Raw genomic sequence first — 72089 nt, 5'->3', positions numbered from 1 at the left:
ACCGCCCACTTCAAATATGGAGCCGCCTTGATGGCGGGCGACGAGGCAAAAGAATTTCCTCCATAGTTGAAAATGGGCCTCGATGCCTAGGAACAGTTCGCAGAGGGCAAGAAAACCTAAGATGTGCATAATCGAACCAGGGGTGAGGTTGTGTAGTTGGATGCCGTAAAATTCCAATAACCCCCGGAGGAAGGGATGGATCGGGAATCCCAGGCCCCATAACAAGAACGGGACAAAGCACACTCTCTCCTCCTCATTGGGGTTGGGGAAGTTCTCGGCCATCGCATCGCGGCCGGTTGAATACAAACCCGCTCGAACGGAGACTAGATCCGGGGGGAGGTAGCCCTGCGTCTGGAGTCGGCTCAGTTGGAGATGAGGCACAGAGCAGCTTTGCCAATCGCCATGGGCCATGGGGCGCGAAGAGGAGCCTGGAGCACTGTCCATGTCGAAAGATTTTATTTGTGGCTAACCTTGGCGGTTTTCCCTCTGCATGATGTGAGATGGCATTTGGGGATCTAAATCTCCTTATATAGATGTCGTTCGAGTGTAGTTACGGGCCTATTTGCAAAAGATCACGGGTTGTTCACATTCATTCGTTGAAGGGAATCGAGGCGACCACAAAAAGGAATCATAAAGGCGGCGCCTCGAGGTCAGAGCCAAATTGCTGTTAACCCGAAGTATAATAAAGAACCCGCCTTGCAAAGCCGAAGACATAAAGCCGGACACAACGTCGTCATTGAAGGCAAGTTCGGAGGCTATTGAGGGAGTCCTGGAATAGGGGGCCCTCGGGTGTTCTGGCTATGTGATATGGGCTGGACTAATGGGCCGTGAAGATACAAGATCGAAGACCTTCCCCCGTATCCGGATGGGACTCTCCTTTGCATGGATGGAAAGCTTGGCGTCCGGATGTGTAGTTCCCTTCCTTTGTAAACCGACCTTGTACAACCCTAGCCCCCTCCGGTGTCTATATAAACCGAAGGGTTTAGTCCGTAGAGGCAATCATAATCATACAGGCTAGACATCTAGGGTTTAGCCATTACGATATCGAGGTAGATCAACTCTTGTAACCCCTATACTCATCAAAGTCAATCAAGCAAGAAGTAGGGTATTACCTCCATCAAGAGGGCCCGAACCTGGCTAAACATCGTGTCCCCTGCCTTCTGTTACCTTCGATCCTTAGACGCACAGTTCGGGACCCCCTACCCGAGATCTGCCGGTTTTGACACCAACACCAACGTCTTATTTTGATTTGGCGGTATTGTTGGATGAAGCAGCCCGGACCAACCTTACATGCCCACGTTCATGAGACCGGTTCCACCGACAGACATGCAACTAGTTTTGCATAAAGGTGGCTGGCGGGTGTCTGTTTCTCCAACTTTAGTTGAATCGAATTTGACTACGGCTGGTCCTTGTTGAAGGTTAAACAACAAACTTGACAAAGGCCGTTGTGGTTTTGATGCATAGGTAAGAACGGTTCTTGCTAGTAGCCCATAGCAGCCACGTGAAACTTGCAACAACAAAGTAGAGGACGTCTAACTTGTTTTTGCAGGGCATGTTGTGATGTGATATGGTCAAGACATGATGTGATATACGTTGTTGTATGAGACGATTATGTTTTGTAAAAGTTATCAGCAACTGGCGGGAGCCTTATGGTTGTCGCTTTATTGTATGAAATGCAAATGCCATGTAATTGCTTTACTTTTATCACTATGCGTTAGCGATAGTTGTAGAAGCAATAGTTGGCGACACGCCCACGACGCTACGATGGAGATCAAGGTGTCAAGCCGGTGACAATGGAGATCATGACGGTGCTTTGGAGATGAAGATCAAAAGCACAAGATGATGATGGCCATATCATGTCACATATTTTGATTGCATGTGATGTTTATCTTTTATGCATCTTCTTTTTCTTAGTACGGCCGCAGCATTATAAGATGATCCCTTACTAATATTTCAAGGTATATGTGTTCTCCCTGAGTATGCATCGTTGAGACAGTTCATCGTGCTGAGAAACCACGTGATGATATGGTGTGATAGGCTCTACTTTCACATACAACGGGTGCAAGACAGTTTTGCACATGCGGAATACTCGGGTTAAACTTGACGAGCCTAGCATGTACAGACATGGCCTCGGAACACTGGAGACCGAAAGGTCGAACGTGAATCATATAGTAGATATGATCAACATAGAGATGTTCACCATTGAAAACTACTCCATCTCATGTGATGATCGGACATGGTTTAGTTGATTTGGATCACGTGATCATTTAGATGACTCGAGGGATGTCTATCAAAGTGGGAGTTCTTAAGTAATATGATTAATTGAACTTAATTTATCATCAACTTAGTCCTGATAGTTTTTGCATATCTATGTTGTAGATCAATGGCCCATGCTACCATTCCCTTGAATTTTAATGCGTTCCTAGAGAAAGCTAAGTTGAAAGATGATGGTAGCAACTACACGGACTGGGTCCGTAACTTGAGGATTATCCTCATTGCCGCACATAAGAATTATGTCCTTCATGCACCGCTGGGTGAAAGGCCTGCTGCAGGAGCAGATGCTGATGTTATGAACATCTGGCAAGCTCGATCTGATGACTACTCGATAGTTCAGTGTGCCATGCTTTACGGCTTAGAATCGGGACATCAAAGACGTTTTGAACGTCATGGACTATATGAGATGTTCCAAGAGTTGAAGTAAATATTTCAAGCAAATGCCCGAGTTGAGAGATATGAAGTCTCCAACAAGTTCTATAGCTGCAAGATGGAGGAGAACAGTTATGTCAGTGAACACATACTCAAAATGTCTGGGTATCATAACCACTTGACTCAGCTGGGAGTTAATCTTCCAGATGATAGTGTTATTGACAGAGTTCTTCAATCACTGCCACCAAGCTATAAAGGCTTCGTGATGAACTATAATATGCAAGGGATGGAGAAGACTATTCCCGAGCTCTTCGCTATGCTCAAAGCTGCGGAGGTAGAAATCAAGAAGGAGCATCAGGTGTTGATGGTTAACAAGACCACTAGTTTCAAGAAAAGGGCAAAGGAAAGAAGGGGAACTTCAAGAACAATGGCAAGCAAGTTTCCACTCCCCGGAAGAAGCCCAAATCTGGACCTAAGACTGAAACTGAGTGCTTCTACTGCAAAGGGATTGGTCACTGGAAGCGGAACTGTCCCAAGTATTTGGCGGTTAAGAAGGATGGCAAAGTGAACAAAGGTAAATTTGATATACATGTTATTGATGTGTACCTTACTAATGCTCGTAGTAGTGCCTGGGTATTTGATACCGGTTTGGTTGCTCATATTTGTAACTCAAAACAGGGGCTACGGATTAAACGAAGATTGGCTAAGGATGAGGTGACGATGCGCGTCGGGAATGGTTCCAAGGTCAATGTGATCGCCGTCGGCATGCTACCTCTACATCTACCTTCGGGATTAGTTTTACACCTGAATAATTGTTATTTGGTGCCAGCGTTGAGCATGAACATTATATCTGGATCTTGTTTAATGCAAGACGGTTATTCATTTAAATCAGAGAATAATTGTTGTTCTATTTATATGAGTAATATATATTATGGTCATGCACCCTTGAAGAGTGGTCTATTTTTGTTGAATTTCGATCATGGTGATACACATATTCATAATATTGATGCCAAAAGATGCAAAGTTGATAATGATAGTGCAACATATTTGTGGCACTGCCGTTTAGGTCATATTGTTGTAAAGCACATGAAGAAAGTCCATGCGGATGGACTTTTGGAATCACTTGATTATGAATCATTTGATGCTTGCGAACCATGCCTCATGGGCAAGATGACTAAAACTCTATTCTCCGGAACAATGGAGCGAGCAACTGACTTATTGGAAATAATACATACCGATGTATGCGGTCCGATGAGTGTTGAGGCTCGCGGCGGGTATCGTTATTTTATGACCTTCACAGATGATTTGAGCAGATATGGGTATATCTACTTGATGAAACACAAGTCTAAAACATTTGAAAAGTTCAAAGAATTTCAGAGCGAAGTGGAGAATCATCGTAACAAGAAAATGAAGTTTCTATGATCTGATCGCAGAGGCGAATATTCGAGTTACGACTTTGTCCTTCATTTAAAACAATGTGGAATAGTTTCACAACTCACGCCACCTGAAACACCACAGTGTTGATGTCTACTACGCAACTTTATTCTTGTAGACTCGTGTTGGGCCTCCAAGCGCAGAGTTTTGTAGGAAAGTAGCAATTTTCCCTCAAGTGGATGACCTAAGGTTTATCAATCCGTGGGAGGTGTAGGATGAAGATGGTCTCTCTCGAACAACCCTGCAACCAAATACAAGAAATCTCTTGTGTCCCCAACACACCCAATACAATGGCAAATTGTATAGGTGCACTAGTTCGGCGAAGAGAATGTGATAAAAGTGTAATATTGATGGTAGAAATATATTTTTATAATCTGAATAAATAAAAACAGCAAGGTAGCAAATAGTAAACGGGCACAAAAATGGTGTTGCAATGCTTAAAAATGAGGCCCAGGGTTCGTAATTTCGCTAGTGCAACCTCTCAACAATGCTAACATAGTTGGATCATATGATTATCCCTCAAAGTGCAATAGAGAATCACTCCCGAGTTCCTATTAGCGGAGAACAAAAGATAGGAATTGCTTGTAGGGCACGAAACTACCTCAAAGCTATTCTTTCTGTTCCATCTATTCAAGAGTTTGTACTAAAATAACACAAAGCTATTTTTTTCGTTCGATCTATCCTAGAGTTCGTACTAGAATAACACCAAAGCAAATTCATATTCATAATACTCAATCCACACAAAGAACTATAAAGAGACCCCAAAGTTTCCATCGAAGAAAAACGTGCATCAACCCCTATGCATAGATTACCCCAATATCATTGCGGGAATCCGCGAGTTGAATGCCATAACACATATCAAGTGAATCAATAGGATACCTCATTGTCACCTCAAGTATTCATATTGCAAGACATATATCATGTGTTCTCATCTCTGAATATTCAATCCGACAAGACAAAACTTTGAAGGGTAAAGATTCAATTCATCATAACAAGAGTATAGAGGGGAGAAACATCATATGATCCGATTATATTAACAAAGCCCATGATATAGATCACGAGAGAGAGAGAGATCAAACACATAGCTATTGGTACAAACCCTCAGCCCCGAGGGTGGACTACTCCCTTCTCATCATGGTGGCCGCCGGGATGATGAAGATGGCCACCGGAGATGATTCCCCCTTTCGGGAGGGTGCCAGAATTGGGTCTAGATTTTTTTTCGGCGGCTACAGAGCCTTGCGGCGGCGGAACTTCTGATCTAGGTCTACCCCGAAGGGTTTCGGAATATTTGGGAATTTATAGTGCAAAGAGGCGGTGCGGGAGGCCACCGACGTGGGCACAACCCACCTGCGCGCGCCAGGGGGCCCTGACGCGCCCTGGTGGGTTGTGCTCCCCTCGGGGCACCCCTCAGGTGAAGCTCTGGCCCATTGGGTTCCTCCTGGTCCAAAAAAAATCTCTGTAAAGTTTCGTTGTGTTTGGACTCCATTTGATATTGATTTCCTGCGATGTAAAAAACAAGCAAAAAAATAGCAACTGGCACTGGGCACTAGGTCAATAGGTTAGTCCCAAAAAATGATATAAAGTTGCCATAAAATGATTGTAAAACACCCAAGAATGATAAAATAACAGCATGAATACTTCATAACATAGATATGTTGGAGACGTATCAGCATCCCCAAGCTTAATTCCTACTCGTTCTCGAGTAGGTAAATGATAAAGGAAATAATTTATGAAGTGTGAATGCTGGCAAAGTGCATAAGTTTGATCAATGATAATTCCAATCACTTTTCCTAGCATCATAACAGCAATTCTTTCTTATAAAACTTCTCATGTTATAGTAGCAACCAATTCACATGTTAAGGTTCAAACAATGAACTCTCTTGAAACTCAACAACCTATGTTCTCAGTCACCAAGCAATTGCAATTCAACTTATTCAACAGAGTTTAAGTAAGAGCTCCACATACTCAACCATCATATAGTCTTCTATGATTGCTAACACTCGCCGCATACACATGAGCAAAACGTTTCAACCGGACACATAGAAAGATAGGGGCTTATTGTTTTGCCTCCCAACGTATTCACCTCAAGGGTGATGTCAACAATAATAACTCATGCTACCCATATTCAACTGGACATATGTGCCTAGATCTTTCCTCACCACATGATGCTTGCCAAAAGAGAAAAATAAAAAGGAATAGAGAGAAAAACTTTGACTCTTTGCATAAAAGTAAATACTGAAAAGTAAAAGATAGGCCCTTCGCAGAGGGAAGCAGAGGTTGCCATGCGCTTATTTGTTTGTATGCTCAATCCCTTAGTGCAAAAAACGTCACATTATATTGCCCCTTATGATAGCAACCTTTATTATGCAGTCCGTCGCTTTTATTGCTTTGCCATCATAAGTTCGTACAACGCTCAATTTTCTCTTACACTAAATGATCTAACACTTTTAGAAGCAATTTTTATTGCCTTATTGCACCGATGACAACTTACTTGAAGGATCTTGCTCAATCCTTAGGTAGGTATGGTGGACTCTTGAAGATAAGAAATGGGTTTAAGGGTTTTTGGATGCACAAGTAGTATCTCTACTTGGTGCGGAATTTTTGGCTAGCAAAGATGGGGGGCAAGCACCACATGTTGAAGGATCTATGATAATATAACTTCTGTGTGAATATGAACAAACATAAATCATTCCGTTGTCTTCCTTGTCCAATGTCAACAATTTTGGCATATAATATTTTGATGGGGGCTCACAATCACAAAAGATTTCCATGATAGTGTATTTGCATGAGAAAGTTCTCTTCCTGATACTAATTATTTGTGAATTGCTTGTATGACCAATATTGTGATTGTCAAGCCTCAAAAGATTTCACTTTCTAAACCCAATGTGAAGCTACCACTAGGCATGATATGATTTCAACTTCATGACATTCAGTTTATTCAACAATTTACTCATAGGATATAAGTGAAGCACAAGAGACAAACTACTCCAAAAAGATATAAGTGAAGATCATGCGAGTAGTTAAGTAAGTAGATAGCTATGTAAGGGCTCTCTCTTATTTAAAAGTTTAAGATCTAAGTATTTTATTAAAACAGCAAGCAAAAACAAAATAAAATGACATTCCAAGGATAGCACACATTATGTGAAGAAACAAAAACTTAGGCTCAACCTATACTAACCGATAATCGTTGAAGAAGAAAGGTGGGATGCCTACCCGGGCATCCCCAAGCTTAGATGCTTGAAACTTCTTGGAATATTAGCTTGGGATGCCTTGGGAATCCCCAAGCTTGAGATTTTGTGTCTCCTTAGTTCCTCTCATATCACAGTTCTCCTAAATCTCAAAAACTTCATCCACACAAAACTCAACAAGAACTCATGAGATAAGTTAGTATAAATCAATGCAAAAACCTTATCATTCTCTACTGTAGCAAATCACTAAAATTATTATTCAACATTGCATACTAAATGCCTCCGCATATTTAATACTTCTATCCTCGAATAGAATCATTAAACAAGCAAACATATGCAAACAATGCAAACATAACAGCAATCTGCCAAAACAGTACAGTCTGTAAAGAATGCAAGATTCATCATACTTCCCTAACTCCAAAAATTCTGAAAATTTACCACACTTTAGAAAATTTATCAGAGCTTACTGTGCAAAAAGTTTCAACATTTTATCATATTATGACTTTTCTAGGGAATTTTTGCAACACCGATAAACTTTCCGTTTTCAAACAGCAACAAGTAGACTTGCAAAATAAGCATGGTAAAGGCTATCCTTGACATTTTTATTGAAAAGAAAGATGCAAAACATTATTCTAAATAACAGCAAGCAAATCCTAACAAAATAAAGTGATGCTCCAAGCAAATCACATATCATGTGACGAATGAAAACATAGCTCCAAGTGAGGTTACCGATAATGTTGGAGACGAAAGAGGGGATGCCTTCCGGGGCATCCCCAAGCTTAGTTGCTTGGATATTCCTTGAATATTAACTTGGGGTGCCTTGGGCACCCCCAAGCTTAGGGTCTTGTCACTCCTTATTCTCCTCATATTGATATCTCGCCCAAAACTAGAAAACTTCAATCACACAAAACTTAACAAAACTTTGTGAGATAGGTTAGTATGATAAAGAGCAAACCATTTCACTTTGATATTGTCAAAGACAAGATTCATAATTGTTTCCACACAATTCCTACTGTAGCATATCATTTCCACAATTTATATTGAGTAATATAAGCCATAGATACTAGAAAACAAGCAAACTATGCATTGAAAACAGAATCTGTCAAAAACAAAACAGTTTGTAGTAATCTGTACTCCAACCATACTTCTTCTACTCCAAAAATTTGGAAAACTTAGGACAACCTGAGAAATTTGTATATGAATCTTCTGCAAAAAGAGTCAGGGCAAAAGCACGTTTCTGTGACTTATGAAAATTATTGTCGTGAGTGCATAAGTTTCTGTTTTTCAGCAAGATCAAACAACTATCACCCAAGAAGATCCTAAAGGCTTTACTTGGCACTTTATTGAAACAAAAGCAATAAAACATGATTACTAAAGTAGCATAATCATGTGAACACATAAAAGCAGTAGGTAAAAGTGTTGGGTTGTCTCCCAAGAAGCGCTTTTCTTTAATGCCTTTTAAGCTAGTCATGGTGATTTCAATGATGCTCGCATAAAAGATATGAATTGAAACATAACAAGAGCATAATGAAGCATATAACTAGCACATTTAGGTCTAACCCACTTCCTATGCATAGGGAATTGGTGAGCAAACAACTTATGGGAACAAGAATCAAGTAGCATAGGAAGGCAAAACAAGTGTAACTTCAAAACAATCAACACATAGAGAAGAAACTTGATATTACTGAGATATGTAAGAGCATAAGTTCATCTCTCATAATAATTTTCAGAGGCATCGTGAATGAATTCAACAATATAACTATCACATAAAGCATTCTTTTCATGATCCACAAGCATAGAGAATTTATTACTCTCCACATAAGCAAATTTATTCTCATCAATAGTAGTGGGAGCAAACTCAACAAAATAACTATCATGTGATTGAAAATTAAAATCATGATGACAAGTTTCATGGTAATCATTATTCTTTATAGCATACATGTCATCACCATAATCATCATAGTTAGCAACTTCATTGTCAAAATCAATCAAAACCTCTTCCAAAATAGTGGACTCATCATTAAATAAAGGCATGACCTCTCCAAATCCACTTTCATCAATATAATCATCATAAATAGGAGGCTTGCAATCATCATAATAAATTCTCTCATCAAAACTTGGGGGAGTAAAAATATCATCTTCATCAAACATAGCATCCCCAAGCTTATGGCTTTGCATATCACTAGCATCATGGATATTCAAAGAATTGATACTAACAACATTGCAATCATGCTCATCATTCAAATATTTTGTGCCAAACATTTTATTGACTTCTTCTTCTAACAATTGAGCACAATTTTCCGATCCATGATTTTCAAGAAAGATATTATAAAGATGATCAATAATATGATGCAACCTCAATTCCATTTTTTATGTAGTTTTCTTTTATAAACCAAACTGGTGATAAAACAAGAAACTAAAAGATTGAATTGCAAGATCTAAAGATATACCTTCAAGCACACACCTCCCCGGCAACGGCGCCAGAAAAGAGCTTCGTTGACGGGGTGTGAGTGCTGCTTACCTAACCTCCCCGGCAACGGCGCCAGAAAAGAGCTTGATGTCTACTATGCAACTTTATTCTTGTAGACTCATGTTGGGCCTCCAAGTGCAGAGTTTTGTAGGACAGTAGCAATTTTCACTCAAGTGGATGACCTAAGGTTTATCAATCCATGGGAGGTGTAGGATGAAGATGGTCTCTCTCGAACAACCCTGCAACCAAATACAAGAAATCTCTTGTGTCCCCAACACACCCAATACAATGGAAAATTGTATAGGTGCACTAGTTCGGCGAAGAGAATGTGATAAAAGTGTAATATTGATGATAGAAATATATTTTTATAATCTAAATAAATAAAAATAGCAAGGTAGCAAATAGTAAACGGGCACAAAAACGGTGTTGCAATGCTTAAAAATGAGGCCCAGAGTCTGTACTTCCGCTAGTGCAACCTCTCAACAATGCTAACATAGTTGGATCATATGATTATCCCTCAAAGTGCAATAGAAAATCACTCCCGAGTTCCTATTAGCGGAGAACAAAAGATAGGAATTGCTTGTAGGGCATGAAACTACCTCAAAGCTATTCTTTCTGTTCCATCTATTCAAGAGTTCGTACTAAAATAACACAAAGCTATTTTTTCCGTTCGATCTATCCTAGAGTTCGTACTAGAATAACACCAAAGCAAATTCATATTCATAATACTCAATCCACACAAAGAACTATAAAGAGACCCCAAAGTTTCCGTCGAAGAAAAACGTGCATCAACCCCTATGCATAGATTACCCCAATATCACCGCGGGAATCCGCGAGTTGAATGCCATAACACATATCAAGTGAATCAATAGGATACCTCATTGTCACCTCAAGTATTCATATTGCAAGACATATATCATGTGTTCTCATCTCTGAATATTCAATCTGACAAGACAAAACTTTGAAGGGTAAAGATTCAATTCATCATAACAAGAGTATAGAGGGGAGAAACATCATATGATCTGACTATATTAACAAAGCCCATGATATAGATCACGAGAGAGAGAGAGATCAAACACATAACTACTGGTACAAACCCTCAGCCCCGAGGGTGGACCACTCCCTTCTCATCGTGGTGGCCGTCGGGATGATGAACATGGCCACCGGAGATGATTCCCCCCTCCAGCAGGGTGCCGGAACGGGGTCTAGATAGGTTTTCGGTGGCTATAGAGCCTTGCGGCAGCGGAACTTATGATCTAGGTCTACCCCGAAGGGTTTCGAAATATTTTGGAATTTATAGTGCAAAGAGGGGGTGCGGGAGGCCACCGAGGTGGGCACAACCCACCTGGGCGCGCCAGGGGGCCCTAGCGCGCCCTGGTGGGTTGTGCCCCACTCGAGGCACCCCCTAGGTGCAGCTCTGGCCCATTGGGTTCCTCCTGGTCCAAAAAAAATCTCCGTAAAGTTTCGTTGCATTTGGACTCCGTTTGATATTGATTTCCTGTGATATAAAAACCAAGCAAAAAACAGCAACTGGCACTCGGCACTTGGTCAATAGGTTAGTCCCAAAAAATGATATAAAGTTGCCATAAAAGTATTGTAAAACACCCAAGAATGATAAAATAACAGCATGAATACTTCATAAATTATAGATACGTTGGAGACGTATCAAACGTAATGGTGTGTCCGAACGTCGTAACCGTACTTTATTAGACATGGTGCGATCTATGATGTCTCTTACCGATTTACCACTATCGTTTTGGGGTTATGCATTAGAGACAGCTGCATTCACTTTAAATAGGGCACCGTCTAAATCTGTTGAGATGACACCGTATGAACTATGGTTTGGCAAGAAACCTAAGCTGTCGTTTCTTAAATTTGGGGTTGTGATGCTAATGTGAAAAAGCTACAGCCTGATAAGCTCGAACGCAAATCGGAGAAGTGTGTCTTCATAGGATACTTAAAAGAAACTGTTGGGTACACCTTCTATCACAGATCCGAAGGCAAGATCTTTGTTGCTAAGAATGGATCCTTTCTAGAGAAGGAGTTAGCTAGTCTCGAAAGAAGTGAGTGGGAGGAAAGTAGAACTTGATGAGGTAATTGTACCTTCTCTCGAGTTAGAAAGTAGCTCATCACAGAAAACTGTTCCCGTGATGCCTACACCAACTAGAGAGGAAGCTAATGATAATGATCATGAAATTTCAGATCAAGTTACTACCGAACATCATAGGTCAACCAGAGCACGTTCCGCACCAGAGTGGTACGGTAATCCTGTTCTGGAAGTCATGTTACTAGACCATGACGAACCTACGGACTATGAGGAAGCGATGATGAGCCCAGATTCCGATAAATGGCTTGAGGCCATAAAATCCGAGATAGGATCCATGCATGAGAACAAAGTATGGACTTTGGTGGACTTGCCCGATGATCGGCAAGCCAAAGAGAATAAATGGATCTTCAGGAAGAAGACTGACGCTGATGGTAATGTTACTGTCTACAAAGCTCGACTTGTCGCGTAAGGTTTTTGACAAGTTTAAGGAGTTGACTACGATGAGACCTTCTCACTCGAAGCGATGCTTAAGTCTGTCTGAATCATGTTAGCAATTGCCGCATTTTATGATTATGAAATCTGGCAAATGGATGTCAAAACTGCATTCCTTAATGGATTTCTCAAAGAAGAGTTGTATATGATGCAACCAGAATGCTTTGTCGATCCTAAAGGTGCTAACAAACTGTGCAAGCTCCAGCGATCCATCTATGGATTGGTGCAAGCATCTCGGAGTTGGAATATACGCTTTGATGAGGTGATCAAAGCATATGGTTTTATACAGACTTTCGGAGAAGCATCTATTTGCATGAAAGTGAGTGGGAGCTCTATAGCATTTCTAATATTATATGTGGATGACATATTGTTGATTGGAAATGACGTTGAATTTCTGGATAGAATAAAAGGATACTTGAATAAAAGTTTTTCAATGAAAGACCTCGGTGAAGCTGCTTATATATTGGGCATCAAGATCTATATAGATAGATCAAGATGCTTAATTGGACTTTCGCAAAGCACATACCTTGATAGAGTTATGTAGAAGTTAAAAATGGATCAGTCAAAGAAAGGGTTCTTGCCTGTGTTACAAGGTGTGAAGTTGAGTCAGACTCCATGCCCGACCACTGCAGAAGATAGAGAGAAAATGAAAGTCATTCCCTATGCTTCAGCCATAGGTTTATCATGTATGCTATGCTGTGTACCAGACCTGATGTGTGCCTTGCTATAAGTTTAGCAGGGAGGTACCAAAGTAATCCAGGAGTGGATCACTGGACAGCGGTCAAGAACATCCTGAAGTATCTGAAAAGAACTAAGGATATGTTTCTCGTCTATGGAGGTGACAAAGAGCTCATCATAAATGGTTACATCGATGCTAGCTTTGACACTGATCCAGATGACTCTAAGTCACAAACTGGATACGTATTTATATTGAATGGTGGAGCTATCAGTTGGTGCAGTTCCAAGCAAAGTGTCGTGGAGGGATCTACATGTGAAGCGGAGTACATAGCTGCTTCGGAAGCAGCAAATGAAGGAGTCTGGATGAAGGAGTTCATATCCTATCTAGGTGTAATACCTAGTGCATCGGGTCCAATGAAAATCTTTTGTGACAATACTGGAGCAATTGCCTTGGCGGAGGAATCCAGATTTCACAAAAGAACCAAACACATCAAGAGACGCTTCAACTCCATCCGTGATCAAGTCAAGCAGGGATACATAGAGATTTGCAAAATACATACGGATCTGAATGTTACAGACCCGTTGACTAAGCCTCTTCCACGAGCAAAACATGATCAACACCAAGACTCCATGTGTGTTAGAATCATTACAATGTAATCTAGATTATTGACTCTAGTGCAACTGGGAGACTGAAGGAAATATGCCCTAGAGGCAATAATAAAGTTGTTATTTTATATTTCCTTATATCATGATAAATGTTTATTATTCATGCTACAATTGTATTAACCGGAAACTTGATACATGTGTGGATACATAGACAAAACATTGTGTCCCTAGTAAGCCTCTACTAGATTAGCTCGTTAATCAAAGATGGTTAAGTTTCCTAGCCATAGACATGTCTTGTCATTTGATGAATGGGATCACATCATTAGGAGAATGATGTGATGGACATGACCCATCTGTTAGCTTAGCATATTGATCGTTCAGTTTTATTGATATTGCTTTCTTCATGTCAAATACATATTCCTTCGACTATGAGATTATGCAACTCTCGGATACCGGAGGAATTCCTTGTGTGCTATCAAACGTCACAACGTAACTGGGTGATTATAAAGATGCTCTACAGGTATCTCCAAAGGTGTTTGTTGGGTTGGCATAGATCGAGATTAGGATTTCTCACTCCGAGTATCGGAGAGGTATCTCTGGGCCCTCTCAGTAATGCACATCATTAGAAGCCTTGCAAGCAATGTGACTAATGAGTTAGTTGTGGGATGATGCATTATGAAATGAGTAAAGAGACTTGCCGGTAACGAGATTGAACTAGGTATGAAGATACCGACGATCGAATCTCGGGCAAGTAACATACCAATGACAAAGGGAATAACGTATGTTGTCATTACGGTGCGACCGATAAAGATCTTCGTAGAATATGTAGGAGCCAATATGAGCATCCAGGTTCCGCTGTTGGTTATTGACCAGAGAGGTGTCTCGGTCATGTCGACATAGTTCTCGAACATGTAGGGTCTGCACGCTTAACGTTCGATGACGATTTTGTATTATATGAGTTATGTGATTTGGTGACTGAATGTTGTTCGGAGTCCCGGATGAGATCACGGACATGACAAGGAGTCTCAAAATGGTCGAGAGGTAAATATTAATATATATGACGATAGTATTCGGACACCGGAAGTGTTCCGGAGGGTACCGGGTACATATCGGGTCACCGGAAGGGGTTCCGGGCAACCCCAGCAAAGATATGGGCCTTATTGGGCCAAGAGAGGGACAGACCATCCCACAAGGGGCTGGTGCGCCCCCATATAGGCCGAATAGGAGCCCTTTCCTTCTCTCCCCCCTCTCTTTCCTTCCCCCTCCGATACTTATGGAAGGGGGAGGCCGACTTGGAGGAGGCGCCCAAGTAGGATCCCTCCTACTTGGGGCGCCCCTTGCTGCTCCCCTCCCTCTCCCACCTATATATATGTGGGAGGGGCACCGCTAGAACATACAACATTGATTCCTGGCCATGTGCGGTGCCCCCCTCCACAATTTACGCCTCCGGTCATATTCACGTAGTGCTTAGGCGAAGCCCTGCACGTATCACTTCACCATCACCATCACCACGCCGTCGTGCTGACGGAACTCTCCCTCGACACTTTGCTGGATCAAGAGTTCGTGGGACGTCATCGAGTTGAACGTGTGTAGAACTCGGAGGTGTCGTACGTTCAGTGCTTGATCGGTCGGAACGAAAAGAAGTTCGGCTACATCAACCGCGTTGTCCAACGCTTCCGCTTTCAGTCTACGAGGGTATGTGGACACACTCTCCCCCTCTCGTTGCTATGCATCTCCTAGATAGATCTTGCGTGAGCGTAGGAATTTTTTTGAAATTGCATGCTACGTTTCCCAACAAAAAGTACTTTTTTGAAATGGTAGGGGTTGCCCCGCTGCCCCAACTTTTATTAAAAAGCAAAGGCGAGACCACAACCGACTGTTAACAGCTCTCGACTCCAGCCAGACAGTAGCTGCAGCAGAATCATTACAGAACTGAAAGTTAAACATCTCTCTCAACGAAGCTTATCAAGCCTGAATCGAAAGGGAAGAGTAGACAACAGAGCTATATGAGAACCTCCATGCACACCACAACACCAGCTCCATTATCTAACTACCCCAGCGTCATCTACATGCCAAGCGATCCTAAGCAGTTCCCCGCGATGATGGTCGAGCAGCCTCAAGCATCGGAGGAGTAGCACATCTTGGGAGTCCGTACATAGAACCTTCCATTGATGAATATGTTTCCCCACCAAATCCAGCACACGCTTGATATTTCGCCACTTTCTTCCCTAGAAAACAAATCATTCCAAAGCAACCATAAGCTCCATAAGGTAGCAGCAGAAACTAAATTAACAGCATCATAACACTTTTTTCTTCTTCCAGAAGGAGATAAATGAACTAAAAGAGTCAGGGATAGGCATATCAACACAATCGGATATCACTCCCCAGATTTGTCGGGCAACCACACAGTCAAAGAACAAATGTTGTATACTTTCTAGCTCATTATAGAAAATACACGTCAAATCCTCAACATACTACCGTTTTGACAAGTTATCTCTAGTTAAACTTTTGTTGTGCACCATTAACCAAAGAAACACATGTATATTTGGGGGAACTTTGATTCTCCAGATGTAATCCTTCCAAATAGAAGTCACCCCCCCCCCCAAATTGATCATCTTATAAAGAGATTTCACAGAGTATATACCCATACTTTCTAGGACCAACAGGTTTATTCACACCATTAGAAGGGGGAAAACCCCTAACCAGATCTAGCATTTCTTCCCACATACTTAAAGTACGTTCATCTACACATCTCCTAAAGGTCAACTGCAAGTTCACACCATCCCAAACTTGGGCCATAGAAGCATCCTGTTGCTGACAAATATGTACAAGTCCCAGAACCTAGTTTTGAGTGAATAATCACCAATCCAAGTGTCATGCCAAAATGACACATTCCTACCATTCCCAGGAACCCACTTATAAAAAAATGCAGCTGAAAAAGCCCAGGTGATGCTCTTCCAAAAAGGGGATCCCACCCCAGTCCTTGACCAGAGAATGTTAGGTTTGTCCACATTATACTTAAACATAAATAGTTTTTTCCAATCACTGTCTCTATTATCAAAAACGCTTACTCCAAGCAGCTAACAATGACATATTGAATTCCCTAAGATTAGGGACACCCATACCACCCCGTTCTTTTTTCTGGGAAATCATTCCCCAATTTGCCAAATGGTATTTATGATTATCACCTACATTACCCCAAAATAAGTGAGACATCTGAGATGTAATAGCATCAATTGCCCACTTAGGAAATTTCATCATGGACACTGAAGGAAATATGCCCTAGAGGCAATAATAAAGTTATTATTTATATATTTCCTTATATCATGATAAATGCTTATTATTCATGCTAGAATTGTATTAACCGGAAACTTAGTACATGTGTGAATACATAGACAAGCAGAGTGTCCCTAGTATGCCTCTACTTGACTAGCTCGTTAATCAAAGATGGTTAAGTTTCCTAGCCATAGACATGTGTTGTCATTTGATGAACGGGATCACATCCTTAGAGAATGATTTGATGGACAAGACCCATCCGTTAGCTTAGCATGATGATCGTTTAGTTTTATTGCTATTGCTTTCTTCATGACTTATACATGTTCCTCTGACTATGAGATTATGCAACTCCCGAATACCGGAGGAACACCTTGTGTGCTATCAAACGTCACAACATAACTGGGTGATTATAAAGATGCTCTACATATGTCTCCGAGGTTGTTATAACAGTGTGTAAAATAAAGGTGGATTAGGTTCAAGTGGAGGCAGCATGTGGTGCATCTCGAATCTATACTACTAATCCAAACTTGATCTAGTTTGGATTAGTAGTACTTTCGATGTGCACCACATGTTGCCTCCACTTGAATCTAATCCGCCAACACAAGCTATTTAATCATCATCATAGTCATTACCACCAACACTAGCTATTTAATCATCATAGTCATAGTGTAGCACATTATCATCTTCAAACTCATTCTAGCTAGCTAATCACTACCAACACTAGTTACGGTAGCTATCTAATCACCACCAACACTAGCTATTTAATCATCATAGTCATAGTGTAGCACATCATCATCTTCAAACTCATTCTAGATAGCTAATCACTCCTGCTGCTCTCTCTCAGGTAAAATAGCATAAAACATGTGTAGCACTCCTGCTTCATCATATTGGAGCATGCAGATGAACCTGTCTCCTAATTGTGGGTTGCGCTTCTTATTGCTGCCCCCTAGTACTTCTCTGCGATCCTTCACAATTTTGCTCCAGTCTTTGACTATTAAGCATTCCTCGGTGTTAGAAATCCTGAATGCACTAAAGTGCAATGTAGGATGTCTTGGTCGTAAACTAACCATTCTCATGCGACCTTTAGTCTCGATCCAATGAGGCACAACATTCATCGGGAGTCCCTATTGAAGAACATCGTAGTAACATACTTAGCAATGAAGTTTACGTTAAAAAATAATATATGCAAAAGATGCACTGAGGACAAATAGTAAAAATCTTACCATCTTTCCTAAATAGATGTGACCGTAGTTCAATACGAACACTATTGGTCGCACGTTTTGAGTACTAAGATTTTTAAGTCCAGGAAAATAATTTGTCTTGACAGCATCAAGATCCTGAAGCCATGAAACATAATGACCTATCTCCTCGCAGTTTAGTTCAGCCCTGGGACAGTGGACGGTCATGTCTACCAAGCGCCGGACATGTTTGCTTGAATGGAAATAAGCTGTCAATAGAAATTAGTTGTCAACTATTTTTGAATAAACAATATCCGTGACATAAATATGGTTGAGAAACTCACATAGTGGTAGAACTGGAGGCGTCTACACATCGACCCAGATGTCTCTATTACCTTCAATATCATCTTCTGGATGAATATCAAAGGTGATAACCATATCAGGCTCAAATGCATAAGCCTTGCGTAGTGCTTGCCAAGTTTTGCATTCAAAATAGGTGTAGGTGTCTGCATTGTATAATTTTGCGTCGAAAGTATAACCATGCTCGGTCTTCAAGTAAACTCTCTTTACCTCCATAATTTTCATAGGACTGAAACCTATCTTATCCAAGACAAAAACTCTTGCATGGCAGGGGATACGCTAGTAGAATAGTAAAAAAAATTATAAGTTGAAGCAAATGAAGCAGAATCATGCTTAATTACGAAAAAGACTTGTCGTTGTGACTTACTGTATACACTTCGAAGGTCTCGTCCAGCTTGATGTTGAAGCGCCTACCATCAACTAGGAAGATTCTGTCGCACAGGCCGCACTCGTCTTCGCAGTACTCGCAAATACCGAAATCCTTTTCGTCGTCAGACATTTCCTATGTTCATAGTTGAAACATTAATTGAAAATCGATCGAAGGCAACTAGTAGGAAACTCAACACACAAATCCGGGGCACTCGATATTTCCTACATATTCTAGCACAAGTCATCCTTAAATTCACGAAAAAATCCGGCATGACCTTTGCTAAAAATAGGACATATCGAGCGCCTGAAATTTGTCGGAACGGAAATGAATCAACACTCCGGCAAAACATAGGCCACTCGGATTTTCCCAGCGATACAAATATGTTCATAAACATACAATGATGCATGCTTAAACTTGCAATTCCATCCAGATCAATTATCATAAGCATTCGCACATGAGCTCACCGACTAAACACCCTAGTTCTACTTTATTCAACACACCGAGAAGTGGATAAAGAGGAGGTGGACTTTTAGCTCACCGACTCGGGTGTAGAGGAAGTAGAGGTAGCTCGGATGATGATCACTCCAATGAGACACGACCGTACAAAGCCTGCATATTCCACCGAGTAAAATTTTAATTAGATCATCAAATCTCATATAGCATTCTTTGATGACAAAGTGATAATGACATAAATTCAACTAGTTCTATTAATTCAACTAGTTCTATTAATTCAACTAGTTCAACTAAGCACTTGCCAAAAATAAACTACTTCTATAGTAAAATTTTAATTAGATCATCAAATCTCATATACCTAAATTTACTTACTAAAAATAAAACAGTTCTATTAATTCAACTAGTTCAACTAAGAACATACTATAAATAAAAATAATTAATTTTCTTACTAAAAACAGTAAAAAAAACTACATTATACAAGAACAGTACAAAAAAGGTTTAGGGTTTAGGAGAGATGGAGGGAGGAGGGAGGAGGAGGAGGGAGTAGAGAGGAGGAGGAGGGAGGGGAGGGAGGAGGGGGCGGCCGGAGGAGGAGTGGAGGGGGGAGGATGAGGAGGAGGAGGGAGGGGGGAGGAGGGGGCGGCCGGAGGAGGAGGGGCGTGTAGAGGTTTGTAGGACAGTAGCAAATTTCCCTCAAGTGGATGACCTAAGGTTTATCAATCCGTGGGAGGTGTAGGATGAAGATGGTCTCTCTCAAACAACCCTGCAACCAAATAACAAAGAGTCTCTTGTGTCCCCAATACAATGGTAAATTGTATAGGTGCACTAGTTCGGCGAAGAGATGGTGATACGAGTGCAATATGGATGATAGATATAAGTTTTTGTAATCTGAAAATATAAAAAAAGCAAGGTAACTAATGATAAAAGTGAGCGAAAACAGTATTGCAATGCTAGGAAACAAGGCCTAAGGTTCATACTTTCACTAGTGCAAGTTCTCTCAACAATAATAACATAACTGGATCATATAACTATCCCACAACATGCAACAAAGAGTCACTCCAAAGTCACTAATAGCGGAGAACAAACGAAGAGATTATTGTAGGGTACGAAACCACCTCAAAGTTATTCCTTCTGATCGATCTATTCAAGAGTCCGTCGTAAAATAACACGAAGGTATTCTTTCCGTTCGATCTATCCTAGAGTTCATACTAGAATAACACCTTAAGACACAAATCAACCAAAACCCTAATGTCACCTAGATACTCCAATGTCACCTCAAGTATCCGTGGGTATGGTTATATGATATGCATCACACAATCTCAGATTCACTTATTCAACCAACACAAAGAACTTCAAAGAGTGCCCCAAAGTTTCTACCGGAGAGTCAATACAAAAATGTGTGCCAACCCCTATGCATAAGTTCACAAGGTCATTGAACCCGCAAGTTCATCACAAAAACATACATCAAGTAGATCACGTGAATATCCCATTGTCACCATAGATAAGAACATGCGAGACATACATCAAGTGTTCTCAAATCCTTAAAGACTCAATCTGATAAGATAACTTCAAAGGGAAAACTCAATCCATTACAAGAGAGTAGAGGGGGAGAAACATCATAAGAGCCAACTATAATAGCAAAGCTCGCGATACATCAGGATCGTGCCATATCAAGAACACGAGAGAGAAAGATCAAACACATAGCTACAGGTACATACCCTCAGCCCCGAGGGTGAACTACTCCCTCCTCATCATGGAGAGTGCCTGGATGATGAAGATGGCCACCGGAGAGGGATTCCCCCTCCGGCAGGGTGCCGAAATGGGTCTAGATTGGTTTTCGGTGGCTCTGGAGGTTTGCGGCGGCGGAACTCCCGATCTAGGTTATTTTCTGGAGGTTTCTGTATATATAAGAGGTTTTGGCGTCGAGAACAAGTCAGGGGGGTCTTCGGGCTGTCCACGAGGTAGGGAGGTGAGCCCAGGGGGTGGGCGCGCCCCCCACCCTCGTGGGCAGCCAGGGACTCTTCTGGCCCAACTCTTTTACTCCATGGCCTTCTTCTGGTCCCAAAAAATAAGCTCCGTGAAATTTCAGGTCAATTGGACTCCGTTTGATTTTACGTTTCTGCAATACTCAAAAACAAGGAAAAAACAGAAACTAGCACTGGGCTCTAGGTTAATAGGTTAGTCCCAAAAATCATATAAAAGAGTATATTAAAGCCCATTAAACATCGAAAACAGATAATATAATAGCATGGAACAATCAAAAATTATAGATACGTTGGAGATGTATCAAGCATCCCCAAGCTTAATTCCTGCTCGTCCTCGAGTAGGCAAATGATAAAAACAGAATATTTGATGTGGAATGCTACCTAATATATTTATCAATGTAATCTTCTTTATTGTGGCAAGAATATTCAGATCCATAAGATTCAAGACAAAAGTTTAATATTGACATAAAAACACTAATACTTCAAGCATACTAACAAAGCAATCATGTCTTCTCAAAATAACATGGCCAAAGAAAGTTCATCCCTACAAAATCATATAGTTTGGCTATGCTCCATCTTCGTCACACAAAATATCCAAATCATGCACAACCTCGGTTTCAGCCAAGCAATTGTTTCATACTTTAGCCTTTTCAAACTTTTTCAACTTTCATGCAATACATGAGCGTGAGCCATGGACATAGCACTATGGGTGGAATAGAATATAATGATGGGGGTTATGTGGAGAAGACAAAAAAGGAGAAAGTCTCACATTGACGCGGCTAATCAACGGGCTAGGGAGATGCCCATCAATTGATGTCAATGCAAGGAGTAGGGATTGCCATGCAACGGATGCACTAGAGCTATAAATGTATGAAAGCTCATCAAAAGAAACTAAGTGAGTGTGCATCCAACTTTCTTTCTCACGAAGACCTAGGGCATTTGAGGAAGCCCATCGTTGGAATATACAAGCCAAGTTCTATAATGAAAAATTCCCACTACTATATGAAAGTGACAAAACAAGAGACTCTCTATCATATGGATCATGGTGCTACTTTGAAGCACAAGTGTGGAAAAAAAGGATAGTAGCATTGTCCCTTTTTATTTCTTTTCTTTTTTTCTTTTTCTTTTTTTTTGGGCCTTTCTTTTTTTTTCTTTTTTTGGCCTTTCTCTTTTTTTGGGACAATGCTCTATGAATGATGATCATCACACTTCTATTTATTTACAACTCAATGATTACAACTCGATACTAGAACAAAGTATGACTCTATATGAATGCCTCCGGCGGTGTACCGGGATAGGCAATGAATCAAGAGTGACATGTATGAAAAAATTATGAACGGTGGCTTTGCCACAAATACGATGTCAACTACATGATCATGCAAGGCTATATGACAATGATGAAGCGTGTCATAATAAATGAAACGGTGGAAAGTTGCATGGCAATATATCTCGTAATGGCCATGGAAATGCCATAATAGGTAGGTATGGTGGTTGTTTTGAGGAAGATATAAGGAGGATTATGTGTGATAGAGCGTATCATATCACGGGGTTTGGATGCACCGGCGAAGTTTGCACCAACTCTCAAGGTGAGAAAGGCACTGCACGGTACCGAAGAGGCTAGCAATGATGGAAGGGTGAGAGTGCGTATAATCCATGGACTCAACATTAGTCATAAAGAACTCACATACTTATTGCAAAAATCTACAAGTCATCAAAACAAAGTACTATACGCATGGCCCTAGGGGAAGGGTTGGTAGGAGTTAACCATCGCGCGGTCCCGACCTCCGCACAAAGGAAGGCAATCAAAGAAATACCTCATGCTTCAAATTTGTCACACAATGGTTACCATATGTGCATGCTACGGGACTTGCAAACCTCAACACAAGTATTTCTCAAATTCACAACTACTCTACTAGCATGACTCTAATATCACCATCGTCATGTCTCAAAACGATCATCAAGCATCAAACTTCTCATAGTATTCAATGCACTTTATATGAAAGTTTTTATTATACCCATCTTGAATGCCCATCATATTAGGACTAAATTCATAACCAAAGCAAATTACCATGCTGTTCTAAAGACTCTCAAAATAATATAAGTGAAGAATGATAGATCAAATATTTCTCCAAAATAAAACCACCGCCATGCTCTAAAAAGATATAAGTGAAGCACTAGAGCAAACGACAAACTACTCCAAAAGATATAAATGAAGATCAATGAGTAGTTGAATAATTATGTAACTATGTGAAGACTCTCTAACTTTTAAAAATTTAAGATGTTAGTATTTTATTCAAACATCAAGCAAAAACAAAAGAAAACAAGATGACGCTCCAAGCAAAACACATATCATGTGGTGAATAAAAATATAGCTCCAAGTAAAGTTACCGAGGAATGAAGACGAAAGAGGGGATGCCATCCGGGGCATCCCCAAGCTTAGGCTCTTGGTTGTCCATGAATATTACCTTGGGGTGCCTTGGGAATCCCCAAGATTAGGCTCTTGCCACTCCTTATTCCATAGTCTATCGAATCTTTACCCAAAACTTGAAAACTTCACAACACAAAACTCAACAGAAAACTCATAAGCTCCGTTAGTATAAGAAAATAAATCACCACTTTTGGTACTGTTGTGAACTCATTCTAAATTCATATTGGTGTAATATCTACTGTATTCCAACTTCTCTATGGTTCATAACCTCCGATACTACTCAGAGATTTATCAAAATAAGCAAACAACATAATGAAAACAGAATCTGTCAAAAACAGAACAGTCTGTAGTAATCTGTATCAAACGTATACTTATGGAACTCCAAAAATTCTGAAATAAATTGGTGGACCTGAGGAATTTATCTATTAATCTTCTGCAAAAAGAATCAACCTAAAATCACTCTCCAGTAAAAAATGGCAGCTAATCTCGTGAGCGCTAAAGTTTCTGTTTTTTACAGCAAGATCACATAGACTTCACCCAAGTCTTCCCAAAGGTTCTACTTGGCACAAACACTAATTAAAACATAAAACCACATCTAAAAAGAGGCTAGATGAATTATTTATTACTAAACTGGAACAAATATCAAGGAACAAAAATAAAATTTGGTTGCCTCCCAACAAGCGCTATCGTTTAACGCCCCTAGCTAGGCATGATGATTTCAATGATGCTCACATAAAAGATAAGAATTGAAACATAAAGAGAGCATCATGAAGAATATGACTAGCACATTTAAGTCTAACCCACTTCCTATGCATAGGGATTTTGTGAGAAAACAACTTATGGGAACAATAATCAACTAGCATAGGAAGGCAAAACAAGCATAACTTCAAAACTTTAAGCACATAGAGAGGAAACTTGATATTGTTGCAATTCCTACAAGCATATGTTCCTCCCTCATAATAATTTTCAGTAGCATCATCAATGAATTCAACAATATAACCATCACATAAAGCATTCTTTTCATGATCTACAAGCATAGAAAGTTTACTACTCTCCACATAAGCAAATTTATTCTCATGAATAGTAGTGGGAGCAAACTCAACGAAATAACTACATGTGAAGCATAATCCAATTGAAAATTAAAATCATGATGACAAGTTTCATGGTTATCTTTATTCTTTATAGCATACGTGTCATCACAATAATCATCATAAATAGGAGGCATGCTTTCATCATAATAAATTTGCTCACCAAAACTTGGGGGACTAAACATATCATCTTCATCAAATATAGCATCCCCAAGCTTGTGGCTTTGCATATCATTAGCATCATGGATATTCAAGGAATTCATACTAACAACATTGCAATCATGCTCATCATTCAAAGATTTAGTGCCAAACATTTTAATGCATTCTTCCTCTAGCAATTGAGCACAATTATCGGAATCCTTATTTTCACGGAAGACGTTAAAAAGATGAAGCAAATGAGGCACCCTCAATTCCATTTTTTGCAATTTTCGTTTATAGACTAAACTAGTGATAAAACAAGAAACAAAAAGATTCGATTGCAAGATCTAAAGATATACCTTCAAGCGCTAACCTCCCCGGCAACGGCGCCAGAAAAGAGCTTGATGTCTACTACGCAACCTTCTCCTTGTAGACGTTGTTGGGCCTCCAAGTGCAGAGGTTTGTAGGACACTAGCAAATTTCCCTCAAGTGGATAACCTAAGGTTTATCAATCCGTGGGCGGTGTAGGATGAAGATGGTCTCTCTCAAACAACCCTGCAACCAAATAACAAAGAGTCTCTTGTGTCCCCAACACACCCAATACAATGGTAAATTGTATAGGTGCACTAGTTCGGCGAAGAGATGGTGATACGAGTGCAATATGGATGATAGATATAAGTTTTTGTAATCTGAAAATATAAAAACAGCAAGGTAACTAATGATAAAAGTGAGCAAAAACAGTATTTCAATGCTAGGAAACAAGGCCTAAGGTTCATACTTTCACTAGTGCAAGTTCTCTCAACAATAATAACATAATTGGATCATATAACTATCCCTCAACATGCAACAAAGAGTCACTCCAAAGTCACTAATAGCGGATAACAAACGAAGAGATTGTTGTAGGGTACGAATCCACCTCAAAGTTATTCCTTCTGATCGATCTATTCAAGAGTCCGTCGTAAAATAACACGAAGCTATTCTTTCCGTTCGATCTATCCTAGAGTTCGTACTAGAATAACACCTTAAGACACAAATCAACTAAAACCCTAATGTCACCTAGATACTCCAATGTCACCTCAAGTATCCGTGGGTATGGTTATACGATATGCATCACAAAATCTCAGATTCACCTATTCAACCAACACAGAGAACTTCAAAGAGTGCCCCAAAGTTTCTACCGGAGAGTCAAGACGAAAACGTGTGCCAACCCCTATGCATAAGTTCACAAGGTCATTGAACCCGCAAGTTGATCACAAAAACATACATCAAGTAGATCACGTGAATATCCCATTGTCACCACAGATAAGCACATGCGAGACATACATCAAGTGTTCTGAAATCCTTAAAGACTCAATCCGATAAGATAACTTCAAAGGGAAAACTCAATCCATTACAAGAGAGTAGAGGGGGAGAAACATCATAAGATCCAACTATAATAGCAAAGCTCGCGATACATCAAGATCGTGCCATATCAAGAACACGAGACAGAGAGAGAGATCAAACACATAGCTACTGGTACATACCCTCAGCCCCGAGGGTGAAATACTCCCTCCTCGTCATGGAGAGCGCCTGGATGATGAAGATGGCCACCGGAGAGGGATTCCCCCTCCGGCAGGATGCCGGAACGGGTCTAGATTGGTTTTCAGTGGCTCTGGAGGTTTGCGGCGGCGGAACTCCCGATCTAGGTTATTTTCTGGAGGTTTCTGTATATATAAGAGGTTTTGTTGTCGAGAACAAGTCAAGGGGGTCTCCGGGCTGTCCACGAGGTAGGGAGGCGCGCCCAGGGGGGTGGGCGCGCCCCCCACCCTCGTGGGCAGCACGGGACTCTTCTGGCCCAACTCTTTTACTCCATGGCCTTCTTCTGGTCCAAAAATAAGCTCCGTGAAATTTCAGGTCAATTGGACTCCGTTTGATTTTCCTTTTCTGTGATACTCAAAAACAAGCAAAAAACAGAAATTGGCACTGGGATCTAGGTTAATAGGTTAGTCCCAAAAATCATATAAAAGAGTATATTAAAGCCCATTATAAACATCCAAAACAGATAATATAATAGCATGGAACAATCAAAAATTATAGATACGTTGGAGACGTATTAGGGTGGCCGGAGGAGGAAGGAGGAGCGAGGAGGGGGCGGCCGGAGGAGGAAGGAGGAGCAAGGATCAAAGGCACAAGATGATGATGGCCATATCATGTCACATATTTTGATTGCATGTGATGTTTATCTTTTATGCATCTTATTTTGCTTAGTTCGGCGGTAGCATTATAAGATAATCCCTCACTAAAATTTCAAGGTATAAGTGTTCTCCCTGAGTATGCACCATTGCTACAGTTCGTCGTGCCGAGACACCACATGATGATCGGGTGTGGTAAGCTCTACGTTCACTTACAACGGGTGCAAACCAGTTTTGCACACGCAGAATACTCGGGTTTAACTTGATGAGCCTAGCATATCCAAATATGGCCTCCTAACACTGAGACCGAAAGGTTGAACGTGAATCATATAGTAGATATGATCAACATAGTGATGTTCACCATTGAAAACTACTCCATCTCACGTGATGATCGGACATGTTTAGTTCATATGGATCACGTGATCATTTAGATGACTAGAGGGATGTCTATCTAAGTGGGAGTTCTTAAGTAATATGATTAATTGAACTTTAATTTATCATGAACTTAGTCCTGATAGTGTTTGCATAACTATGTTGTAGATCAATAGCTCGCGTATAGCTCCCCTGTTTTATTTTTGATATGTTCCTAGAGAAAACTAAGTTGAAAGATGATAATAGCAATGATGCGGACTGGGTCCGTGATCTGAGGATTATCCTCATTGCTGCACAGAAGAATTATGTCCTTAATGCACCGCTAGGTGACGGACCTATTGCAGGAGCAGATGCAGACATTATGAACGTTTGGCAAGCTCAGTATGATGACTACTTGATAGTTTAGGGCGCCATGCTTTATGGCTTAGAACCAGGACTTCAAAAACACTTTGAACGCCACAGAACATATTAGATGTTCTAAGAGCTAAAATTGGTATTTCAGACTCATGCCCGAGTCGAGAGGTATGAGACCTGTGACAAGTAATTTGCCTACAAGATGGAGGAGAATAGCTCAACCAGTGAGCATGTGCTCAGAATGTCTGAGTACTACAATCGCTTGAATCAAGTGGGAGTTGATCTTCCAAATAAGATAGTGATTGACAAAGTTCTCTAGTCACTATCACCAAGTTACTGGAACTTCGTGATGAACTATAATATGCAAGGGATGACGAAAACGATTCCCGAGCTCTTCGTGATGCTAAAATAGATGAAGGTAGAAATCAAGAAAATAGCATCAAGTGTTGATGGTTAACAAGACCACTAGTTTCAAGAAAAAGGGCAAAGGGAAAGAAAGGGAACTTCAAGAAGAACGGCAAGCAAGTTGTCACTCCCGTGAATAAGCCCAAAGCTAGACCTAAGCCTGAAACTGAGTGCTTCTACTGCAAAGGGAAAGGTCACTAGAAGCGGTACTACCCCAAATAATTGGCGAATAAGAAGGATGGCAATGTGAACAAAGGTGTCGTGGAATTGTCATGGCAGATGTCCTTAGTGTCAGGACTTAGTCGCGAGGCCAACGCATCTATGCGGTAGCTTGAGAGGGGTTGGGCGGAATTGAGAGACACAACACAAGACAGGGATTTAGACAGCTTCGGGCCCCGGGAAACATCATCCGGTAATAACCCTACATGCTGTTTGAGGCTAGATCTCATTATGATCATGAGTGAATCGCCGGCTCGGCCGGCTCTTTGTGTCTAGCCCTAAAGATTGTTTTTTTGTCCCTCTTGGGGCGCCCTGCCCCTCCTTATATAAGTTAGAGGGGCGGGTTACATGTGGAGTCCTAGTAGGACTAGGACTAGTCTATCTTTTCTTACAAGTTGAATACAAGTCCGGGTCTTGCTTCCTCGTAAAGGAAATATTCGTCATCCCTTTGTTCTTAAGCCGGCCCATCATAAACGTGAGCCGGCTCTCTGGGCCTTGGGCCTTGTCTTCTATCTGACCCGCCATCGGGGCCATCCATGAGTCGTCAGGCTCGTGAGTCGTCAGGCCCGTGAGTCGTCAGTCCTCCGGCGGGTCATCGGTGAAGCGCCAAGTCCGGCCGGGTCGTACCGCGGGGTATATCCCCGACATTAGCCCCCAGTTTAATTTTGGATTTATCCATGTTAAATTGATCCTGTAAAACAAACACAAGAACAAATTTGACAGGTTGTGCTCCGGGTTAAATATTCTTGTAAGCCGGCACCTGATCATCCTTAAGTCCTTGACATTTTCTCCTGGAAAATCCGAGTCAATAGGTCAGCTTCATAATCCATTTGCTGACATTGGCTCGATTTATGATTGCCAAAGTTGCCGGGTTATAAATAAATGATGCCGGGTCATGATTGTTGCAGACACCGGGTTAATCTGGTCTGCTCCAAACCGAGAATTTGAAAAAATTTCCCTCTTATATGCATATCACCTGTAGCCCCCAAGTGTCGGGTTGTCATGCTTGCAGCAACCTGGGACTTGTAATTGCCTTATACTCTTGAAAACTTCAACCAGTGTAGCCCCCAAGGGCCGGGTCATTATGCAATAATGAGGAGGGACTTTGTAAATATGATCATGTAAACTTGACCAGCAACATGTAGCCCCCAAGGGCCGGGTCAGTAAGATATTACCGAGCTGGGACCTTGTATATGATTCATTGATAATAATAGCATATGATCTAATCTCCACCATGGGGCTTGAACCCACGTCCACAAGGTTAACAGCTTTGTACCCTACCAACTGAGTAGTGGATCTTTCAATATAACGGATTAAGGCTTGTGTACCTTGAATTTTCGACAGGAGCAATTGGTAGCCCCCAAGGGCCAACTCATTTAGAATGTGATGAGTCGGGTCTTCAATAAGTTGAGCAAAAATGACTTTGCATTAGCCCCCAAGTGCCATGGTATATGCTAGCAGTAATATGGGACTTGCATATTCGATATAATATCAATTTGAATAATGTAGCCCCCAAGTGCCGGGTCGTAAGCCTGCAGCGACTCGGGACTATTCCTTCCATTGTATAATAAATCATATCCATTGATAAAATAATAGCCAGTGCGCCAAAGCGACTTTGAATACCTCATCTGTTGATAAGTAAATCCGGAGTTTAAATACCCGGCGGCTCTTGGCCGATGGCAATTTAATACGCCTCCATTGTAAGCCGGAACTTTTATAACCCGGCGGCTTATAGCCTTTGAGAAAATCAAGAATTGATAACCCTTTTGAGACACCAATTTCAATCTTTGATGATGGGCTTGAACTTAATCATTTATGTAAGTCATAGCTCTGTAAATCCTGCACAGAGATTAAACAACATATGCCCTGGCGACTTAACGTCAAAAGCCAGGACGGGTAACCACCCAAATGTAGTCTTATCCTGCACACAAGTAGATCACAAAATCCCTTGACGGTTTACCGCAGGGCGGGTCATAATATCTCACATATAACCATTGTGATATTGAATTTGTACTGCCGGTTTACATGACTTGTGCAGTAAGGGTGATAACCCAATCTTTAGAAATCAAGACTTCCAAATGTTTATGATTGTCATATGATGGCGACTTATCATCCAAAGTCAAACCGGGTTAAATAGCAACCACTCATATACACTTTAGATATGATCAAAAGAGCTTCAAATAAAATCCAAAAACTGTTTGCAAAAAGAGACTTCAAAAATTTTGAGGCTTCTGATTCGAATACGATCAGAAAACCGTCCCAAAGGGGTTAGGCTAAGATTCGAATACGATCATATAGCCCCTAGTGGCTTTGGCGTTGCCGATCAAGAGGGTACCGACAGCTATGTTCTCTTTGGTTCGAATACGACCTATGTTTGAACAGGAAGCCCCCAAATGACCTTGAGAGTTGTTTAACGACGCTGATTCAAATACGATCCACGTCGGTTCCCAAAAGTGGTTGAGCTATGATTTGAATACGATCAAGAAGCCCCCTAGTGAGCTCGGCAGTGTGCCGATCAAGAGGGTACCGACAGCTATGTTCTCTTTGGTTCGAATACGACCTATGTTTGAACAGGAAGCCCCCAAGTGATCATGAGAATATTTAACGACTCTGATTCGAATACGATCAGGGTCACACCAAAAGGGTTCAAGCTAAATTCGAATACGATCAGCTCCCAATGGTCATTAAAGCAGGGTACCTATGTTTGGGTTGTGCTTTGTAAAAGACTCTTTTTGGTCCCTTTAATTTTTCCTGAGAACTCGAACTTTGCGAGAGATAAATTCTTTTTGAACCGGAAAAACCGGATATTGAGAGTTTCAAAGCTTTGTGATAGACAAATTTACCTTGAACCGGATTTTGAACCGGATTTGAGAGCTTCAAAACTTTGTGGCAGATAAATTTCCCTTGAACCAGATTTTAAACCGGATACTAAGAGCTTTAGTGCTTTGTGGGAGATGTCAAGTCTCTTGAGCTGGATCTAAACCGGAATCCTTCTTTTTAAGCCGGAAATTTTCTGATGGCCTTTAAACTTTTCACCAGTATGGCGGTAGCCTCCGGGACCAAATTATTTTTCCCTCCAATGACCCGGAGTTCTTGAATGCATTGAAACCGACCAATGCTGCCGAGTCATATCATTGTAGCCCCCGAGTCTCAAGACGACTCGAGTTGTTAGCTTTGAGATTCTCCATATTGACCATAGCATAAGGTGTATATCATTGGTATTGATAGCGCGATGTGAATCCACAGAAGGTTGAGGTAACTGCGGCGGGTTATAAATGATCCTGTGTGAGCTGTGTCAGCAACTCGGCCAATGGTCCCTTCCAACTGGCTGTTTGAAGTTAACCAAACTGTAGTGGCGGCGACTTGTGCGCCTGCCCATTTGAACCATCCAGTGCGGACGGCGGCTGATAATACATGATAATTTGCCTCCAATTTTGTTGGAAGAAAAAACCGGGCTTCCCAAGTCGTGACTTGCTCATACTCAATAATCAGCTCACGCAGACGGGTATGGCCCGGTATGCTGATATAGACCAGGCCGCGAGAGACGGACGAAAAAGATGACCTCAGCATCACAGGTGAGCCGGCCGCGGCGTTGTAAGCCGGTGCGGTCGGGCGAGTCAATCGAGGCGTTTGTAAGCCAGTGCGGACGAGAGAGTCGGCCCCGGTGTTGTAAGTCAGTGCGGACGAGAGAGTCGGCTGCGGTGTTGTAAACCGGCGCGGACGGGTGAGTCGGCCGTATGTTGATGTAGACCAGGCCGCGAGAGACGGATGAAAAAGACGACCGCTGCATCAGAGGCGGCTCAAACCGATGAATCGGCCGCGGTGCTGTAAACCGGTGCGAGCGAGTCAACCATGTTTGTTTTCATGTAGTGAACAATTGTCCTGCATCAACAATAGTGCAGACCAAGGCAAAGATAAACTGTTCTTTGACAAAAATAATATGTGCCAATAAAATATATCTTAGATGGATATCACCTGATGTGCCAGGCCGGAAATAATCCGCCATGAATTTGATGGTCACTAGGTGATGTTAAAATCACTCACGGGCGAGTCGGCCGCGGGTGCAGGTAGATGAGTCGGCCGCGGTGTTGTAAGCCGGTGCGGACAGACGAGTTAATTGCCGGTGCGGTAAGCCGCGGGACGGCAAGTCAACCGCAGGCGTGGTAAACCGTGCGGACGGGCGAGTTGATGTAAACTGGGCCACAGGAACGGCCACTTGTGCACGTCCGTTCATCGGGTGGTGTGGCACGGACGAAACGTCGGACACAATGTTGCTAGTGCATGTTCCGTACCCGTGGTATAAACCACATTTGTAGTGAATAATTGTCCTGCGTAAAAAAATACAATAGGGTGGAGGTAGTTGTTTGTCAAAGGAAATCAACAGGTACTAACAAAACATATAGGAAGGACAGCCCCTCATTTTTTGTCGGATGGACGCGGATGCTTGCAATGGAGAAATACGTCTCCTCTGGCCTCTTGCAAGAAGGTGGAGATGGCAGTACCTAGCAAACGCCCTGCAATATTGCTTTCTTTTTCTGATTCTTTTGGCTGACTTGACCACCACAACAGCATAGTATTTTTCTTTGATCTTTTGTTTGTTTCCACCAGCAGTCTTGAAACTGCAGACCGTTGCATGTCCAATGCCAGCACGACCCGGGCGGCACCAGCGCCGTGTTTTACTGAACAACCGACTTGATGATGGACCGTGGCATTATAGGTGACCGCTCTGGGCAGTTCTTGGCAGAGGAGGCGGAGTCCACAACGGCAGACCGACAGAAGCTTGGTGACTCAGCAGAGACCTGGCTGGAGCTTGGCACGAATCGCACGGACAGGACGCACAGTGGCGCAAACCGGCAGAGGGCGCACGTGGCGCAGCAGTGGCACAAAGCGAAGGGCGGGGTGGCTTGCAGAAGAGAGTCGATCAGCGACTCGAGGAGGAGCAAGGCCAAGCAGCTTCAGAGGCGGCCGGGCGACTTGGCCACAGCAGCATGGCGAAAGCGACTCAGGCGTGTGACAGCAGAGGCAACAGCGGCGGAGGCGACCAGCTTGGAGGTGATGTCAGCGGCCGGTGACTTAGAACAAGGCTCCGTGATGGCGGCTTAAGGCGAAGCCACAATTGTTTTAGTAAGTCCGTAATAGCCTGGCGGCTCAGCGGCAGCCTGGGGCATAGACGGCTCGGTGAGGCCCCTTCCTGATTCCTAAACGAGAATAGTTTCCATCAATCCTCGGGAGTCCCGCCATGCAACAATTGTTTATTCCTTGGATCTCGGCCGGATACTGCAATATATCTTGTCCGGTCCGTCTACAGCGGGAAAACGATCTGTGCTCGGATTGGCCCACTTGCTCAAACAAGCGGCGGCGACTTTATCTGGTAGTTTGTGCAGGCAAGAGCTCTTTAGCACTCCCGTAACTTGACTTGGATTGAAGGGAATCTCCATCACTCCATGGGACCCTTGAGCATACGATTGGAGTACGCTCATGATTGCTTTTAGGTAGTTTGGAAACTTGCGTCTGAACGGGACTTGGCTTCTTTCCCGACGACTTTTCTGACCGGATCAATCTGTAGAATTAGCAATATGGATCCGGTCTTATTTACGATGCACTGGCTGCTGCCTTTTCATGTTGATTCTGATCTGATTTACGTTGATGATGAAATTTTTCCTCGCCGGCTATTGCTCAACCGGCGGGTCATGGCTTCTCGATCCTTAAAAAGATCCCTCCAAGAACTCAACACCACCGTGCGCAGGCCCCACGGTGGGCGCCAACTGTCGTGGAATTGTCACGGCAGATGTCCTTAGTGTCAGGACTTAGTCGCGAGGCCAACGCATCTATGTGGTAGCTTGAGAGGGGTTGGGCGGAATCGAGAGACACAACACAAGACAGGGATTTAGACAGCTTCGGGCCCCGGGAAACATCATCCGGTAATAACCCTACATGTTGTTTGAGGCTAGGTCTCATTATGATCATGAGTGAATCGCCGGCTCGGCCGGCTCTTTGTGTCTAGCCCTAAAGATTGTTTTGTCCCTCTTGGGGCGCCCTGCCCCTCCTTATATAAGTTAGAGGGGCGGGTTACATGTGGAGTCCTAGTAGCACTAGGACTAGTCTATCTTTTCTTACAAGTTGAATACAAGTCCGGGTCTTGCTTCCTCGTAAAGGAAATATTCGTCATCCCTTTGTTCTTAAGCCGGCCCATCATAAACGTGAGCCGGCTCTCTGGGCCTTGGGCCTTGTCTTCTATCTGACCCACCATCGGGGCCATCCATGAGTCGCCAGGCTCGTGAGTCGTCAGTCCTCCGGCGGGTCATCGGTGAAGCGCCAAGTCCGGCCGGGTCATACCGCGGGGTATATCCCCGACAAAAGGTATATTTGATATACATGTTATTGATGTGTACTTTACTAGTGTTCATTGTAACCCCTGGGTATTTGATACCGGTTCAGATACTAAAATTAGTAACTCGAAACAAGAGTTACAAAATGAACAGAGACTAGTTGAGGGCGAGGTGACGATGTGTGTTGGAAATGATTCCAAGGTTGATAAGATCACCATCGCATACTCCCTCTACCTTCGGGATTAGTATTGGAACTAAATAAATGTTATTTAGTGTTTGCGTTGAGCATGAATATGATTGGATCATGTTTATTGCAATACGGTTATTCATTTAAGTCAGAGAATTATTGTTGTTCTATTTACATGAATAAAACCTACTATGGTCTTACATCCAATATAATTGGTTTACTGAATCTCGATCGCAGTGATGCACATAATATTGATGCCAAAAGATGCAAAGTTGATAATGATAGTGCAACATATTTGTGGCACTGTCGTTTAGGTCATATTGGTGTAAAGCGCATGAAGAAACTCCATGCAGGTGAACTTTTGGAATCACTTGATGCTTGCAAAGCATGCCTCATGGGCAAGATGACTAAGACTCCGTTCTTCGAAACAATGGAGCGAGCCACTGACTTATTGAAAATAATACATACCAATGTATGCGGTCCGATGAGTGTTGAGGCTCGCGGCGGGTATCGTTATTTTCTAACCTTCACAGATGATTTGAGCAGATATGGGTATATCTACTTAATGAAACACAAGTCTGAAACAGTTGAAAAGTTCAAAGAATTGCAGAGTGAAGTAGAGAATCATCTTAACAACAAAATAAAGTTTCTACGATTTGATCGTAGGAAGCAAATATTTGAGTTACGAGTTTGGCCTTCATTTAAAACAATGTGGAATAGTTTCACAACTCACGCCGCCTGGAACACCACAGCGTAATGGTGTGTCCGAACGTCGTAACCGTACTTTATTAGATATGGTGCAATCTATGATGTCTCTTACCAATTTACCACTATCGTTTTGGGGTTATGCATTAGAGACAGCTGCATTCACGTTAAATAAGGGCACCATCTAAATCCGTTGAGACGACACCGTATGAACTATGGTTCGGCAAGAAACCTAAGCTGTCGTTTCTTAAAGTTTGGGGATGCGATGCTTATATGAAAAAGCTTCAGCCTGATAAGCTCGAACCCAAATCGAAGAGTGCGTCTTTGTAGAATACCCAAAGGAAACTATTGGGTACACCTTCTATCACAGATCCGAAGGCAAGATATTCATTGCTAAGAATGGATCCTTTCTATAGAAGGAGTTTCTCTCGAAAGAAGTGAGTGGGAGGAAAGTAGAACTTGATGAGGTAATTGTACCTTCTCCCGAATTGGAAAGTAGTTCATCACAGAAATCAGTTCCAGTGATTCCTACACCAATTAGTGAGGAAATTAATGATGATGATCATGAAACTTCAGATCAAGTTACTACCGAACCTCGTAGGTCAACCAGAGTACGATCCGCACCAGAGTGGTATGGTAATCCTGTTCTGGAAGTCATGTTACTAGACCATGATGAACCTACGAATTATGAGGATGCGATGATGAGCCCAGATTCCGCGAAATGGCTTGAGGCCATGAAACCTGAGATGGGATCCATGTATGAGAACAAAGTGTGGACTTTGGTTGACTTGCCCGATGATCGGCAAGCCATCGAGAATAAATGGATCTTCAAGAAGAAGACTGACGCTAACGGTAATGTTACTGTCTACCAAGCTCGACTTGTCGCGAAAGGTTTTCGACAAGTTCAAGGAATTGACTACAATGAGACCTTCTCACCCGTAGCGATGCTTAAGTCTGTCCGAATCATGTTAGCAATTGTCGCATTTTATGATTATGCAATTTGGCAAATGGATGTCAAAACTACATTCCTTAATGGATTTCTTAAAGAAAAGTTGTATATGATGCAACCAGAAGGTTTTGTCGATCCTAAAGGTGCTAACAAAGTGTGCAAACTCCAGCGATCCATCTATGGACTAGTGCAAGCATCTCGGAGTTGGAATATATGCTTTGATAAGATGATCAAAGCATGTGGTTTTATACAGACTTATGGTGAAGCCTGTATTTACAAGAAAGTGAGTGGGAGCACTACAGTCTTTCTGATAAGTATATGTGAAAGACATATCGTTGATCGGAAATGATGTAAAATTTTCTAGAAAGCATAAAGAAGTGTTTGAAAGGAGTTTTTCAAAGAAAGACCTCAGTAAAACTGCTTACATATTGAGCATCGAGATCTATAGAGATAAATCAAGACGCTTGATAAGGTTTTTCAATGAGTACATACCTTGACAAGATTTTGAAGTAGTTCAAAATGGAACAGTCAAAGAAGGAGTTCTTGCCTGTGTTGAAAGGTGTGAAGTTGAGTAAAGACTCAAAACCCGACCACGGCAGAAAATAGAAAGAGAATGAAAAGTCATTCCCTATGCCTCAGTCATAGGTTCTAAAAACTATGCTATGCTGTGTACCAGGCCTATTGTGTACCTCACAATGAGTTTAGCAAGTGGGTACAATAAAGATCCAGGAGTGGATCACTAGACATCGGTCAAAATTATCCTTAGAGGACTAAGGAAATATTTCTCGGTTATGGAGGTGATAAAGAGTTCGTCGTAAAGAGTTACGTCGATGCAAGCTTTTACACTGATCCGGATGACTCTGAGTCTTAATCTGGATACATATTGAAAGTGGGAGCAATTAGCTAGAGTAGCTCCATGCAGAGCATTGTAGACATAGAAAATTTGCAAAATACATACGACTCTGAATGTGACAGACCTGTTGACTAAACTTCTCTCACAAGCAAAACATGATCACACCTTAGTAATCTTTGGGTGTTAATCACATAGCGATGTGAACTAGATTATTGACTCTAGTAAACCCTTTGGGTATTAGTCACATGACGATGTGAACAAATCACATAAAGATGTGAACTATTGGTGTTAAATCACATGACGATGTGAACTAGATTATTGACTCTAGTGCAAGTGGGAGACTGAAGGAAATATGCCCTAGAGGCAATAATAAAGTTGTATTTATATTTCCTTACTTCATGATAAATGTTTATTATTCATGCTAGAATTGTATTAACCAGAAACTTAGTACATGTGTGAAAACATAGACAAACAGAGTGTCCCTAGTATGCCTCTAGTTGACTAGCTCGTTAATAAAAAATGGTTAAGTTTCCTAGCCATAGACATGTGTTGTCATTTGATGAACGGGATCACATCATTAGAGAATGACGTGATGGACAAGACCCATCCGTTAGCTTAGCATGATGATCGTTTAGTTTTATTGCCATTGCTTTCTTCATGACTTATACATGTTCCTCTGACTATGAGATTATGCAACTCCCGAATACCGGAGGAACACCTTGTGTGCTATCAAACGTCACAACGTAACTGGGTGATTATAAAGATGCTCTGCAGATGTCTCCAAAGGTGTTTGTTGGGTTGGCATAGATCAAGATTAGGATTTGTCACTCCGTGTATCGGAGAGGTATCTCTGGGCCCTCTCGGTAATGCACATCACTATAAGCCTTGCAAGCAATGTGACTAATGAGTTAGTTGCGGGATGATGCATTACGGAACGAGTAAAGAGACTTGCCAGTAACGAGATTGAACTAGGTATGGTGATACCGACGATCGAATCTCGGGCAAGTAACATACCGATGACAAACGGAACAACGTATGTAGTTATGCGGTTTGACCGATAAAGATCTTCGTAGAATATGTAGGAGCCAATATGAGCATCCAGGTTCCGCTATTGGTTATTGACCGGAGATGTGTCTCAGTCATGTCTACATAGTTTTCGAACCCGTAGGGTCCGCACGCTTAACGTTCAATGACGATTTGTATTATGAGTGATGTGATTTGATGAACTGAAGTTTGTTCGGAGTCCCGGATGAGATCACGGACATGACGAGGAGTCTCGAAATGGTCGAGACATAAAGATTGATATATTGGAAGGTTATGTTTGGACACCAGAATGGTTTCAGGAAGGTTTGGACATTTTTCGGAGTACCGGGAGGTTACCGGAACCCCGGGGGGTTAATGGGCCTTCATGGGCCCTAGTGGAGAGAGGAGGCAGCGGCCAGGTGGAGGCGCGCGCCCCCCCAAGCCCAAACCGAATTGGACTAGGGTTGGGAGTGGCCCCCCTTTTCCTTCTTCTCCTCCACCTCTTTCCCCTTCCCCCCTTCTCTGAAAAGGAAAGGGGAATCCTACTAGGACTAGGGAGTCCTAGTAGGACTCCCCCTTGGCGCGCCCCCTCTAGGCCGGCCGCCCCCTCCTCTCCTCCTTTATATATGGAGGAAGGGGGCACCCCAAAGACACACAAGTTTCTCTTAGCCGTGTGCGGTGCCCCCCTCCACAGTTTACCACCTCGGTCATATCGTCGTAGTGCTTAGGCGAAGCCCTGCGCCGGTAACTTCATCGTCACCGTCGCCACGCCGTCGTGCTGACGGAACTCTCCCTCGCCCTCAACTGGATCAAGAGTTCGAGGGACGTCATCGTGTTGAATGTGTGCAGAACACGGAGGTGCCATACGTTCGGTAATTGGATCGGTTGGATCATGAAGACGTTCGACTACATCAACCGCGTTACTAAACGCTTCCGCTTTCGGTCTACGAGGGTACGTGGACACACTCTCCCCGCTCGTTGCTATGCTTCTCCTAGATAGATCTTGCGTGATCGTAGGAATTTTTTTGAATTACTACGTTTCCCAACAGACATCAAGTAGGTAGGGATGCTGGCAATACAGGTGGTAAGGAGAATAAGCTTACATGTGTAAGATAAATTTCTCCCCAGCCAACTAGCAATGTTCCTAATGATCCTATAAATAATAGGTTGGATGTCCTTGTTGGGTAACGTAGTAATAATTCAAAAAAAATCCTACGTGTCACCAAGATCAATCTAGGAGATGCTAGCAACGAGAGAGAAGGAGTGCATCTTCATACCCTTGAAGATCGCTAAGCGGAAGCGTTGCAAGGAACGCAGTTGATGGAGTCGTACTCGCGGCGATTCAAATCACGGAAGATCCGATCTAGCACCGAACGGACGGCGCCTCTCGTTCAACACATGTACAGCCCGGGGACGTCTCCTCCTTCTTGATCCAGCAAGGGGGGAGAAGTTGAGGCAGAACTCCGGCAGCACGACGGCATAGTGGCGATGGAGCTTGTGGTTCTCCGGCAGAGCTTCGCCAAGCTCAACGGAGGAGGAGGTGTAGGAGGGGGAGGGCTGCGCCAGGGGCTGAGGTGAGGCTGCCCTCCCACCCCCCCCCCCTCTCTATTTATAGGGTGAAGGGGAGAGGGGCCGGTCCCCCTAGATGCATCTAGAGGGGGGCGGCGGCCAAGGGGGGTGCTTGCCCCCCAAGTTGGTGGGGGCGCGCCCACCCTTAGGGTTTTAACCCTAGGCGCCTTGGGCCCCTTGGGGGGCGCACCAGCCCACTAGGGGGGCTGGTTCCCACCCATATTCAGCCCACTTGGCCCCCGGGGCATGTGGCCCCTCCCGGTGGACCCCCGGAACCCATTTGGTGGTCCCGGTACAATACCGATAACCCCCGAAACTTTTCCGGCGACTGAAACTGGACTTCCCATATATAAATCTTCACCTCCGCACCATTACGGAACTCCTCGTGACGTCCGGGATCTCATCCAGGACTCTGAACAACTTTCGGTAACCACATACAATTCCCATTACAACTCTAGCGTCACCGAACCTTAAGTGTGTAGACCCTACGGGTTCGGGAACCATGCAGACATGACCGGGACACCTCTCCAGCCAATAACCAATAGCGGGATCTGGATACCCATATTGGCTCCCACATGTTCCACGATGATCTCATCGGATGAACCACAATGTCAGGGATTCAATCAATCCCGTATACAATTCCCTTTGTCCATCGGTATGTTACTTGCCCGAGATTTGATCGTCGGTATCCCCATACCTTGTTCAATCTCGTTACCGGCAAGTCTCTTTACTCGTTCCGTAACACATGATCCCGTGGCTAACTCCTTAGTCACATTGAGCTCATTAGGATGATGCATTACCGAGTGGCCCAGAGATACCTCTCTGTCATACGGAGTGACAAATCTCAGTCTCAATTTGTGCCAACCCAACAGACACTTTCGGAGATACCTGTAGTGCACCTTATAGTCACCCAGTTACGTTGTGACGTTTGATACACCCAAAGAATTCCTACGTCATCCGGGAGTTGCACAATCTCATGGTCTAAGGAAATGATACTTGACATTAGAAAAGCTCTAGCAAACGAACTACATGATCTTGTGCCATGCTTAGGATTGGGTCTTGTCCATCACATCATTCTCCTAATGATCTGATCCCATTATCAACGACATCCAATGTCCATGGTCAGGAAACCACAACCATCTATTGATCAACGAGCTAGTCAACTAGAGGCTCACTAGGGACATGTTGTGGTCTATGTATTCACACATGTATTACGGTTTTCGGTTAATACAATTATAGCATGAACAATAGACAATTACCATGAACAAGGAAATATAATAACAACCATTTTATTATTGCCTCTAGGGCATATTTCCAACAGTCCTCCCTTCTGAGCTTCTTATAATGCAAAGGAACACCCAAATACTTGAAGGGGAAATCCCCAATTTGACAACAAATGCCTCTAGGGCATATTTCCAACAGTCCTCCCTTCTGAGCTTCATATAATGCAAGGGAACACCCAAATACTTGAAGGGGAAATCCCCAATTTGACAACAAAAGATTTGAGCAAAGTTCTTAGAAGTCGCCTCATCTATATGGATAGTATGAAGATCACTCTTATGGAAATTAATACACAAACCAGAAAGTTTTTCAAAACAGGCCAAGATCCACTTGAGGTTCCTAGCATGATCAACAGAGGCTTCTAAGAAGAGCAGGGTATCATCAGCATACTGCAGGATGGCCACACCATCTAGTATTACATGAGGTAAAAGCCCCTTGATCAAATCCTGACTAGCGGCTTTCTTAAGCATCTTAGAAAAGACATCAGCTACCAGATTAAAGAGTAAAGGTGATGAAGGGTCTCCTTGTATAAGACCTTTTCCACCCACAAAATGAGGGCCATTGGTATCGTTAATCCTAACAGAAAAAGTCCCTTGGTGTAAGCAACTACACACCCATCCAATCCATTTATCCCCAAAACCTCTAGATCTAAGCATTTCCACGAGAAAATCCCAATTCACCTTGCCATAGGCTTTCTCATAATCAAGCTTCAAAACCAACCCACTAGCCCCTGTTCTATGAATCTCATGGATCACCTCATGGGTCATAACCACACTTTCCAGAATAAATCTCCCTTTTATGTAAAAAGTACTTTGATTGTATATATTTTCCTGTCAAACTTTTTTTCGAGGATAGAACCTCTGCTCTGCTATGGATAATAATGGAACCCGGCTCCCAAGTCTAGGAGGCGTATGAGAAAAGATTGAACAGGACGCACATCGATTTCATAATAATAAAACTTGTATATCTGAATATTATTTTTTACAACTCAGCGGATATCATACTTTTACATGACAGCCGCTTTCACCTTGGAAATACACTCTTAATTTGATGCCAAATACCCAACATGCAGGGCATGCGTGCTAGTACTACTTACTATTACTATTATTAACACTGTCAAAAACTTCAACACCTAGACACAAATCTTCCTAGAATCTTTTTCCTTTGCAGCATCCTAGAATCCTTCTTCCGTGCTGTTCCGAGAAACAATGAGGGAGCCTCCATTTGTACACCTGAGCCACAATCGGGCAGGCAAATCCAATCGGCCGTAGAAATTCACAATGGCCATCCATCCATCCATCCGTCCACCGACCGAAAACCCAGGTCCCGGATCCTAATAGGCCTGAGCTCTGCCCACCGAGCTCGCGGCGATCAGCCCGTCGGGGAGCACGTTCACGGTCGCCGTGGCCATCTCCCACGCGTCGAGGCTGGACACCTTGACGGCGCCGGTGCCGTTGTTGAACACGTACAGGTGGCTGTTCCCGTTCACGACGTGGTCCGGGTACACCCGCGCCGTGATGCACGTCCGGCCCCCGCCGCCGAAGCTCTCCACAACCGAGTGGTCAACCTGTCCGTCGAAATCACAAGTGTTATACTATGAAACAGAGCAAGAAGATTCAGGCTGCGGCGAGCCGGCGACGAGGAACTCACCAGTGTTCTGAGGGAGATGATCCCGCCGTGCGCCTCGATGTCCATGTCCACGAAGGCCCCGTACGGCGGCTTGTACACGCCGTCTCTAGTGCTCGACCTTGAGAGGTCGGTGCACATGAGGACCTTGTACTTGTCGTTCTGCCTGAACACCCTGAAGAAGACGGCGGTGTGCTCCTGCATGTCGCCGGAGGCCATGACGAGCAGCCCGAACGGGCCGACGCTGCCCGGCACGGACGCGCCCTTCTCGCCGCACAGGCTCTGCGGGTCCAGCAGCCAGTTGGGCTCCAGGACGTCGGCGTGCTCCAGGGCCGGGACCTCGAACACGACCTCCACGTCCGCCTGCGTGCCCATCACGCCGATGATCTCGTTCACGCCGCCGGCGTTCACCTCCGGTATCAGCAGGTTCACTCGCTTGCTCCTCAGCGTCTCGATCTCCTCCACCGGCCACTGCCGCAGCTGCTTGCCGTCTTCGTCCAGCCATATCTTCCTCGGAACAGTCTGCGCACATCACATCACACGAGCCAATTAATTAGTATGATCAGCTGATCGGAAAATTATTGATGCACTGTGTGCGCACGGCGGCGGCTGCGCACCTGAACACCGGACCATCCCCTGACGAGGTCGTCGGACACGCTGTCGGACTCGTTGGCCCAGCCCCAGAGCACGCGCCGGTTCTTGCTGGGGTCGAAGAAGGACTTGGACGCGTACACGTGGCCGTAGTCGAGGCGGCGCCAGCTCCGGCAGTCGTCGTCGTCCTCCGGCACGAAGGTGTCCGCCGTGTCGTCGTACCGCCCGACGACGTAGTAGTCCTGGACGGTGTCCATCACGCTCATCTTGAGCACGTGCCTCGCCCCGGCGCCGCTCGCCGGGAGCCCCACCTCCACCCCGGGCTCGGACACCGGGAACAGGTCCGGGCACTCCACCATGCCGGCGGCGTGGGCCAAGTAAAGCGGGTCAGCGTTCCGCTCCCAGCGGAGGAAGTCCTTGCTCCGGTAGATGAGCGTGGCACCCCCAACATCGTGTACACGGGCCGCGACGGCGATGCGCCACAGGCCGTCGGCGCCGAGCCACGCCGTGGAGGGGTCGCGGAAGTCGTCGCGCTTGATGTCGGCGGGGACGGGGATGACGGGGTTGTACTCGGGCTTGACCCACTCGACGAGGAGCGGGTCGGAGGCGTTCTTGGGGAAGGCGACGTTCTGGACCTGGTCGCCGCGGGCGTCGATGCCGGTGTAGAGCATGACAGGGCTGCCGTCGGGGAGGATGGTGGCGGAGCCCGACCAGCAGCCGTTGGCGTCGAAGGAGCGGCTGGGCTGGAGCGCGGCGTCGAGCGCGAACCAGTTCACCAGGTCCACGGACACGGAGTGGCCCCACGAGAGGTTGCCGTTGCCCCACGTCACGCCGTCGGGGTTGTACTGGTAGAAGAAGTGGTACAGGCCGTTGTGGTACATGGGACCTGCAAAGCACAGCACAAAACAACCGCCGTCAGGTAAAATTACAGTGCTCTGTTCCAGAACTGGAGCTACTACTAAGCAGGCAGCAGGTAAATAATTCCAGATTTCTAAAAGAAAAGCTACTGCTCCGTCACTGGTCCTTGCCTGACTGAATAAGCAAAGTTTGATTCAATTTGTCAACATATCAGGATGCCATGTCTTTTTAACTTTAGCAAGAAACTTTGCCATTTTGTCCATCACAAAATGAACACTTGGACAGAAAACCCCAAAGTGCAGGCCACAGAAGCCTCGGCTTGTTTAGGATAGCTCATCCCTTTTCGTGTTATCTACTATGGTCGGTCTAGAAACTGGCCGGTGTGTGGATAAGTTGAGTGGTGTTCACTGACGGCGATGTTGCGCCAGCCAGGATAACTCCACGTTACCCGGACACCAACACCGGCCGGACCGAGCTGCCTTTCGCCGCGGACCACACACGCATCACCTTGTTCCGGATCTCCTCGTCCCATCGTCTACTGTGCATATGGGCTATGGATAAGTTGAGTGTTCACTGACGGCGATGTTCCAACGTAGTAGAAGCAAAAGGTGTTCAGACGGGAAACTAGTAGAATCAAGTACCGATGGAAGTCGTTCAAGACTCTAAACACACCTCCGGAAAAGGAACTACTAGTCCGGTGCAAAAATCAATTCTACTCAAAATTGCCATGTTTTTTGTACTCTCGAAAAAAAAGTGCCATGTTCTTTATCTTCTTTATTTGTGTGCATCGCCATGTTTTTTTTTATCTTATCTTATCTTACCAAATTTTAAACTTTGGTCAAGACCAGGAGGCAGAAACAATTAATACACTTGCCAACGGTAATGACCAAAGGATGCAGGCCGGTGAGGAGGAGGGAGCTTTACGTTTCGTGTGGGTGGGTGGCCATGCCATGTCATGTCACACAAGCACCGGCTTATGAAGGACCTCTTCTTCCTTTTCCTGTTACCTACTGTGGTCGGTCGGTCTATGGACAAGTTCAACCATCACTGATGGCGATGTTCCTACGACCACCATAATTCCACGCACATGCTTGAAAAACCAACGACGAAAGCCTAATCACATCTCGAAGGTACTACTAATCTTGCGGAAAACGTGGCTTGCCCACAAAATCAAAAAAATTGTTGCTATGTTCTTTCATCTAATTAATGGCTTCCAAATCAACAACTTTTTGCCATGCTTTTGTCTCACCGCATGGCTATTTTTCTCTTTTTTTTCGGGAAAGGAACTTTTCATCCCACTGCATGGCTTGCTTGTTTTAGATCATTATTAAAGTAATGACCTCAAACGTCTTACATTTGTTTACAGAGTAAATATACTTTTGTTTGTTTGACAGAACGTGCTTTTTGTCTAAAAAAAAAACGTGTTTTCTGTCTGACGGCTGAACAACCAAAGCTCAACGAATCGGGAGCGGGAGATAGAAACAATATACTCCTGCTTGCCCACAAAAAAATTGTTGCCATGTTCTTTCATCATCTAACTAATGGCTTCCAAATCAACTTTTTGCCATGCTTTTGTCCCACCGAACGGCTTGCTTGTTTTAGATCATTAAAGTAACTACTAGTAAATGCGCACGTGCAACGCACGTTAATATTTATTTAAGCAATATATTAATTGCACATGGATATCAGGTAGTACGCTATTATTTGTGTGATAATTCTGTAATTAGTGCAATATTTGGTAGTATGATATTAATTGCACGTTAAACATGTTGAACGCTCATCATTGAAGCAGTGTAGGTCGTTGGATTGACCTAGTTTGATGGTCGAGATCAGTTGGATCTGGCCCTTTGGGTCTTCTTATATTGATATAGATGATCTGAAACGTCTTACATTTGTTTAATGAGTGAGTATAATTTTGTTTGTTTGACAGGTGTTTTCTGTCTGACGGCTGAACAACCAAAGCTCAACTCTCTCGACCAATCGGGAGCGGGAGATAGAAACAATATACTCCTGCTTGTCGTGCCCTCGTAGCGAACCGAAACAAGAAACTTTACCATTTTGCCCACGAACGGTAGTTGTGGGGGGGCCTGCCTATGCGTACGTGGCCATGCGAGCAGAGGCGAGCACGCGCACGCGCAAGCGGCAGAAACACTTGGACATGGACGCCGTATCTCGGCGGGCCACACAACCTACCACCGGCGTGCATGTTCGGGATGTCCCCTTCCCACTCCTGCTCACCAATCCATGGATGGATAAGCACGAGCGCTCGTCCGGTGTTCACCGACGGCGACGTTTCATTCCAGGTCGTCGTGCCAGTTCACACGGGAATCTATCTATCTACCTAAATTCTTTCTTTTAACGAAACTATCCAAATTCTGAACATGCGTTCGAGTGTATTTTTCCTTTTTTTTAGAAGATTATATCATTGCGATCTGCTCAGTGAAGGAGCCCGTGAATGGATTAGCAAAGAGGCAAGGAAGAAAGTAGCTGTGGCGTACCATTGGGATCTGCTCAGCACACCACCAAGAAGAGAAGCCACCATGAATGGATCCATCCGAGCCAGTTGGACACGCGCAGAAAGATTCAGGTTAGCCAACGTTCATAATCAACGACGGCGGAAACGAGAGGAGAGGCGTTGGTTTCTATACCGTTCTGCCAGTTCTTGGCGGGCTGGAAGTGGTAGGCGGACCTGGTCCTGACACCGCCGGCCGTGGTCACCGCCGCCGATTTGTCCGAGAGCCAGCGGAGGGAGGCGGAGGAGGAGATGAGGAGGCAGAGGTGGAAGACGACGGCGCACGCCGCGAGAGATAGCCGGGCCATGGCCGAATGTCCTTGCTAGGCTGGTGGTGGTAGCTGGCTACTTGCTATGCTCCCCAGCTCGCTGGAATGAAGGAATCGGCTTCGGAGCCTCCGTATTTATAGCGCTCCGACGTGCCGACGTGGAGCACATGGGCAGGACACTTGGCTTCGGCCCTCCCATTTACCAGCAGTTTCTCCTTCTCTTTTCGGACCTTTTGGCGCGGGGACCCGAACCGCCGGTCAATTATTTCCTTCCTCGACCGGCCACCGGCCGGGCGACAAACGGGTTGGGATCAGCAGTGGTTGGTGATGGCGAACGGGATCTACGCCGCCGCGGTGCCACGGCGGACGGTCCTTCCTTCCTATCCACCAGAGACCGACGTGGCAGATCAGCACTCAGGTCCCAGCCTTAGATTAATAATCATGTTACATGCCATGTTCTCTTCCCCTTCTGGCAAACACGAGAGGCCGTCTTGGCCCACGGGCACGCCGGCGAGGCGGAGCCCGGCCACGGCCGCAGTGCGACGATAGCCGGCCATGCTCTGCTCTCCGACTCCCGTAATACTCTGCGTGGGCGCAGCAGGGTGAGCATATCGGACGGCCAAACCATGGAAAAAAAATTATAACACGGATGATGATAGGTGGCATTCACAAATCATAAAGCATCTAATCTTTTTCTTCTGATTTTAAGTGAGGGGTGGGTAGATGCTTTATGATTTGTAAATGACACGTGTCATCTATCAGGATGGGTCTCACATGTGAGACCTGGTCTCATATAATTCTTTTCCGCCAAACCATAGTGGCACTCCAAGAAACTCTCTAACGTTTGTGCTAAATTTACACCGGTGCAGTCGTACTACCATGTGTTTAGCTGACTTGGCTTCTTTTTAGTTTTACATTTTCTGCCATTTCGGTCAAAATTGTACTAGTATGACATGTTTTAGGAGGAGACTTGGCTTCGATTTAACAGGGTTTTCTTTTTCATTTTGGGTGGTTTGGTCGGTCATTCTTTTCCCGGAAGGCTACCGGCCGGACGACTAATCAAGATCCAGGTCCGGCGACGGGACCGGGATCGGGATCTACATGCCGCCGCTAACCGATGTGACGCCTTCCTAATAATAACGCTAAGCGGCCTTTTGTTAACCGAAATGGCTTACGTCGTCCACGTGTGCTCGGGGATGCCTTCTTATCCAACACGGAGGAGCAACGTGGGGCTACAGTGAGCAGATCAGATCAGATCGTCCAAGAGGCCAGCGGGGAGCACTAGGAAGCCGGTGTCTGTCATGGCCCCTGTGTCCTGCGGACGCGCCAACAAATGGGCCATAGGGCCACTTGCTTCTGCTTCGAATTACTTCAGGATTTTTATTTTGGCGAATCAAGCACTTGTGTTGCTCAGATACTAAGTGCCACAATCATGGCGACATAAATCCATGAGTCATCTTCAATTCTACTCCCTCCATCCCAAAATGTAAGTGTATCTCAATTAGACATCTTTAATGTCTGCCGATACGTAGTTACAATCATGGCGACATAAATCGTCGCAATTCCTTAGACAACCGTCCTCAAATATCCGTGGACACGTCCATCCTTTATCTTCAGCTTGTGCGTTGTGGGCTAGTCTGGCTAACAGTGGGATGGAAAAAACAAAGGGAGCGGCTAGGCGACAGTCGACTGAAATTTGAAAAGGGACAGTCAATTCTGTTTCTTCTATCTCAACCGTTTGATCAAGATCCAATGAACGCCGTTCGTCTTCAACCTCCTGCCTCTTCTTCCTCTCGCGCACCTGCCGATCCAGCCCAGCCCTAACCGCCGGCCCCCGCCTCCCGCGACCGCCTCGCCGCCCCGCCCTCCCCTAAACCACCCTCCACCGCCGGTCTTCCGCCGCCCCGGCCATCCCTCTAGGACCCCCAACACCAAGCTTTTTCTCCGGCCACCGCCCCACCACCACCACCCCCACTCTGAACCCTAAGATAGATAATGGGTCATGACGACGAGCCCATTCCTTCTCTCCGACGAGGCCCTTCCTTCTCCTTCCATGATTCAAAAATCGACTGACGCAAACTCAAAAAACCAGTCGACTGAAATCTAGCTAAACTGGAAAACAAAAGAATAATGAGTTGAGTCGGGAAGAGGTGGTTTGACTGACATTGGGTCAGACAAACCATCTGAACTCCCTTATACCGCCCCTCGGCCGGCAAAACTGCAGTTGGGACCTTTAATCTACCAAAGTTTGCCAAAAATAAATTTTGGATAGCAGAGTTTTAAGGATGTCTAACACGAGGGGCAATACTTCTACCGGGACTCTTCACGTGTTGATGAATTTCATCAATCAGGAAAAGAATAATAGCGCTTGCGGTTCCTGTCATTTCTTGTCACCATTCTAACCGCTTCCACGCAATCGCTGGAGAAATTTTATACCAGGACTAGACTAGTAGTACTAGTGGTAGTACACGTTTTAAGAGAGTTGGCTTTGATTTTAGTAGGTTTCTAGTTTCGGACTTTGCGTCTCGGTGGACGTCTGACCGGCTGGCAGGCCGGTCATTCTTTTCGTCGAAGGTTACAGGCGAGATGGGACCGGGATCTAGTCCGCCGCTGGCGATGTGACGCATTCTTTTGATTCTAAGGCACTGTTTGATTCATAAGTCCTAGGATTTTATTTTTTCCAACTTATAAGTTTCAAGTCCCTAAAAAAGTCCCTACCTGTTTGGTTCCTGGGACTTAACATGAACTAAAAGACCATATTACAACTATAAGTCCCTATAAGTCCCTCCTTGAGAGTCTTATTTCATAAGTCCCAAATGCCCACTTTAAGTTCCTATAAGTCCTTCCTGTTTGGTTTAGATGAGACTTATAGGGATTTTTTTAAGTCCCTGAAAACAAACACCTTTTAAATGTTAATATTAACCAACCGTTTATCGATCGAAAATGGTTCCATCATCCACGCGTTGCCGAGTCGGACGCCTTCTTATCCAACACGGGTGGTGTTACGTGGAGCCACAAGGCAGGGCAGATCATGCAGCTCACCGGCGGGCGGCCAACCGCCGACGTTGCCGGCTCTGCGTTCTTTGCGAGATGGAAGGTGTCATGGCCTCAGTGGTGACGCGCCAAAGAAATGGCCGCCATACGGTGGCCGGGAATGCATGCATCATGGATCTCTCCGGCCAGTTGACGGATGGGCACTGAATGGTTTGTTTAGTATGTTAACCGGCCACCGTATGGGATCTTTGGTCAGTTGGTGCGTGCTAATGGGCTTTGCTAACTAACGGCCACGTCGGAGCCGCACGCCCACTTGGCCACCATGTCCTGCCTGCGCTGTCTGGCCCTGCTTGGAGAAGCTTGGAAACTGAGTGCAGCAGAGAGAGGCGTGTAAGGAAGCGCGATGAGGTCTCCGAGGCTCCTCAACAAGCATGATTGCTACTGATACAGTAGACAGTGCATGCTGATGAGAAAAACTGCGTGTAGAGAGTAAGTAGCGTGGAAGGCAGCTTCGCCTCGCCGCCGGCATTCGGCAGATTTTTGGTCTACGACGACTGCTATCGATGGATACAGTTGAGATTACACTACTTATTACTGTCCTGGTGAGAATTGCACTCCCTGATAGTTCATGCCTTGTCACATTAATCACCCGTGTGATTCATGTCTCTTCACATGCACGTCCGTCGACGCGTTATTATCGTTCAACACCCGGCACAAAAATCGCCATAAGAAGGCTTGTTCTTACGGCTGCAAAAGAAGAATGGTGTCCACGAGACGGGCGGGCCCCGCCGTGACAGTGAATAATTCAGATGAACTCACGTTACACGGTCTATGTCTCGGTCTCCCTCTCCCTCTTCCGTTTGCGTGCACGCGTTTTTATGTTGATCGACAGGATTCATGCCGCGTCTTTGCACGCGAATTTTGGCAAGACATTCCGTTTCGAAATGAATAAATTTGTCAAGACATTCTAGAGGAAGAATTGCGTTGTTACTAGTAATGCAAGAGAGATTACATGCAGTCCTGCTGAGAAACAGGGTGCAGAGAGTAGCGTGAAAGGAAGTTCCACCGAAAGCATTGGGCAGACTTTTCGTCTGTGACTTGTAAGGATAGATTAGATTAGAGATTACATATAGTCCCGCTGAAGAATTGTACTCCAGGCTGCTATTATACTACTTCCTCCGTCTTTTAAAGAGTGTACTTCCAACTTTGTTGGAAAGTCAAACTTTTTTATGTTTGACCGTTTTTATATAATAATACAAAAATATTTATGTCATCAAATTAGTAGCATTAGATTCATGATAAAATATATTTTCAACATATACGTATTTGGTTTCATAAAAAAAGACATATTTTTGTACAAACTCGGTCAAACTTCGAAATAGTCTAACCCTTCAACAAAGTTGGAAGTACACTCTTTAAAGAACGGAGGGAGTACTGGTAAGCTGTGCAAGCAACTGATTTTAGGCCCCTAGAGACGTGCTTGAAAGAGTAAGATTGGCCAGAGCAGAACCGGTAGCCTGCCGTCCACGGGCACGTTCACGTCTTGTCCCTTTATAATTCTGATGAAAACATGTGGCTGGGAAAGAAGAGTGTTCTTTATTACTCCCTCCATTTTTAAATATAAGTTTTTTTAGATATATTTTAATGTAAACTACATACGGAACAAAATGAGTGAATCTACATTCTAAACTACTCCCTGCATCTCAAAATATAAGAACGTTTTTAACACTAGCATAGTGTCAAAAATGTTCTTATATTCTGCGACAGAGGAAGTATGTATGTATACATTCATATGTAGTCTGTATTGAAAGACTTAAATTTAAGAACGAAGGGAGTAATTCATATCACACCATTTTGGACACAAAATTTGGTACGAGTAGTAAAACATTTTTCAATGGAAGAAACGGGCGTCACACCGCGTGCTACGGTCCGGGCCGTTTCCAGAAAAGTCCAGACCAGCCTAGACGACGGCCCAGCATTGAGGAATCATCCTGAAGCCCCGTCCGTGTCGTCCGTGTGAACCGCGAAGACGTACGTGCACGCAAGGGAACAAAAAAGCTTTGGACCATTCGGACGTGGTTCGCATGTCCGTTGCTCTGCTTCTTCGAGCTCGCACCGTCGTCGGACTCCTGGATCAGCCCTCCTCTCCGGTCGATCGCCGCGTGTTTATTGCTGTGTCGGCCGCTTGTCGCCATTGTTTGGCACCGACAGGTAATTTGGTGGTTAGATATTGACATGCCGCCTCGGATACACGTGGAAAGATCCACCGAGAACACGTTGGGCCGGCAAGGCGCGGACGGAATGATCTCTAGCCGTGCGTGGATCGCCTGAAGATGATTCCAAGATCACCGGCACCGCCACCCCGGAGAAAAGGTCAAGCGAAACTTCCGGACTCCGTTTCACTGGACTGGTCGCGGTGCTACATCCAGCCAGTTCTTACAGGATAGGACACCTGTACGTGAGAGTGTACTCGTATCGGACCATCGGCAATAGTATTTGCTAGGTCGACGAGCTAGCGCGTGAAGATGATCGTTTGGTGCTGAGCATGGAGCTCAAATGCGTACTTCAAAGGGAGGCCCATCGCAGTTCATGGGGATTGACATGGGGAAGGAGGAGGAAGAATCTTGCCGCCGGAGATAGGTGCTACTGGGGACGGCGAAATTGCAAACGAATGATGACAGCAATGCTATGGACGAAGATTGAAGAATTGCTCGAGTTCCACGTTTATGCCTCAAGCTTTGTTTATTCAGTGTCGGGTGCTTTTGAGAGGCGACGACTCGGCCTCCCCCCAACCCCATGCAATATGTACATCCTCCATCTTGAATTACTATCGGACTCATATTTATCTAGATACGGATGTATCTCTGCTAGCATTAGATGCTTCCCTGTAGTCGGTTGTTAGCACTAGATGCGGCATCTTTGACGAGGCTTGTTCGCTGGAACTTCTATGTTTGTAGTTGGCTGGCAACTTTCTTTTTTCGAAACCGAAGCAAAAGATTTACCTTATCTGTTGATTAAGAAGGGAAGAGAGTTTGTTACATACGACCCTAACACAACATAAAAGATTACTCTCCCAAAATCAGAGCCCCAAGCTTTTTTGCACCCGCGATCACCCAAAGCCTTGCCTCCTTTATAAGGTTGAGCAATATTGTCGGAGGAGCGCTTTTTCGACGAAAGACCCTAGCATTGCGCTCGTTCCAAATTGTCCTAGTGACAAGAATTGTGAGGGAGGCCATGCTTTTCTATTCGGAGAGCTATCATATTGTCCTAGTGACAAGCATTGTGAGAGAGGCCATGTTTTTCTATTCGAAGAGCTATCACCGGTCCCTCAGTCCTCTCCCTCGTCGCACCCGTAGGCGATAGGGAGGGCCCGTCGCACCCGCCGGTCGCCCTCTCCCACGCACTCCTTCCTCGCCGCCACCAGAGGGCGTGGCCTGGCAGCGCCTGGCTCGCGTCGGCGGCGGCGAGGCCCATCTCCTCCTTGCTCGGGGGTGCTGCGGCGGGGCGGCATCCTTGGCCAGGGAGGCGTGCCGGCGTGGGGTGCATCGAGGATGGCGGTGCTCAGTTCCCTGCGGTGGCGGGGCGCAAGTGGGCAGCGGCCTGGAATTTCTCGCGATGGTAGGGCGTGTCTGCACCTCTGCTAATCTGGATGGGGATTGGCTTGATCTGGATCCAGCGGGTTGCAGACGACACAGGCGGCAGTCAGGGCGGCTCCCCTGCTGCGCGGCGGCGATTGGAGCCTCCATGGCGGACGGTGTGGCGGCTGCGGGCAGATGGATGGCTTCGATGGTTGCGGATCTGGCGTCCTATCCAAATCCGTCTCAGTACGACCTTGGCCGGCCGGTGGCGCGAGAAGGACCGGTGAGGGGCGGCTGGAGGCTCCCTGCCGGCGTGCCGACGACAGCCCTCGTCTCCACGGCGAGGCTCCGTTCGGTTCCACCCAGCTACGAGTTCGGGGAGACGTGACTTCCGGTCAAAATCACACCGACTTCGGTCATAGATACAAGTGTCAAGCACACCGAGGCCCCCAAACTCAAATGGCCGACAGACATCCTCCCAGTTCACCTTACACTTCGCTCCCGTAGTATCCGATCTGGACCAAAGAAAAACTCTCTCAACCTTATTGGCATATTGAAGCGTGCTTGCCGGAGCGGTGAGGGAAGTGATGAAATAAATTATTTGAGAAGAAATAACGGACTTGACAAGCGCGGTGCAGCCAATGGTGGAGATGTTGTTGCCATCTGAAGGGACAAGCTTTCTGGTGATCATATAGAACAAGAAGGAGAATGTTTTCTAATTGTCCATGAGACGAACTAATGACAGAAATACGTATTTCAAACAAATTACTTGTAACACGGTATTTCTCGTCTCCGTCTCTGCATCTCTTCCTCCCTTCTGTGCATCATCATACGCGCGTTTTTCTCCATGAGAAAATTTTCATGTAACATCTAAATCCTAAATACTTAAACGCGCAGCTGCGCTATTTGGACGCTGCGAGCGCACGCGCTAGACGATAAAAAAGTAGGTCGCTGTCCGGAACAAACGCGTTATCCAGTGGGTAGTGTAAAGAATACCCATGCGAATGCATGTGCCGACGTCATCTATTTATTCTGTTTCATTTTTTCAAAAAGCTACAACTTTTGAACCGAGTGTGAGAACGCAGAACCGTTTTCACCGCTGGGTTTCTCGTGACGAGCTCTTCAAAACTAGATCCCATATGAATATGTTTTGATGATTTTTTTCAAAAGCAACTTTGATGCTAGATGAAGCAATTTTAGTGTTAAACATGAGCAACTCTGATGCTAGATGAACAAAACAACTCAACTTGCTCATTTGTTTTTTCTGCGTAAAATAGGCAATCTAAGCAGTAATGCTAGGGACATCTGCTTGTTTCTGCTAGAACAATTTCTCACTTTTTGCCTTTCTTTGTAATTGAGTTACTTTGGTCTTCTGTTACAACATACGGGAATGTGGACGAGAGGGGGTGGGGGGGGGGGGGAGTAGATCGAATATTTGGCTATTCAAGTTGCTCATACATTTTTCGTCTGCCTAAAGTAGATGCTAGGGGAGTTGCTTGGTTTTGCTAGGACAATTGCTTCTTCTTGCTAGGGAAGTTGCTTGTTTTTTTTTTGCTAGAACAGTTTTGCATTTTGTGTCCTTGTATGTTGAGTTGTTTGGATTTTTGCTAGAACAGATAAGAAGTTACATGGGGGAGGGGGGTAGGATAGTTGTCCACAAAGGTTATTCAAATTGCTCATATGTTTTTTCTGCGTAAAATAGACAATCTAAGTAGTAATGCTAGGGACCTCTGCTTGTTTCTGCTAGAATAATTTCTCACTTTTTGCGTTTCTTTGTAATTGAGATGCTTTGGTCTTCTGCTACAACATACAAGAAGGTGGATGAGAGGGAAGAGTAGGTCGAATATTTGTCCATAAAAGGCTATTCAAGTTGCTCATATATTTTTCCTCTGCCTAAAATAGATGCTAGGGGAGTTGCTTGGTTTTGCTACCACAATTGCTTGGTTTTGCTAGGGTAGTTGCTTGTTTTTTTCCTCTGCCAAATCTTCCACCGACGATGCTCAGTTGCTTATATATGATGAAAAGTTGTCTACCAAAGTTTCTAAATTATCTACGAAGTACTTGCTAGGTAAATTCACTAGTACACATTGTGCAAGACAACTTGCTTTTATTTAACACTCAAGTTGCCTCATCTAGTTTCAAAGTTGCTCTAAAAATATATTCATGGAAACATATCCATATGCGATCTAGTTTTGAAGATCTCGTCGTAAGAAACCTAACCGTGAAAACGGATTGCAATTCCGAGGATCCATAACTTTTTTCAATTTTGTGAAACGACATTTAATGCAAAAATGGATTAGCATGTACCCATCTAAATTGGTCAAGACATTTCAGAGTCCAACAAAATTCTAGTGGACATGTTCTAGGGAACGAAAGTGCGCGCGCGTGTTTCTTTCTAATTTTTGGAACGAAATTCTAGAGGGACAATTGTGTGTTACAGTTTGGGCCCTTTGTCTAGATAGAAAGGCCATTCTAGACGGCCCAAATCTGTAATTGAGACGATTAAAACCCCACTCATGTCACATGCACAGAAAGAAAGAAATGAAGGAAACACATGCACGGAAAGAAAGAAATGAAGAAAGGAAAAGTAGCGCGTACCATTGGGATCTGTTGAGCGCCATCCGGAAGTCACCATGAACCCAGCCGGACCACGAATCCACGATCGATCGGACACACACAGAGAAGATTCAGATTAGCTTTAACCGGGTCAAGTAATAGCGGAGCAAACTGAGTACGTAGCTAGCGTTCCTACGTACCGTTCATCCAGTTCTTGGCGGGCTGGAAGTGGTAGGCGGTCCTGCCACTGCCATTGCGGCCCGTGCTCTCCTCCGCCGCCGCGTCGGGGGCTACCGGCAGCACCCGGAGAGAGGACGACGACGAGAGGAGGAGGCAGAGGTGGAAGAAGGCGACGGCGAGAGGGAGCCCGGCCATGTCCATTCGTCCTGTGAGGCTAGAACCAAGCCAACCAACGACTGGTTCCTATGGCGATGGTGTGGTGGTTGCTCTGTTCCGAGTCCACGGAAGGATCCTGGATTTATGCATGGCCCGTCCGAGTCTTCACCGGGTCTCTAAGTTTACGCTTATCGCAAGTATTCGCTCGTACGAGAGGCGCCAATTTGATATGCAAATGATGGAGTGATGGCGTCCCGTTTGAGGGATCAAGATTCCAAGTCACCTCCAGCTTGGCCTCTGACTTTTGGTTTAAAAGACCCGGCCTGCTGTGTACTCCTATTTGTTTTTTGGTCAAAAAAAACACCGGACGAAGGAGAAGGGGTATGGAAAATGGGATCTACTTCGCTGCAAGCGATGCCTTCTCCCGCGAAGCAAGATAAAGCGTAACTTAATCGCATCCCGGAAAGAAAAATTGTAGCTTTATCACAGACTGGGACATACTTCGTTCACAGATCATTTACAAGGAATCAACATCCATGTTTGGCAAAACAGTTTCTTGGCCTTTTTTTAACACTATAATCATAGATGCCCACATACACTCACCCCTATGAATGCATGCACGCACACCCTACCCCTATAAGTACATTTGAAATACTGAGCCTACATCACATCTTAGATTGACGAAGTCATCACGGACGTCTCGTAATCAAGGGAATGTCTTGTTCTACTGAAGGAACATTCCGGACAACTAGAAATAAATCCAGCAAAATGCAAGACTTGAACTCTTGTGGGCCGGTTCCATCACAAGAAACCTAAATACGCTAAGGGGAATACCACACCTGAAATGCTCTCATGATACCAACTTCAAAAAATCAATTTTAGATGTTTAAAAATTTCTGAATTTTTTTGTGAATGTTGACAGTGTACGTGACTACAATCCCTAAAAAAAATAAGATCCAAATTCGAAATACAATTGAGAAAAAAATGACAAATCTAGCACGAAATGACAAAAGCAAAATTGACACTATTCACATCAGGATTTGTCTTTTTTGTTTCTCAATGTACGTTTGGAATTTGAAGCTGAAAATTTTAGGGGATGTAGACACATTCTTTGTGAACATTCATGTTTTTTTCAGAAATTTTTGAAATGTTTAAACTTGATTTTTCTGAAATGGTATCATAGGACAATTTAGGGTGTGGTATCACTGGATATTCTCCCCTACGCTCAGTTCGCTTCTTGGTCATTAACGTGTGCCTAGTCATTTTTTCCTTTTGTGGCCTATTTTACAACATGTGAGTAAAATGGACCTGATCATGGGCAGCCTAATTCTTTTTATTTTTGCCAGAATTGGCACCCTAACTCAACGCCTAGTGCCTAAAAAGCATGGTTCAAAATTAAGGACAAAATCCCTAAATGACTAAAAGGTGAATTTTATTCTGAAACCGATTTAAAAAGGCAGTGCTAGTGTCTTTCAGCCCAGGCTCAGGCTTGGTCTTTTGAGATTAAGGTTTCTTAAGCCCAACATGAAACTAGCCAATTGCCCGGGGATATGATCAAGTCTAGATCAATAACTCCCAGAATGTAGTCCAATAATGTCACGCCAAAAAATGTCAATAGGTCTGCTTCTGCAGCTAGCCAACTAGGATGCTCCTGATTTTTTTGTGAGTTTTTTGACTTTCGGCAGAGCCCGCTTTTATTCACAAATGACACTTGGGTATCACTTGATCATGCATGTCCTATAGCTGAACTTGTCAGAGTTCATGTATTTTACAAGATGTTTTTTAACAAAGTACATTCGCAGATGCTCACATATATGTAAATACACTCACCCTATGAACTCACTTGTATGGCTGCATGCATCATTCTAATGCAGAGGCCGGATGTGATCCTCCTTTTCAAAAAAAAAGTGAACTCACTTGTATTTTACAAGATTACAAATTAACTTGTTTATCCGGAAGTCACCAGTAGCATTTATTTTTTTCCCTACGCACGGGCAGTCGGATCCAAAGAAGAATCTGTCCTAGTTGTTCATTATATGATATGAAGACCATGAGATTGTGACACTGAATAATTCAGGCAAAACCATGTCACACAACCTTTCTCCTTTTTTTCCCCTTTATATGGGGGAAGAAATCATGTCACATTCTTTTAGCAAAAAAATTTCCCCATTTGTGTTCCGGTGTAGGGAAAAAAATCAATTGGCGTATTTGTTTTTGGGAGGAAAAAAACAATTGCCACATTTCCCAGCAACAAAAAAAGGCTAATTTCTCAAAAACAATTGTCGCATATTCTTGGCGTGTTGCACTTTGGGTCCTTCAGCTAGAAAAAAAGGCCCGCGTAAACGGCCCAGCAATATTTGCAGTTGAGCAGAGCAAGGCCCACTCGCGGCCCGTGTGAAGCCGTGCACAGAAAGAAAGAAAAGGAAAGTAGGACACCAAGGCGAAGCCCAGGAAGAGAGCGCAGTGGAAGGCGAGAGGAGGAAGAAGAAGACGCGGCATCATGGCGGCGGCTCATGCGGCAGAGGCGTCCCCCACCCACCGCGCGTCCATCCAGGGGACGTCGACCCCGCCGTACCCCAGCGCGGCCCGGATCGCCGACTCCTCCTGCTTCCCCCAGTACACCGCCTCCCTCAAGTGTACGCATCTACCGCCCCTAATCCTAAATTTCTAACCCAAATCACCCCCGGTTCACTCTCTGGCCATGATTTCTGGACAATTTCGTGTGTATTTGATGAAATCTCTGATGATGTGCCGTGTCCCCAGGTCTGGAGACCAACCACCAGGACAAGAGCAAGTGCCAGCAGCAGTTCGACGACTACAAGGAGTGCAAGAAGAGGGAGGTTCGTTTTTGTTTCCCCAATTCCTCTCTAGCCTTTTCTGATGGTGTATGATGGATGGCTTCCAATTGATGCGCGCATCTGTTTATTACTCCCTCCGCTCCAAAATACTTTGTACTAACTTTATATTAAAGTTAGTACAAAGTTGAGTCATCTATTTTGGAACGGAGGGAGTAGTAGGTAAAGTAACATGTGTTTGTTTAGTGCTCTTGCTGAATGTTCAGGGGGGCCTGTGGCTTGTGTCGGACAGCAAGTGTCAAACTTGAAACAGAAACTTGCTGTACTGGACCTGGAGCTTAGTTCTTCAAGTATAACCTTTTAAAGCAAAAATTAATGCACCTCATTGTTAAAAAAATTGCTTGCGCAACTGCTTTAAGCACTGTTGGTACAACATGAACTGGACTTCTTGCGAAGGAATCAGTGACTGTGTGCTGTTAATACTCAATGCTATCCAGGAAATAATTTTCTTGCAAAATGATTTGCTCTAGCATGATTGAGTGCGTATACAAGTCATGTTTATTGTCGGGTAAGTAACAAGTGCATAAGCAGTAACGTTAACATCCACGTGCAGAAAGTTCATTGTGGCATGGAATGTCAAATCGCCAATGAAATGCAAACTGCAATCTACAGTACTGACTTTACTGAGTTCATAACTACGAGTGCAGACATGCACATGCCGAAATATATTGAAACTTGATAGTACCTCCTCCTTTTGATACTTCCTTTCTTTGTAGTGAGCTGGTATATACTACCTCTGTTCTTAAATATAAGACGTTTTGGCAGTTCAAATTAAACTACCAAAACGTACTCCCATCGGAGTGAGTATTATATTTAGAAACAGAGGGTGCAGTATCCACTATCCTGTACAAGTCTAGGCTTGGGAATGTGCTTACATTCTGTTCTCAGTCACCAACTTCCCTCCTGCACTGCAGTCCAGTTATGTGCATATGATCTCTTCTGATTACAGAAACAAGCCTCCAGGGTGAGCCAAGTAGCTACCTTTGGATGCTCTATTGAGAATTTATAAGGTCGTGTTTGGTTGCCTGCATGAGCCCTGTCCTGGTCCGCCAGAACTCCCATTTGCTGATGTGATCAGTCTTCCCACCGTGTTGATGCTGTGTTAATTTGTTCACTCTTTGATATTGCTATCACAGTTCTTTATTTTAGAACATGTCCATAGAAATAGGACACGATAGAAGGGGTTTACTGTTCATATTTTATCATTCGTTCCTTCTTGCTCCATGGGAACTAACTTTTGGTCAAACCACATAAATAAAAGGTATATAGTCCTTAAATATATGAAATCCATTACCATGGGCTGCTCTGAAATCTAAATTCTTTACATTCCTGATCTATATTTAGTCATCTTGTGGTCATTTACCTGAAAGTTGAAACTGTACAAGGGTAAATATCATATTCATTGTACAACTAATCTTCTAGCTACTCACTGGAACCTTCCATGGTGCTTCTTTACCTTGCTGAGCTCACTTTCCGATCTCAAAGCATCAGTGCGTCATCATATACAGTGGTGTCACTTGTACGGGGTAGCACTCTGACCCCAACCTGTGTGATGTCTTATATATTTGACGAAACATCTAGGGATACACATCTCCTTACATCCCTCTCATACATCTTTAGCAGATCTCATAAGATCTGAAACCTGGAAAGTGTTTGTGTGGATAAGGATATAAATAAGACCCAAAATGATATCATCATTTCAATTAGGTCTGCATATAAATTTCTGGGTTTCTTAGCAAGTCTGCATGACATACACTTCATTCAAATACCACATATATTTCAGGTTACCTGAACTAATGTTTTATCCGAATTTCACTTTTAAATATGAAATTTTCCTTGTATGTAAATGATACTGAACAGTTCTATGTACATATGCTAGGCCGCTGCTTCATATTGCTTCCTTTTTCTGAGAGTTGTATCTCACATTACGCTTGCACTTCATTGTTCACAGAGGGAGGCTCGGCTGGAACGGAACCGGAGCCGGACATTGTTCGGGTGAGAAATTGGAGGAGCACTGTGCAACTGGAAGAGTTAATGCTAGTGAAACCATGACTCGGTTGATTTCCTGATGTTAATTTAAGCTGTTGAAGTTAGAAAACAGTAGAGCACTCTGGGTTCAGAGAGATGTAAGGACAAGATGTCACTAGAGAGTTTCTTTAATAAAATTGTACCCCCCGGAAACGCTTGAAACCGCGTCAAGCCGATGTGGGATGTTTTTGTATTTCAGTAATTTATGTTGTTTTGATGTCCTATTGAATTCTGAAAGACTGTAAGAGGTTTATAAACAAATAGTTGGAAGAAGTCTTGTGATTGCGAAGTTTCGTCAGAACAAAGAGGATATTGGGGTTGTTCTCTCCTGTGCCAGGCAGAACACTTTGATGTCAAGTGTTTTAAATAGGAATTTTCCTTGTATACTTGGATTGAACTTGGGGACTTGAGGATGTCAAGTGCTTTGCTTGATATCTTCAGCCATCTCAAAACCAAAATTAAACTTAAACACCGTACGAGCTATGGACAAGAAGGGTGCCCTCCCTACAACACTTCAGGGTGTGGGGGTGCCCTGCTAAGGCCAAAATGTTTAATCCAAACATTGCAAAGTTAGATCCCAAAACAGTGAGCTGCCACTTCATTGGCTATCCAGACAGATCAAAGGGTTTTAGTTTCTACTGTCCAGACAGATACACAAAGTTTGTAGAAACAAGACATGCAGTCTTCTTAGAGGACGAAATGATGAGGGGAGCTTGGTAGCTCGGAAAATTGATCTTGAGGAGAAGAGGGTGCATGCACCTAATCCGATGATTCAGGAGCCATTTTTCTCACTACCAGTTGCAACTCCACCCATGACAACTATGGGGGTAGACCCGGAACCTTTCCGTCAGGAGCCGACTGAACCCGTTGTTGAGCATGAAAGGGAGGTACAACGACAAATTTTAGAAGAAGTGCCAGAAGTTGAGGCACAAAATGTGCCAGAAACTGAGGCCCTTAGAAGGTCTACAAGATATAAAAAGTCAGCTATTTCTACTGATTATAAAGTTTATAACATGGAAATAGTTCATACAGAAAAAGATCCCACCTCATATGAAGAAGCCATGAGAAGCCCTCATTCATCAAAGTGGATGAAGGCAATGGAAGACGAGATGAAATCGATGAGTTCCAAAGATGTTTGGGACTTAGAGGAAATTCCTAAAGGAGCCAAAACAATAGGCTGCAAATGGGTCTACAAAATTAAGTATGACTCTAAAGGGAATGTAGAAAAGTATAAAACACGACTGGTGGCAAAAGGATTTACACAAAGAGAAGGGATAGATTACAATGAGACATTTTCTCCAGTCTCATGTAAGAATTCCTTCAGAATCATAATGGCATTAGTTGCTCATTTTGATTTAGAGTTACATCAAATGGATGTAAAGGCGGCATTTCTCAACGGGGATTTAAAACAAAATGTCTACATGAAACAACCTAAGGGTTTTATCATGGAAGGGAAGGAAAATATGGGGGGTCGCCTAAAGAAATCCATTTATGGATTAAAGCAAGCCTCTAGACAGTGGTATCTAAAGTTTAATCAAACGATTAAAAGTTTTGGATTTAAAGAAAATATTAAGGATAATTTCATTTATGCAAAGTTTAAAAATGGGAAATATATTTTCCTAATCTTGTATGTGGATGATATCCTGCTTGCTAGCAGTGATGTTAGTCTACTACAAGAAACAAATAAGTTCTTATCATTAAATTTTGATATAACAGATCTTGGTGAAGCATCATATGTTTTGGGCATAGAAATTCACCGAGATAGGAACAATAGTCTTAGGACTATCGCAGAAAGCATACTTAGAAAAGGTTCTTAAAAAGTATAATATGCATGCGAGTAAAGCCTCACCTGCTCCTATAGTCAAGGGCGATAGTTTTGGTAATTCCAATGTCCCAAGAACCAGTACGAGATCGATCAAATGAAAGCAGTACCATATGCTTCGGCAGTTGGCAGCTTACAGTATGCACAAGTGTGCACTCGCCCTGACTTAGCTTTTATCACCGGGGTACTCGGTAGATATCAAGAGAATCCAAGCCTAGAGCACTGGAAGATGGTAAAGAAAGCATTGCGTTATGCGCAAGGCACGAAGGACTACATGCTAATATACAAGAGAAGTGATTCCCTAGAGATAAAAGGGTATTTAGACGCAGATTTTGCGGGGGACAGAGATGATAGAAAGTCCACGTCAGGATACATATTCACCCTCGCTGGGGGAGCTATTTCGTGGAAAAGCTCCAAACAATTAATAGTTGCATCATCCACGATGTATGCAGAATTCATTGCATGCTTCAAAGCCACGGAGCAGGCGATATGGCTAAAGAATTTTGTACCCGACTTGAAAGTGGTAGATTGTATTCACAAACCACTAAAGAGGTACTGTGACAACCAGCCCGCAGTATTTTACGTTCACAACAACAAGTCGAGTAATGCTGCCAAAACAATAGAGATAGGGTATTATGTTGTGAAAGATAAAATCCAGGATGAAACTATAAGTCTCGAGCATATAAGGACAAAGGATATGCTTGCGGATCCGCTAACGAAAGGCTTACCATCCAATGTGTTCAAGGAACACTTAGCCGACATGGGTTTAAGGGAAAGCCTTATGATTTCTGGATAGGCCCAAAAGGAACAGAATTTGTTTATGAACATAACGTATGTTGTAGCTGTATGATTCTATCGGCAATTAAGCTGTGACGATGAAACATGCTCTATGTACCAATATGTGATGAAACAAATAAACTAGAAAGTATAAAGTTAAAAGTAAAGTTGAGATCAAGGGGGAGAATGTTAGGTTGATCTCTCTCCCGTTCGAACCCAACGGGTCGAACGGGCCCCTGACTCGCGCCCTGATCGGGGGCGCTCAACCAAACCATGGTTGGTGGGCCCCTGTGACCCACGCTATATAAACAGAGGTGGGGGCCGGGGCACGACTTACGAGGTTAATCGTTGCCACAATCCCCACCTACAATCCCTACCGATCTAGGGTTAGCGTGGTGCTCACGGGAAGCTCCACCACCGCCGCCGTCCACTCTCTGTCATCATCGTCACCGGCCCCTACTTCACCATGGCCGGCGCTGGATCGAGCTCGTCTGGACAGGCAGAAGGTAGGTTCACCGGAATGATCTAACCTATCCGATCCAAAGCAATCTATCAGAAGAGAGAAAAATAAGTGGATGCACTAGTTAGATAGCCTAAGACCTAAGTTAATACGTTGTTCCCCCTAATTGCAGTGCTGTGTTCGATTCGATGAAGTGGATATTTCATTTAGTGAAGAAGGCCTTGAACAAGTGTTTCATCAGTTGATTACTGTTGCATCAGTTGATTGCTCACCTTCTTAATTTCTGTAACCTTGTACTATGCTGCGTATACTTTCTGAAAATGCTTCTAGGAAATATACTCCTCAAGTGACATATCCCTTGTTGCTACTGATATCGTTTACAATTTTAGATTTTTTGCATAAGATACAAACGACTCAGATATGTAATTGCATAAAACAATGGTATTGTTCTCCTAGAGTGATTACATTTTACATTGACTACAGATTCTTGTGGACTGCAGTGGAAATGACAATGATGATAAGTATCCGGAAAATGCCTTTTCGAACAAGAGAAGAACACTTCTAAAGATTATTGGGGAATCTCCAGTTCGTAAAACAATTATTTTCTGCAATACGGTACTAGCTCCTCTCCCCTGTTTATCTCTGTATATATCATTATTCATCAATACCAAATATAACTTGCTCAAAAAATAAAAAATCAAACATAACAAAGTCCCACTGTCTGTCAACTAGTCACATGATTTATGTTCCCAGATTGAAACATGTAGTAAGGTTGAGAATGTGCTGACGCGGTTCGACAAGAAAGCGTCACAGATCAAGGTTCCACCATGCATTGGAACAGGCGAAACGCATCGCAAACACGAAAGAGTTCCTGAAGACAGGTGCGTATTCAACTAAAGTGCAAGGCATTCATGTTCAGATTCAGAAGTGGCAACTCACTGTTGGTGGCAGATTCATACGAGCATACAGTAATGGTAGCACTACATCAAACTGGACTTGTTAATGTTGCTGTGCTGATAAGTTCAGAAAGATAGTAGAAAGCATGCGGAAGAAACAGGGAGCTGCTGCTGTTGCATGCAGATAGGCTGTTGGATGGATGCCTTGCCTTTGCTGAAGATGTGTGGAACAGCTAGCTGATCGAAGCAGATTGAACTCGGCTGTCTATTCGCGGATGTGGAAGAGCTGGAGCTGGGCGTTGTGGAGCATGGCGCGGGTCCGCTCGTTGGCGGCGTCGCGGGCGCGCAGCTCCCGGATCTCCTCCTCCCACTTCTCCACCCTCTCCTTGTGGATCCTGGGAAGGCAATACAGCAAACAGGTGATGCGCAACCGAGGAGCGAAGCACGGCGGTGCGATGCCGCTTGCTGCGGCGAGTTTCTTACGTGCACAGGCGGTCCTCGAAGTCGGCGGCGAGGTCCTTGAACATGGCGCGCCCGGAGTCCAGCATCTCCGACACCTGCAATGCAATGCCACCCGCCAACCGTTCATGTCTCCGGCCAGGCCATCGCGGGCCGATCATGACGGGATCGATGGAGGAGGAGGAGAGCGTGAAGAGGCGGGGGTGGACCTTGCGGGTGAAGTTGTCGATGGCGAGGAGGATGCGCTGGACGTGCTCCTCCGTCTCCGCCGAGCCCACCACCTCAGCCTCCGCCGCCGCCACGACGGCCAACTCCTCCCCGTCCATCTCCGCCGCGCCGGTCCTCACGGCGACCCCGGAGGACACCGCCGCCGCCCCTCCCGCGCTCCCCTGGCTCCCGGCGTCGTCGTCGTTGCTCTGCACAAACGCGAGGAGCTTCAAGTTGAATATAAGCTGGTAAAATCTCGAATTAAACTCCAAAAATCGACGAGTAGTTCCTCATCAGCGAGGGAACAAAACACAGCGAGGCACACCCACATCCCATCAGATCAGGTTCGATCAGTGTCGAAATTCGAACACGAATCGGAAACCCCGTCCCCAATCCGACTCGAATGCTCTGCTCTACATCACATGCCCCGCCCAAAATGCCGAGGTCGATCGGGGTCGAATTCGAAATCTCCCCAAGCCAAACAAAAAAAATCCCCAGTCGCCCACCACCGCCAGGGAACAGACGAACAACTCGTCAGAGCCCAATAGCCAGACCAACGCACGCACGAGCGCGAGCAGAGCAGATCAAGCTCACGCGAGACAGCACGGAGGGGGAACAGCCACGGTCCGCGTCGCGGCCCCGAAACCCTCGCGCAAAAACTGCTCGCGGCGAGCGAGACACGCGCCGACGCACCCCAAATCGGCGGACGCGCCCGGGAACACGAATCGAACAAGCAGGAGAGGGGGGGGGGGGGGGGGGTCGGCGGTAAGGTGCTCTCACCGTGCCGGCCGTGCGCGCCCGCTTGGCGATCTCCCGCCTCGCCTCCATTCCTCGCGCTCGCTCGCTCACAGCAGAGGCGGCGAGAGAGGGTAGGCAGCAAGAGTAGAGCAGCAGAGAGATGGCCGGATCACAAGGAAGGATGGGGTATATGGGCAGCGGAAGCGGACTGAGAGCCGCGCCGTTGGGCAGGGCCTACTGGGCTTCCACAGAACGGGCCTCCTTCCGGGCTATGTGTCAAAAGGTTTACTTGGCATGCAAGTTTGGCTGCCAGCTTGCAACAGCGAACGAATTTGGATCAAACTCTGCTGTCTATATTAGTTGAAAAAAAGTGTTTCTCAAAAAAAATATGAAAAAGTAAGTAATGAGCCAGAAGTGGATTCTGGATCCTTAAATGAAGGACGCCAATATCCACCACACGTGTGGCATAATAGCAGGGCCGGTCCTGAGATTTTAGGGGCCCGGAGCGAAACTAAAACTTGGGGCCTTTCGCTTCAAAAAAAAGCTACTTTCTGTATAATCTATCTGCAACTTTATTTTTTTGCTTGTACAACATACTACCAAGAAAACATGCAGTAGGAATGATTATGATTTTCGATAGAGGAATAATTCTTTGGTCACTAACCTTCAATTGCTTCATGTGCACTTGTTTGCATATTAGCATTGTCATGTTTTTCTTATTTTATTGCAGATGCGCCAACTAGTCCTAATTGAGTTGTATCTTGATATTTCGTTGATGATTTTCCGGGGAAAAAAGTGAATGTAATTTCACATTGCAAGTGCATTCGAACACTACCTTTCATCAAACAAATTTACCCAGGCAAGATGTACAAGCTGAAAGCTACAACACTTCCCTTGCATAAAAACTCAAGAGTTTTACATGGTATCTAGTACATACCTGGATGTGGCAGTCCAGCGATGTATCACTCATCTCTGTAAAGACCCTTCAAGCTGTCCACGGGCTTCCACATTTGGTTCCGAGGACGGACGACCATGGTCAAGGAGACCATTGCTTTCACTGTGCAGCACTCCGGCGGACAAAAGCGTTCACCATGTCAAGCAAAAAAGCTAGGGAATAAGCTAAAGAGTTAGGGGAAATCATCAAGAAATAGGACAACTTCTCTGAAACCGGTAGCGGAAGGCGTAGGCTGGAGCTGCGGCATCGGTGGTGCCACGGTTACCCGTGGGTGTCTTCGCGTCTGCTGCCTGGTGGCCGCCGCAGCCTTGCGGCGATTAGGTTTCCAGAGATCAGGCGATTTCATCGTGTGTGATGTGAACTTCTGAAATCACTCCCTTACGATGCGCCGCTCAGCCCGCTCTTGCTCGATGTCGATCGATCTCTCCCAAACGTGGCCGGTGCACGTAGAATTAGCCCAGTTTTCACTTTTTTAGGAACATTAGCGCAGCCCAGTCCAGTCGTATCAACGCTAAAGCACGAACCTGGGGCCCCTCGTTTCCGGGGGCCCTCGGCGGCCGCCCCCCCTGCCCCCTCATCAGGGTCGGGCCTGCATAATAGGTATTCGCCCACACATTGTGTGTGACATGAGCAAGGGGCAGCCCACACAGGCTGTGTATGGGCGGATAGCAGAATTGTCCACACGTGTGGGCACAGCTACTTCGTGCCACACGATCGATAAGTACTACTCATCCCCATTTCGCGCGTGTGGCACGAAGCAAATATGCCCACACGTCCTGGCGTAGCTACATTAGGTAGCCGCGGGAAGACGATTTAGTTGCCATCCGGGATGGCAAATATAGTTGTAAAAGCATGGCAACACTCTCTGTTTTGGTTAACTATAGTTGACATGTCTAATTTATGATAGTTACCACATGTAATCAAAACATAGTTGTCGTGTGTGATTAACTACTTGCCACATATGGTCAAACAATAGTTGCCATGTGTGTTTACCTAGTTTCCACGTGTGGTTAATTACAGTTGCCATGTATGTTTACCTGATTGCCACGTACACGCAATTGCAGTTGCGGTCTAGCAAACGAATCATAGTTGCCATGTGTGTTTACCTAGTTGCCATGTACGCGCAACTGCAGTTGCCATCCAACAACGTACGACTGTCGTGTGGGCGAAAAGCAGTTCACCCACACGCGTGTGGACTAGGTGGTGGCTGTGTGGGCAGAAACTAGTTCGCCCACACAACGCAGTTGGCAACCGCGTGCTGTGAGGCGTGTGGGTGACCTATCCAACCCCCACACACCGGCCTTGTCCTACGTGGCACGCGAAAACTGTCTCGGTGTGTCAAGATTCATGCAAACTTAACTGGACGGTGATCCAGGCGTGTGGGCGAGTTGTAATGTTGCCACACGTGTGGGCGTTAGTATTTTCGTAAATGAAAAGGTAATGAGCCAGTTTTGGGTTAAAAGTTGGACTATATCTTCTTTGCAGAGACAACCTTGCACTTTGTACAAATTAACCAACACTTCACAGCACACACTCCCATAAAAATCTGTATGTTTATTTCTTTGGCCCGAACAGAAAAAGGTTTTGATTTCAGATCCATTTGTAGTGTTTTGCATATGCCGCTTATTCTGGGATCGGCTTTGTAAGAGGGTCACCTCACCATCTTGTATCGCTCCGGCTGTGTACCTTGTTCGGTTGTTGCTTTATATAAAAAGCAGGACGAAAGCCTGGTTCGAGACTATGTGGAGTACACTTACTTCTTGGGCAGGAACGTGCTTCAGTACTTGGGTGACCATTGCCCCTCGCAGGGAGATTAATTTATTTTCTGGCCTGCAGTGTGGGAGTCAATGTGTACACACCATGTAGGTTTTATCTGCTTCTAGATGGGAACAATATTTGTATTGATTTGAGTAACTAGATAGGATAAACTTTAATGAACAAGACTATTGAGTTTATACTTCATAGACATCTTTTTATGCGATTCTGATGTATAGGGAACAACAAACTAGAGGTAGAATTAAGAGCTACTACAAGAGTTGGAGAAAGTGAGTTCTTCATTCCATTTTTTGGTCTTTTGTTGTAAAACCAATCCTTGTTCTGGTCGGGCTTTTACATGAAACGGGTCTTTGCTATGGGTTCATGGTTTATTTGCCGAAATTACAACAGAAAAATATAACCAGAAGTGATTTTCGATCAAACTCTGCTACCCACCCCACACTGTCACCTTCATTTGATTGATGGAGCCTATTATGCATGAATAAGGTTGGCCAATAAAAATCAGGTTCATGCAATCTTTTTGTCAGGTTAAAATGTTGAATGTAGTTTTGCACTCTAATGACATTTAAAGGTTGTTTGGCATCCATCATTTGGGCCAGAATTCGCTGAATTCATTCGTGAATTCCGACACCTACATGTTTGGATGTCCCAATTGGGTGTCGAAAATCATTCCACAATTCCAGATGATTGAAACCGTATGTAAACCAAATCCCATCCAACAAGCTGTCATTTCCCAAATTAGCTCGCCCCCGACGCCCTCTCTTCTCGCTCATCATGCTCCTGCCGCCCCGCCGCCTAGGTAACCCACCGGCCACCGCATCTCGTTCGCCTCGAACCCCCTCTGATCTCTCCCCCGACGCGCCGCCTCCTAGGGAACCCAACGCTGTTGTTGTCAGAGTGCGTTCTCTAGACACCAGGGATCGAGGATACCATGTATCTGTGAGTTCGACCAGGGGCTAAAACCCCTAGTCAATCAACTCTCAAAGGCACACAGAAAGACAAGGACGCAAGGGATTTTATACAGGTTCAGGTCGCCATCTTGACGTAAAACCCTGCGTCCTGTTGGTATTTGATATAATCGGGAGAGTACAAGTGCTCAAGTGTTACGAAAGAGGTGGTCGGGGTACTAACTAGAGTGCCAGATCACTCCTAACTCTCTCCTCTCTCATGCTTTCTTCTAGTCCTACTTGAAGATGAGTGTAGTGATATGTGTCTCCCTATTCCTGCTTGTCTTCCTTTCGACCACGGTCCTCCCCTTATATAGGCCTGGTGGGCGCGGGGGGGGGGGGGGGGTACCACACTTGGTCTGTAAATAAATACAAGGCAATATACAAAATTATAGTCGGCTCAATTAGTCCACTTGCTCTTGACGAACGACAGTAGATGAGCTGACACTGCTCAGTGTCAGGTGCTCAAGTGCCTTCCCCAACGTGACGCGCCGCACCGCCCTTCTCCTGCTTTACACCGTTCCAGCATTCCATCTTGTCATACACCCCTCGGGTCGTTGTGAACTTGTGATGATGACCCTCTACGTAGCCCTACGTCGGGCTATACTGGGTAGACTGACCAGGCATTTAATGATCGGGGAATCATCCCTTAACTGCGTCATGACTGACGTCAAGGTCCTCCTCGAGGATCTTCTGCGACTATTTTTCTCTAGGTTTGTGTTTTATGTCTCTCAAATTAACCCTTTTTCTACTGTATCATTTTCCCGAACTTGGCTAGCATTGTATAATGTTGGATTTTTTTTCCGAGCAGGCACGTAGTCACAACATATTGAGTATACCCCATGATTTAATGTTCCGTCAACTGTCCCGTAACACCCCTCCTCAAACGGTACTCCCTCCGCCATTGATGACGGTGCAAAATACCGTCAGATCTCTCGGTGGGGGTCCGAGCGCAGTTGGAAGTCTTAGATCGGAGATCACACGAGGGGCTTGCCCAGGTTCGGGCCTCCGGAGAGTAATACCCTACTGTAACGCCCCGGACACATCCGCCGATGGTCGTTACTCCTGGCGGGATCTAGACTGGCCTCACAGATCAATACTAGTCTTTTCTGCGCACTTTGTCCTCACTCGTGCACACCTGGGAGCAACTTCCCGGTCGGTCACCCATCCTGAAATTACTCCAAGCTGAGCATGCTTAACTTTGAAGTTCTTTTCAAATGGGCTCCCGGAAAAAAGGAATTCCTTATTAATATGAGTAGTCTATCATCCCTAATAAGCCATGCTATCACACCTACATCCTACTTGTTTTGGTTATTCGTGGTGGATGAATACCTCGAGTGGTTACAATGGTGTATGAGATTGTTACATAGAGTTTCCATCTAAGAATAGATAATCTGTGCGAGCCCCCCTAGCCTCCCTTATATAGATGGTGGAGGATAGGGTTTACAGAGAGGTAGATGCGATCTATGTTGCTGCCGCCCTTGCCTTGGAGGGCCAAGGCAAGAAGGTTAGGCCTGCTACTACTAAGTCTCCACTAACTAGCCAGAGAACGCCGCTGCAAGACGAAGCCTGACCCCCGCAGCCCACCGCCGTTC

At 44.5% G+C, this 72089-nt stretch overlaps 3 protein-coding genes across 3 annotated transcripts; 1 reads left to right on the top strand and 2 right to left on the bottom strand.

Moving 5' to 3' along the window:
- Window positions 1-42196: 42196 nt before the first annotated feature.
- Window positions 42197-47256, bottom strand: LOC123054768 (fructan 6-exohydrolase-like). The gene is made up of 5 exons (XM_044478614.1): window positions 46978-47256; window positions 46828-46836; window positions 43498-44357; window positions 42905-43402; window positions 42197-42821 (listed from the first exon to the last, which is right to left on the bottom strand). Exons 1-5 carry the CDS (start codon window positions 47147-47149, stop codon window positions 42588-42590), a joined length of 1773 nt encoding a protein of 590 aa, XP_044334549.1. The 5' UTR covers window positions 47150-47256; the 3' UTR covers window positions 42197-42587.
- An 11726-nt stretch (window positions 47257-58982) lies between these two features.
- Window positions 58983-61730, top strand: LOC123054767 (cytochrome c oxidase-assembly factor COX23, mitochondrial). Its single transcript, XM_044478613.1, has 3 exons — window positions 58983-59210; window positions 59338-59414; window positions 61381-61730. The coding sequence occupies exons 1-3, from the start codon at window positions 59075-59077 to the stop codon at window positions 61426-61428; spliced, it is 261 nt and encodes an 86-aa protein (XP_044334548.1). The 5' UTR covers window positions 58983-59074; the 3' UTR covers window positions 61429-61730.
- A 3674-nt stretch (window positions 61731-65404) lies between these two features.
- On the bottom strand, window positions 65405-67015 carry LOC123050220 (uncharacterized). The gene is made up of 4 exons (XM_044473043.1): window positions 66859-67015; window positions 66081-66287; window positions 65896-65969; window positions 65405-65807 (listed from the first exon to the last, which is right to left on the bottom strand). The coding sequence occupies exons 1-4, from the start codon at window positions 66904-66906 to the stop codon at window positions 65678-65680; spliced, it is 459 nt and encodes a 152-aa protein (XP_044328978.1). The 5' UTR covers window positions 66907-67015; the 3' UTR covers window positions 65405-65677.
- Between the last annotated feature and the right edge of the window lie 5074 nt (window positions 67016-72089).

The sequence above is a fragment of the Triticum aestivum genome, chromosome 2D (genome assembly GCF_018294505.1).
Source record: "Triticum aestivum cultivar Chinese Spring chromosome 2D, IWGSC CS RefSeq v2.1, whole genome shotgun sequence".
In the NCBI taxonomy this organism is placed as follows: Eukaryota; Viridiplantae; Streptophyta; class Magnoliopsida; order Poales; family Poaceae; genus Triticum; species Triticum aestivum.
This window is presented reverse-complemented; position numbering and strand designations above follow the sequence as displayed.

Excerpts from the sequence above, each read along its gene's own strand:
- LOC123054768 (XM_044478614.1), bottom strand. The coding sequence starts at position 47,149 with ATGGCCCGGCTATCTCTCGCGGCGTGCGCCGTCGTCTTCCACCTCTGC. Across the intron at positions 43,403-43,497 it reads GGGGATGGTCCGGTGTTCAG|ACTGTTCCGAGGAAGATATG; the intron begins GTGCGCAGCCGC and ends TGATGTGCGCAG. Across the intron at positions 42,822-42,904 it reads TCATCTCCCTCAGAACACTG|GTTGACCACTCGGTTGTGGA; the intron begins GTGAGTTCCTCG and ends TTCGACGGACAG.
- LOC123054767 (XM_044478613.1), top strand. The coding sequence starts at position 59,075 with ATGGCGGCGGCTCATGCGGCAGAGGCGTCCCCCACCCACCGCGCGTCC. Across the intron at positions 59,211-59,337 it reads GTACACCGCCTCCCTCAAGT|GTCTGGAGACCAACCACCAG; the intron begins GTACGCATCTAC and ends CCGTGTCCCCAG. Across the intron at positions 59,415-61,380 it reads AGGAGTGCAAGAAGAGGGAG|AGGGAGGCTCGGCTGGAACG; the intron begins GTTCGTTTTTGT and ends CATTGTTCACAG.
- LOC123050220 (XM_044473043.1), bottom strand. The coding sequence starts at position 66,906 with ATGGAGGCGAGGCGGGAGATCGCCAAGCGGGCGCGCACGGCCGGCACG. Across the intron at positions 66,288-66,858 it reads GGGCGCGCACGGCCGGCACG|AGCAACGACGACGACGCCGG; the intron begins GTGAGAGCACCT and ends GCGTTTGTGCAG. Across the intron at positions 65,970-66,080 it reads TCGACAACTTCACCCGCAAG|GTGTCGGAGATGCTGGACTC; the intron begins GTCCACCCCCGC and ends ATTGCATTGCAG.